This window comes from Pinus tabuliformis, chromosome J, assembly GCF_031772625.1.
Source record: "Pinus tabuliformis cultivar Carrire ecotype Pingquan chromosome J, CPIR1, whole genome shotgun sequence".
NCBI lineage: Eukaryota > Viridiplantae > Streptophyta > Pinopsida > Pinales > Pinaceae > Pinus > Pinus tabuliformis.
Window position 1 is genome coordinate 177374249 of NC_142295.1, and position 72089 is coordinate 177446337.

The 72089-nt window shown below is 35.9% G+C and overlaps 1 protein-coding gene and 1 pseudogene across 1 annotated transcript; one reads left to right on the plus strand and one right to left on the minus strand.

Moving 5' to 3' along the window:
• The first annotated feature begins 40708 nt into the window (after nucleotides 1–40708).
• On the plus strand, nucleotides 40709–41113 carry LOC149226243 (CSC1-like protein ERD4 pseudogene; annotated as a pseudogene).
• A 7331-nt stretch (nucleotides 41114–48444) lies between these two features.
• On the minus strand, nucleotides 48445–49717 carry LOC149226244 (uncharacterized). The gene has a single exon (XM_089375246.1). It carries the CDS (start codon nucleotides 49128–49130, stop codon nucleotides 48534–48536), a length of 597 nt encoding a protein of 198 aa, XP_089231372.1. The 5' UTR covers nucleotides 49131–49717; the 3' UTR covers nucleotides 48445–48533.
• Between the last annotated feature and the right edge of the window lie 22372 nt (nucleotides 49718–72089).

Here is a 72089-nt window from a genome sequence, read left to right on the forward strand (position 1 = left end):
AAGTTCCTTTCCCTAATAAATTGAAATTGCAGAGAGGATAGAGACAAATCTGGAGGTGAGGAGGGTCCCTACAAAAAGGAACTTGAAGCTACAACAGGAAAACAAGTGCCACAATTTAGAATCCAACATTCAAAAGTTCCGCAAGGAATTCAATTTGCTAAATCTAAAGGGGTTTCCAGGTTTGAGATGAATTGGAGACAAATTGGTTAGGTTAGATGATTATCAGAAGAAGTTGTATACTATAGCTAGGGATAGTCAAAGTTTGCCACCATCAAAGGAAGCCATAGGAAAATCCTTCATGGAAGCTTTAGATTTCGACTTGCTTGTCAAACATGAGATAAAGCATTTATTCATTGTCAAACCTACTTTTCAAAAGTACGCCGAGGTGGATGAAACCTACAGGAAGCTAGTTAAATTCTCTACTCTAAATGAAGACCGATGGGACAAATTGTGCCAGTTACTTGGGTAAAACAATTTTCACATTCAACAACAAAGAAACACCTTTTCAGGCCAAGTCATCACCAATAATCCTCAAAGATAGTGCTAGAGGACTATAACAGTTTTAGTTGCCTACATTTATGTACTATTTTTGTAAATTGTTTTTAAGATATTTTGTTAAAAAACTTGATTTTTCAAATCAAGATATTTTGTAAAAAATCTTGATTTTTCAAATCAAGATATTTTGTAAAAAATCTTGATTTTTCAAATCAAGATATTTTGTAAAAAATCTTGATTTTTCAAATCAAGTTATTTTGATAAGTTCTGTATAAGTACTTCATAAATTGAAGTACAAGTGTTGGGAATTGTATCAAGAAAGCATACTTTGCTGTAAATATGTCCAATGAGCTAAACATGATCATTTCATTAATACAGAAGATTGTTCCAAGTTTCATGTGTCAGGAAAACTGGTGATGTTTCTTCTCTTGTAAACTTGTTATATCTCTGTTTTTCATATGTCTTTCTTATCTGTATTATTTAAAATAATATGAAGGGCTAAACTTGTTTAATTACACTTTGTCCTGACTTATAAGCAATATATATGTTTTCAAACTGAGATTAAATATAGAATTCATGTTAAAATGCTCTATGATTAATTGAATTTGAATCTTTTCCTCCTTTCACTCCACAAAACTACAAAGATCCAATAGCCTGCCTACCTTTCCCTCTTTCAAATTTGTTCTAATATTTCTATATTTGATCACCCTAAGACCTTGACTCCATTTCCCAATGGCCTATCCTTGCAATTTCAGCCTAAAATTTCAAAAAACCAAAGTCTGAAGCTAATAACTAGCCTAAAACCCCACATCAACTAATCTAAATCCAATAGCTAGATCCCTCTCTGAGTTTAGAAGGGCTAGCTTCTAAGACAAAAAGTGGTTTTGTGGCTACCTTTGGCTTTCGTTCACAACCTTAAGAAATTACAGAGTGATAACAAAATTGAGACGAGGTAGTGAGGTTATCCATGATGAATAAGAAATAAATCCAATCATAGAGCATCATTTCCATCCCTTATCATCTCTTGTTTTTCATGAGGAAAAATCTTTAGTTCACTTTCCTCATGAAATTTGTTTGATTCGTACACCTCTACATTTGCGATTATAAGAATATTTTGACTTGAGTAATCTGGTTGTTGAAGTTGTAAAATCTTATCAAATTAATGAGAGAGATGGCCACCATTTGGTTAGTAGCAGTCTTATTGAAATCAATCGTAATAGTTATCCTTACACCATGCATGATTTGATTCAATCTTCAAAATGTGATTTTACAATCCTTCAAAGTTTTGAGACTTTCCAAGAAGTCGAGGCACTTCAACTTCCATTGATGGTTATGGCAGGATCTCACGACTCTGGTAAGATCCCCAAACTAAGTCATATCCGGTTTTTCTCATAAAATTATTTTCTTCGCATGGTTTAACTAGATATAAATTCCTTCTTGAAAGATGTTTGGTATTTATTATATAGTGCTCCTAGCTTTCAAGATTTTGTTTGATTCAAGACTCTATTACAGTTGATTCATCTCCATGCAAGGATCTTGTACTTAACTCAGGTTTGGAGTGTGTATCTCTCATAGAAGCATGGAACTATGAAGTTGGTCATTTCAAATATTATCTTTGGCCGAAGGAATGATGCCTATCAGATACATTTCAGAATAGTCAGCTCCTGGTTTTTCTTGTGAGTGCTATATTGCTAATATTTTCTTTATTGTACTTGAAATCCTCTTGAGTGCTAGTGAATTATTGACTTATTTGGTAAACCAAATTATTCTTCACTCATTGTATCCTAACTGGTTCCATGTGTTTTCTATACTAACATTCCTTTTCACTTCTTTTGACGATTACGATTCTAGTGCAGTGTGTAACTAGGTACAAGGAAATGGTTTGTCACATTTATTGTGTGAGGGAGATGATTTCAGTGTTCAAATCATCTGTAAATTTGTTCAAACTGATCTATCTTTCTTGTCTACTAATTGTGAATCCCATGCCACAAATCGTTCCATCTAACCATAATGCTTGTTTTAGTATTTGTCATTTGATTTATCATTTCCCCATCAACATATGTGATGACAGTTGGTTTACATTGATTAATCTTTAAGGTTTATCTCACTTTTTAGATACTTGTCAAGCAGTTTAGGCACTACATCCTTCTCTGATGGTTATGTTAGGCCCTTAATATCTTGACAAGCCTTTTGAATATGATCAAATTCATTTTCCCTTACAAGAATCGCATCCTGAACCTGTGCTTTTAATTGAAAATTCATATTTTCCAATATTTCATGGTTTTCAAGAGGATTGTTTTGAATTTCATGATCCAATCTATGATCAATTGGAAGCATCATATGTAGCAAGCAATTTTTATAATAACAAGCTTCAATATTTTTTTATGCTTGCCAAGAAAGACAACATAGATAAACGTGCATTCACAAGAAGCCTTCGAGGTTTTTATGGTTGTTGTTTTCATTGAAAAGGTAAAATTGCAAGTTGGTTATGGGTAGTTGTTGTGAAAATTTTCTGCTAACAAGCAAGACCTTCAATTTGTTGTGCAAGTTATTCAAGCTCTCTTCTTTTCTTTTTCAAATTATTATATATCGGCTTTGATAATTGGTATCTTTGTTGATCCAGGTGGATATTGGTGGCCACCCACCTATTCCACATGGACCCCCACCATTGTTTCTTTAAGTTTTACAATTTCCTTAATTGTAGCACAGTTTACTATTTTTGGCAGTTTGTCGGGTCGTGAACTTCTAGAGCCGTTTTGAAGCCCTAAATGTTGTTTTTTTGATAATATTCATCCAAGAAATTCTAATGAAATCGCATTTTTATTTGTATTCCTTGGAGAGATCTTTCCAACGACGTATCATGCGCATCAAACGAAGATAATATGACCAAGTTATGACCCCAGGAAGTTGGCTGCCCAACTAACCCCAACGGGGCCCATAAACTGTTGGTGTTACATCTCCTCAGGTTAGAGTTTTGGGTGTTTAGGGTTTTCTCTTACCGTTCAATAATAAGAAGGCCCTTGAGCCTCATTGTAACTTAGTTCAGAGGCATATAGCAGCCACATCTCTTCTTAGAGATAAGCTACCATCGCCTGAGCTAGTCTCATTTCCATTCTGTTTGTAAGCATATTTCATTATTTGATATTAATGAAAGATAGTGTTATTTCTACTGCATCTTGTATTTATGGTTATATATGTAATTTGTTGCATTCTTGTTTAAATTCATATCATTTGTGTTTATAGGTTAGGAGCAGTTACAGTGGTTAGATTGGAAATCTCATTATACTTTACCCTGACCTTATAATTGGTTAGGTTAGGAGTAGGTCTAGCTATATTTTAGTTTCCCTTTTGTTGAACTCGTCCTTCGTTTTCTATCCATATGGTCTCTTCTTTTCTTTTGTTTCTCTCTGCATGTTGTTTTATGTTCAACCTCTATTTGGTTGCCTTTTGTTTTGTTTCTTTGTTTTGTTTTGTTTTTTCTTTCATGCTTTGCATTGCATGAAAGATGCTCTTGTTTGGCTCAAAAGACAATGTGGAAAAACTTGAAAAGGGAAATTATGATGATGAACAATGCTTCGATTATTTTTCATCCTCTTCTCTATCTTGGGTTTACATATCTTTAAAGGCAATGAAGTTTGAATGGAAAATATGATTCGTTTCAGATGAAAAGCCTTTAGTCCAATTGTGAAGCCCTTATCTTTATTAGTACCTTAATTCTAACTCAACCTTGTATTAAAATGGTGTTTTGAATTGTCAATTCAGTCGAATAGAGAAGGGAAAGGAGAAAACCTTTAAAACAGGTATATTAACTTTGGTTATATTTCAAATCCCTTAAACAAGGAACCAACCTCTTATGCTCTCAATAAACCATGATCCCTCTCACACCATTAAAATAAATAAGTGCCTTACACATTCTATTAGTAACTAAATAAAGAGGTGAAGAAGAGAAAGGCTTCCTGCGTAGGGAGGTGAAGCAAGCAACTTCGTCAATGTAATATTCAGGCTTGCCAGCAGGAAGCAACACTAGAGAATGTGCTTAAAATCTCAATGTACTTGCTATTCTTCTCCCCTATCGAAATAGTTGAGCTATGACTAGTCTTATGTTGATGTGTTTGAAGCCAAGGAAGGAATAGAAGGGACTATATCTTTAACCGGGATAAGTGGAAAATATGGGGCAATCCAAATGGTAAATTAATACTTCCTGAAAGATTGAGTCCTTGTACTTAAAGATGAAACCTGAATAGAGAATATGGATTTCTACCAATGTGTTGCCAAGTGTTTTTTCTGCGACAAACACCCTCCAAATTTTTTCTTACACTTGAATTTTGGAGCCTACTAAGGTTCTTGCGATTTGTCATCCCATTGCTAGTTCATGGTCCTCTAATGTTTCACAAAGTATTAAGTATTCTTCTAAGTGGAAACGTCACTTTCTCACACATGTTCTGTATGCGATGAATCCACAAACATAAACATCTTTCTATGCAAGCTTAGATGAGCATTATGCAACTCTTAAAGGCAAGTTTTGAATAATCACTAATCATAGTGACTATGTGATCTATAAGCATTGTGTACTATGCAATACATATCAACAATTAGTGTGCACTCTCCATTGACAATCTCCCTCACTTTGATTGCAATTGCACTTTCATTTCAATGAGTTTTCTCACTTGTCGTTCTGGTGCACCATGGTTTTCGCAAGTGTTGCTTTCACATTCACGATTGTCATTTTTTTCTTACATTCATTTTGATAAGTGTTGCTTCCATGTTATATTCACTCTGGCATGTGTTTCTTCCACTTTCTTTAAGCTTTTGCAAGTGTAGCTTTCACTTTTCACTTACTTTCGTAAGTGCCATATTTTGGCATGGGAAGTGTCACACATTGTGAAAGTAGTGTTTTAGTCTATTTCAAGAGCCAACTTTGGTGTTAATAGGTCCCATTTATCATATAGACATGTATTAGACCCATGCCTAAAGTTTCATTCCATATTGTACTAGTGTCGTCCATGTCATCACTAAGTGTATCTTAAGTGTCGCACCCATTCGAAGGGAATCAATTATACATTCTTAAAATGTAATTCTAATGCTTTCCAATGCACTACTGTGTCATATTCATCATAAGGAAATACATCAGACATATTCCCCAAGTCATGAGCATTATCGTATAAGTGTCGTTATTGTCATCACAAATTACCCTAAGTGTCACACTTGGAAGTGGTTTTTGTATTGTCGTCACATTGTGGGGATCATGTTGTTCTTGTGTATTGTTGTGGAAAAATCACAACCCCTCATTTTCTTTTATTATTTTCATTATAATAATAGGGACCCTTTATGTAAATTTTGGTCATATTGCCTTTTAATACTTTCATTAGGTTAAGTTTGCAACATTTTTGAAAGGCTTTCATTTTCTTTGGATTTCTATTCCGAATGCTTCATTGTGTCCAGTTTCTCACTAGATTTCCATCGTCTTTGATTTCATCTCATTTGGACTCGGTTTGCAAATGACACCTATTCAATGTTCACTTAATTTTCACTACCTAAACTTAAAATGTACAAAATACATTTTATTAGATTTTATATAATTTAAAATAATTTATATAAATAATTAATTATTATTTTATTAACTATCTTACAAAACTACCAGATTCAAAAATTTATATATATATGGACAAAACCATATCATAAAATTCGTATTACAACTTTTATATAATTCAATTCTTATATATATATTCCCGGATTTCAGAAGATCATTTTAATTCCAATTCAAAAGAATACAGGTATCCCTATAGAAATAAAAAAATGGCTATAGTTTTTCTTTTGCCTACAAAACTTCTTATCAAAATGACCGTAATTTATGAGTAAGGAGTTCAAGCCAATTTTTTCATTAAAATAATTTTAAATATAATATTTTAATTTTTAATTTTTAATTTTTAATGAATTTATTCTTTAAATTAATTAATTTACATTTTAATTTAATTAACTTGTAAATTAATTTTATTTTTTACAATTTTAATTTAATTTGTGTATTATTAATTGTAATTATTAATTATTTAATCTTAATTATTTTTTATTAAATTTAGTAAAATAGTTAGAGTTAGGTTTTTAAATAAAAAATGTTCAATTTTTACTTAGGTATGCATGTTCCAGTATATTGGTAGTTTTGATATTCTTATTTTGAAAGCTTTATTTTGAATTCTACTTATCTAAATGAGGTTTAAGATGGCTCATTGGAAAGCTAAGACAATGGAGAATATTTTGAGAGTAGTTGCATGACTAGATTTGGTCATTAACTATGCCAAAAAAATTAGCAGAAAATGAAGCTCTGAATTTGTACCAAAAATCAATTTCTAATTTGGTTAGTTGAAGCTATTGCTTATAGAAAATTCAATTGAATATATCCTTTTGGACCAAATAGATCATTACAGAGAGAAATGAGAAGCCCAAATTTGTTTTATTTTTATTTATCTAATAGCATTTCATTTGGAGAGCTTGTTTTCCCAATTTTGGCACTTTGATTTTTATGTGCAAAAATAATTCATTTTATTTCATTTTTTATTGGTTTTGCAAGAGATTTGTTGGAGAAGATGAAGCTAATAGATCTTGGACCAATGTTGTTGCACCAAAAAAGGAAAAGAAGAGGATTTTCTACTCCAAAATAGATGGATCTAACGCCACTTCCAACAGCTCTCCAATTTCAAAAATTTCTTGTAAATTATAAATATCAGTCTTGAGAATGAGGAAACGGTTCCTCTTCTCTGCATTTTGAATGCTCTGAAGCACTTTCGTAAAGGGTTTTTAGCTGTACGAGAAAGGGGATATTCATATCTGAGTAGTTTGGGGATTTTTTTCCCAAGATTCAAGTCTTGTTACAGAGTAGAGTTTGTATTATTACAATTTTGTCCTCTGATTAGCAGAGCTAATGATTTTGGGAGAATTGTTAGAGATAGAATTGGGAAACAGAGAAACGAGACCAGGTTTGATCACTTTGTATTTAAAATATTTTTATTTTGAATGCAATTTTTATCTTTTTTTTTTTTTTTATGACAGATATATGTGAAATTATTTTCATATTGAGCACTATTGTTTGATGTGAGGATGAATGTATTTTGGATTAGCCATCTCGTTCATTAGTACATATATTTGTTATTAATTCTCTGTTTTGTTCAAGTGCGTAAATTAGATTTCTAAGTAACTATTTACTTAGAAATTTTCTGTCTAAAATCAATTTAATTACTATTGAAATCATGTGAACTTTTTCCCAGTTTTAATAGTTAATCATTCATTATTAATATGTCTCGAGACATAGCATGTTTTGTAATAACAATGTTACCTATTAGAACTATTTCATTAATCATATATTCATCATAAACGAGACATGTTAAATCCCCAATCCATTTAATTACCTTTCTCTCGATTAGGTTAGATCTACATCTTCCTAATCAAGATAGGCTTAAGATTTCTTTCCTTTTGCTTGCGTTTTTTGAATTATTCTTCAATTAGATTTATCATTGCATTGTAGAAGTCCTCTTACATAGGATAAAACTTTAGTGTGGTTTGGTTGTGCCCTCAAGTCAGCTTAAGAGTTTCTTTCTTGCAAGCTAGTAGCAAGAGGGTAATTCTGATATCTTTCTCCTTGTTTGGTTAGTAATAAAAATATTTCAAGTCATCAATGAGATAGAGGATATTACTGGACTTAATAGAACCAGTTGGAACCACCAAATAAAATAGATGAGGGTTTTGTTGGGGCTCTAGTTGGGCGGTCTCCCTTACATGTTGATGAGGTCATTTTTTCCCATCAACATGTACTGAGTGTTCAATGTTGTGTAGTCAATTTTTTTGAGTGTGTGTGATCGTTCATAAATTCAATCCTAGTCTCACTTCTACCTCAGTATTCCCACACTTAGCCAAATATTGAAAATATTTCTTTGCAAACAACTTTACCCAACTTAGACTCCTTGAACTACACATTATGAACTAGCAATGCTCAAGCTTCCCCTTTTCCTTCTAGAACTATGCAATGCACAGTTCTTGCCTCCAAGGACTGCGCATTGCGTAGTCACATTGCTCAACCATGCCCTCTTGACCTTCATAACTGTGCAATTCACCCTCCTAACTACGCTCCTTCGGCACTTTGTGTAGTGACAAGAAACAATCTACCTCCCTGGCTCCTTGAACTGTGCAATTGTGTAACCTCCTGGCCTCTCTATATCTTGTTTTGTGCATTGGGTAGTCTCAAGGCTCAAACTTTCCTCACTAAGCTCCACAACTTCACAGTCATCTTTCCCAAACCTCCAAAACTGTGTATTGCATAGTCTCAAGCATCATTCCATCACTCCTGACCCTTGAAACTATGAACTGCACAATCCATGAGTCTGCATCTTAGTCCAATACCCAGTTCTAGCTCAATCAACATTTTCGTGAAGCAAGTTAAATTAGGAGTTTCTTGGACTGATGTTGCCTTGTCATGAGTGATTTCTAGTTGCAGGAACTTTTTATTGACATGACATTATGATGGTCGAACAGACAGAGGAGACAATGCTAGAAGACACTTGGGAAGTTGTGAAGAGAATATGACAATTGATCGAGAAGATAAGTGGACACCAGTTTATGAAAAAATATCAAAGAGAAGGACCACATGAAGACTCCATACCATTCAACCCCTTGAAGGATGAAGATTAAGAACAAAGTATATCCTTCATGAAGATGAAGTATTAAACATACCTCTCATGAAGATTGAAGAGAAAATAGTGAGAAAAAAAAATTGTTATTGCCACTTCATCATGGAGTCCATATCATCATTGTCAAGTTATGATTTGTACCAGTTACATAACAATGTCATGAGTGTCCATGTGTCTTGACACATCATTTGTGTATGTAGTGATGTAATTATCAAAATAAAGGACAAAATGTAATGTGTGGAAGTTCGACAGTCATATGTGGAATATAAAAAGTCATATAGTCATATATGGACAAAAGAGTCTTTAGGAAAAGTCAAAAAATCGTATAGAAGTACAAAGGTCACATTAGAAGTCGAGGAATCATGAGGGAAGCTCAAGATTCATGGGGATATGAGATGCCATTCCTATCGTTATAAATACACCCTCATAACTCAAGCAAATGGCTTTTGGAGGCTTCGCCTTTGAAGAGCTAGCCTTGGCTTCTCTACCTTAGCAAAGGAGAGAAGATCATTCTTTGGAGAGGCAAGATGTGACTTAATGTTCCATTATTGGAGCTAGTGGCTTGCCATTATAAACGTGTACTTGTATATTTCACCTAATAATCAAAAGCTCATTTGAGCCAACATACTTTCATGTGTATGTCATAAACGTTGTAAGACTATTCTTTGAATGTTTGTGATAAGTGTTGTTCTAATATGCACTAAAGAAATTGAATTATTTTGGTGGCTTTGGTGTTTATCTTATTGAAGGTGTGTTGTATTTTCTTTAATGTTCATTGTGTCTATGTGAACTGTTTTGCTAGATAGCTAAAAAACCTTTCCTCGCTCTTGTGTGCCTCTTTTAGGATAGTACTATTACTTTCCTTCTAAAGGTTCACTATTATTTCCCTCTCGTGAAAGTATTTGTTTACATATTGCAATTGGTGTTTCATAATGTCAACTTACTTCCATATCTCAAAGGTTATGTGCACACTCTCTTATGTTATTCATTTTAGTTGAGGTAAACCCTTAAGTTATGGTGGTCGGGCTAATATGTAACGACCAAAAGTTGTATACGTAGCAGAAATATTTAAAATACTTCGTAGACAAAGACATCCATGGTAGGACAATAATTGTAAATTGTAAATTGTATAAATAATTGTTGTAGGATGATACACATGAGAATGAGGGTCATGTATATATATCTAGGTAAGTACCCTTTCACGAAGAGTCATGCCTATAGAGACATGCCTCTTTGTTTAATTAATTATTATTTAATTACATATTATTATGATTATTATTTATTATCTATTTTTACATAATTTATGTTCATAACATTGTCTTCCCCTTCAAAAAGTTTTGTCCTCAATCTTGTTGATGATAGGGCTTGATCCCTTTTTCTACTATGAACATCTTCTACTTGATCTCTTTTTCTACTATGAGTGTTCTCGTCTTAGAACAGTCATCTTAGTCGACACAAGTTGATATGATCCTCTAAGTGACAAAAAAAATTATCCCACTAAGAAGGGATTAGACCATCCTAAATTAATCTTCTGTTGAACCTTGCAATGACTGGAAACTTGTGATGAAGTGTTATCGCATGAATGGATTGCACTGACATTAGTATTCTTCGGAACACCAAGTTGTTTTTTCTATTCTAAATACGTAGCTTGATTGATTTGTCTACTCTCGTGATTCAGATGTCAATAAGGAATTCTAGTGATTTGATTTTCCCTTATCTTGTTTGTGTCGTTTTCCTGATTTATTTGAAATATCTAATTTTCTTTAGTTATGGAAATTGAATGGTTAATTTCGGGATCTTCACTTGATCTTTTGTTGCTAGTATTGCAACTTCTGAGTACATCTTTACTTCATCTAGTTTGTCCTCTTATTGAGTTGTGATATTGATTGGATCAGTATTAGTTCCCTTATATTCAACCTAGACTATTACTTATGGATACTTCGATACTTCTTGAGTAAGTTTCTCTAACTTGTCTTTTAATGACTTCTTGTCGTTCTTAAGATTTTTAATTTGTGTCAGTAATTTTTCGCTATGATATTTAAGCCGAGAAACTTCTTCTTTTTTGTTAGTAATGATCTTGTCAACTTCTCTTTGCATATTTTGTAGAACTTTTTTACCTTCTTGAAAAATTACTTTTGAAATATCTTGTATGTCTTCTCACGTGACTGAATCTAACTTCAAATTAATGTCCTGTAGTGTTGTTTTTTTCTTTTTGTGGGAAAATGTCAAAAACTTATTTTTTGTATTCAGGATGAATGAACCTAGGGTCTCCATCCATGGCGAACCCAAAATCATGTCACCTTGATTGCTCCATAGTGTTTGAACTGAGAATTGTGAAATAAATGTATAATCTTCAATGTTTAATTGTAAATTGGTTATGCCATAATTTTTGTTGGAAAAATAGTCTAATTTTTCGATTATATAGTCACTAACTAGTTTGTGATTTCATGCGTTATATAATTTTTATCTTCGGTAGGGGAGATAACGATAGTGACATCTTTTCCCGCAATAGACCCTTTTATTCTAAATAGAACTGAAACATAATTACATAAAGCTACTGAAAATTTTCCCTCCTTCAATCCTGAATTAGAATCCATTTACATTTATCGAGTGAACTTGGTTTTGATAATATATTCCCCCCCCCCCCCCCCTTCCCCCCTTTTCTTTGATAAAATATAATATATATAACTTTATTTGTTTAAATAAATACTATATATATATATATATATATATATATATATATATATATATATATATATATATATATATATATATATATATATAACCTCACTGCTTTCAGCCCCTCTCTGGCAGCCAAATCAAGGTGGAGAATCATTAAAATGGAAAATCTTTGGATGAAAGTGGTGAAACGGAAATACATAGACCCTGTCCCATTAGAAGAATGGATAATGAATCCCAACAAGAAGGGAGGGAATGTTTCGGTGGTTTGGAAGGCTACTATAGAGGCATTCAAGGTTATTGAACAAGGTTTGGTATGGCAGATTGGAAACGGGGAGAACCTTAGGATAGGAAAGGATCCCTGGGTGGGGTGCAATGAAAACTTTGCTCTATCCCCAGGTCTTATCAGGCACCTTGAATCCAAAGGAATTCTCTTCCTTAGTCAGCTAGAGAAAATTGGTCATTCAACAATTTGGAGACAAGCTTGGAAATCAGGAGAAGAGTTGGATCTCTGACCCCACTGGTGGAATGATTGGAAGGCCTACACTCAAGAACTCTCTAGATCAAACGTGAGGCTGAAAGACAGGCCAGATCTATTAGTGTGGGCCCACGCTGAGTCTGGATCTTATTCTCCAAAATTCGGGTATAAGTTCCTAATGTCGAAGAAAGGTTGGGGAGATCTAGAATGGTGGGCCAAACCCTTATGGAAGCTAAAATGCCCGGCAAAAGCCAGATTTTTCTTCTGGTGCATTCTCAAGAGAAAAGTCCCTACATGGGACATTCTTCAATCCAAATATAAGCAAGGGCCGGGGAGATGTTCTTTATGCAAAACTAATTTTGAAACAATAAGGCATCTATTTATAGATTTTCCTATTGTAAAAAAAAGTGTGGGTGGAGGTTGGGAAGATCATCCTAAAATAGGTAGTCTGGGAAGGGGAAAACATCACTGATGTTTGGGATAAATGGTGGCGGCCATATCCATAGGGGTATCTGCAGAACTTACCTCCCATTATTTCATGGGGCATCTGGATTGCCAGGAACAGGTGCATTTTCTTGGATAAGGAAACCCCTGTTGAGACAATTGCTTTACAGTGTACCTCTATTTACTCAACCATCCCCGAATTAGAGGAGGAAAGGTTCCCCAGAAAGATTAGAGAAGAACAAATCAAGGAAGGAGTTCCATGGGCTTATTTTGATGGGGCCTCTCAGAACAATAAAGAAGGAGTAGGATTGACCATTCACCTAAATGAAAACCAGATTCTAAAAGCATCAGTGGGATTAGGCACTGGATCAAATAACTTCGCAGAATTGTCTGCCTTAAAGTTGCTTTTATGCTAGCTTATCCACAGGAACATATTCACAGTTCAAATTTTTGGGGATTCATTAAATAGTATAAAATGGGTTAATGGTCAAAGTAGATGTCAAAATTATATTTTGAGACCTTTATTAGAAGAGATTCATAATTTAAAGCTTACTTTTAATGTTTTCTCCCTATGCCATATCTATAGGGAACGTAATGATACAACCGATAGGCTTTCTAAAGAGGGTTTACAACAAGATTTGGGCAGCTAGAGAATAGCAGAGGAGGACCATGGACAGATTCATGTGTCGGATTAGCCTCCTCACACATAGTCTTGTTATATCTTTTTGAGTCTCCGCAAGCTGTTCATAGTTGTTTTTCTGGATTTGTTTACAGTTGTTATGGTCTTTTTGTAAAACTGTTTTCTAGTTTTTTGTATGACTTTCATATCTATTTTCTGTTTGGGTTGTTTCCCTCGATGAGGAGACGCGAGAAATAGATGCATGGCTTGGATCTCTTCATAGATAATCAATACATGGAACTGTATTTTGTGACTGTTTCTAGAGACAGGAGTTGTTTTCCTTTTCATGACAAGGCTCACGGTCTCAGGGATTACTATTTCTCGTAAGTTTTGGATAGGAAGGGCAACCCCTTTTTGCAGAGCTCTATGATACTCAATCACGCAGCAAACTGAATGCTCCGGCATATACTATGTAACTTTTTATCTTTTTTATAAAAAGTTCAATTTTTTCTTTGGAAAAAAAAAAAAAAAAAAAAAAAAAAAAAAAATATATATATATATATATATATATATATATATATATATATATATAAATAATAACTATATTTTAATTATGTAATATAGTTCTATTTATTTATCAACTATATTGTGGTGAATTTTTATGAAGTCGTATGTATCAAATGATACGCATTTTGGATGCCCATGTGAGAATGGTAGAGCAATATGGTGGTCAACAGAACCATGAGAGGGAGCACAGTCGAAACATTCAGTGAGGAATGATGGAATAATGATAGACATGCTATACGTAGTAGGCAGAAGACGCAGACGATGTGGAAGAAGACACAGGAAAATGGAGATGGTGTGCGGGTAGCCATAAGGGACTAACGGGTTAGATGATTCTATATAGTCATAAGCCAGTGTGCAGAGGACTTCATTCATGATGATAGATGGCAACAGGGAGGAGCTGAGAGCTGGGAAGCACAGCATCAGGGAACAACGCAGTAGCAAGGAATGGATATTTTAAGACAGAAGTTTGTGGAATCAGTAGTGATTAGAGATGTAGTCAACAATTTCATTCCTCATGTGTAGTTATATATAGTTTACGACCCTAATAGAATAACTTCGGTGACACATTATCGTTTAAGTTTTTCCAATAGAAAACCCGAAGATGTCGAACTTGAATGCAACAATGATGATTTGGAGATGAAGGATAGCTTTAAGAATGATAAATTTGTAATAGATATGATGGATCCTGAGCACACTCCTAGGTGCGGGTATCTACACTACTTGATACCCGATTATAATGTGACCAAAAGTCATGGCAGAGTTGTTCCCTGGCAAGAACTTGTTCCCTACGAGCCTCCAACAACCATGTTTACTCACAAGATAACTTTCACAGTGTATTTTTTTTTAATGGCCAAGGGCCTCGTAGCGAAACTGGTTGAATGGAGAACTTCCCACTTCGTATTGAAATGCTTGAGTTTCGACAACAACAATGTTGACAAAGTTTGATGGCTAAAAGTTAGGATCAGACATGGCTTTGATACCAATGTAATGACCAAAAGTCGTATTCGCAATGGAAATATTTAAAATACTTCGTAGACAATGACATACATCGTAGGACAATAATTGTAAATTGTATATTGTATAAATAATTGTTGTCAGATGGATAAAAATAAAAATGATCCTCTTAGCCTGCAATCTAAACTAGGGTTTTGCTTTAGGGTTTTTTCACTGGTCACCATGGCAGGGCATGGAGGAGGGAGTTCAACTCCCTCCTACAGTCAAGTGGTTGCGGATAGAAGCAAGGGATATGGATCGCATCACATCAAGAAACAAGCAGGCTCGACTGTTAAGGAGAGGACCCTTTAGGGGGCTCGACTGTTAAGGAGAGGAGAGGGGCTCACCATTCCGATGGTGAGGACCGGTAGGGGCTCGACTGTTAAGGATGCGTAAGCAGGCTCGACTGTTAAGGCCGCCATATAAGTGACTTTTAAGTGACTCGCCCGACCTAAGAAGGGCGAGGTACTATAAGAGGCACTCACCCATTATGGGTGAGGGTGCATAAGCATACTCGACTGTCCAAGGAGAGGGACAGAGTCACTCACTATTCATATGGTGAGGGTGCGTAAGCACACTCGACTGTCCAGGAGAGGGTGCGTTAGCACACTCACTATTCATATGGTGAGGGTGAGGTAACGAACGCTCGACCCCCGGGCCGCCATCGTTTTCACACTTGACCGACAAAGGTGATTTATTGCTCACCCATAAGCCCCCCTGGAGATGGTAACAGAGGCTATGAATATAGAAAAAATGGAAACCATCAGACCTCAATGATAGGAAGAGAATCATGACGAAGCTAGTAAGGAGAAGAGGACAAAGGTTAGTAGTCAGAAAGTTGCTCCTACGAGTACATCTTGGGTCTGTAAACCCAAGTCGACCACTATTCCTCGATTCATTTTAAGTGACCCAGCAATGCAAGTGCACAGAGAACACATGGCGGAGTATGCTATTATCTATAATTTATGGGGATTTGGCTGATGGAGAAGGCTTTGCAAGCATGCATAAGGAACCACTGGAAACCAAAGGGGAACATTAACTTGCACCTTGGGTCCAAGGGCCTCTTCACGGTGGTGTTCACAAGATTAGAGGATAAAGATAGAGTGTTCGAGGGAGGACCCTATTTTTACGCTTCTGCAGGCCTTTATATGAGACCATTGGTGATGAACTTTGTCCCAGAATGAGAAACTTTCACCTCGGTGTCAGTATGGATAAGAATCTACTCCCTTCCTTTAGATTATTGGTTGCCAGAGTCTCTAAAGGCTATCGGCAACAAGATAGGGAATTTTATAAAGATATTAGATGCTACTCTAAGAGGCAAATACACTTCCTTCGCTCAGATATGTGTGGAAATAAACTTATCTGGGGCACTTCCAGATGCAATCATTTTAGAAGTGTATGACAAGGAATGGATGCAGGCAGTGGACTATGAACACGTCCGATTTAGGTGCCATAAGTACCATGAACACGAGCACCTATACAGTGACTTCCCATTGAACAAGCTGGAGAGCAATACGAAGGCCACTACAGGCAAGGATCCTGAAGGTTTTACTAAGTTTGGGGGTAGATGGAAAGGAGGAAAGTGGTACCAAAAGAAAATTAACGAAGACGGACAACCGAGCCACAATAGTTTCAATATCTTAGAAGAAGAAGTCAAAAACAATGGGACAAACCACGAATTGGAGAATATTCCCACTGAGAAGGAAAGGGATGCTAATATGGAGGATATACCAGAAAACAACAAATAGAAGGATGATATGCCAAGAATTACGAAGATCAGTAGGGATCACGAGATGACCCCAAGTGAGGTTGGAACAGAAGACCATGAACTGCAGGAGATTCTAGAAAGGGAGAATTTAGATCTAGAAAAGTTTCTGGTGAAGCGAATCACCAAAGGGGTAGATTCTCTGCCAAAAGAGGAGTTTGATGGGGTTCAATAGCTCTTCCTCTTGAGATAACAAAGGAAGTTTTCTAGAGTCAAAAGAAACAATGATAGCCATGAGAATAGGGGAGTGAAAACGATGGAGGATACATCGATGCATTATTCCAAGAACCCGGGTAGGAAAAGAGGAAGGACAAAACAGAATGAGTTGCTGACTGAATGTGGGAAACTTATGATTAACTCAGGTGAGATGAGGGATCTCACTAGTTACTCCTTTAAAAACCTTTCTTAATGAAGCTTACAACTTAGAACATTAGGGGTCTAGGAAGTAAAAGGAAACAAAGAACTCTTAGCAGTAGAATAAAAGAAGAAAAATCATATATGGTTTTTATTCAGGAAACAAAATGTTTGATCGACAAGATCAGAGAGATACACAACAAATGGTTAATCAAGTATGAGTATCTAGAGGTTAAAGCGGATAACTCGGCGGGTGGGATTCTTACTCTATGGGATCCTTCAAAACATGGAATCGTGTATGTTGAAGCTTCTAGGAACTATTTATTGCTGGTGATTCAACCTTTGGGTGATAAGAATATCTACATGATCACTAATATCTATGGTCCTCAAAAACTAGAAGACAAACTTAAGCTTCTCACCTCCCTTGAGGAGCTGAGAGAGATATCCAGATATGCCCTAGATTCTGGTAGGGGATTTCAATATGATCAGATCTCTTATAGAGAAAAAAGGCGGTACTAGAACACTAGGTAGAGACTCCATTGCCTTCTAGAACTTCATGAATAACATGGGGCTATTGGACACAGAAACAGTAAATGGCACTTTTACTTGGAATAATAAGAGGGGAGGGGCTTCTCAAGTCACCTCTAAATTAGATAGATTCATAATCTTAGAGGACCTCCTTCTCACAAGCCTTGATATGTCAGATTCAATCCTTCCCTTCGGAGGCTCGAACCACTAGCCTGCCCATCTTGAAGCTACTTTTATGGGTACACCAAGGAATAGACCTTTTAGGTTTCAAAATGTCTATCTCTCTCACCCTGACTTCACCAGCAATATTGACAAATGGTGGATGGAAGATATGCCCGTTCAAGGCACTAAAATGTTCATATTGCAGTAGAGACTTAAACACATCAAATCTAGGCTTAAAGATTGGAACAAAAAAGAGTTTGGGAGCATAATCTCCAGGATATTAATCAGATCATCATCTTAGAAGGTTTTATAGTGGAATGGAAAATTCAGGCTGACTCTCTTCAGAACGAATGGGAAGATCGGTGCATGCAAGAGGAGATTTTATGGATACAGAAATCGAGGGTGCAGTGGATTAGAGAAGGAGAAAGAAACACAAAGTTTTTTCATAGATCAACCTTGGATCACAAATCTCATAACAAAAATTGAAGTCTTAAAGATTCTCAAGGGAAAGAGCTTGTCTCTCACAAAGAAATGGAATCTGTCCTAGTTCAACACGTCCTTAGCATAGCAGAGAAGCCTCTCATCGACAGAACTTGGTTCATTAACAAATTCACAAAGCTCGTTCCTAAGCTTGTAACCAGGGAAGAAAACCACAATCTTAATAGGACAATTTCTAAAGAGGAGGTTAGTGAAGTTATCAATGAGATGCAAAATGGGAAAGATCCTGGCCCTGATGGTTTAAATGTGGACTTCTTCAAAGCTTGCTAGAAAATAGTCAAACAAGATATCCTTGATGTTGTGGAATACTCTAGAAGATCCAAAACTGTTTTGAAAGCTCTTAATGCCTATTTCATATCTTTGATTCCAAAGCAGGAAAAATATATGATACCAGATAGATTCAGACCCATAGCCTTAAGTAATATGGTGTAAAAAATTATTTCCAAAGTGATTGCTAACAGACTCAAGCCTCTTCTTCCTACTCTCGTCTTAGAGGAGCAAACTGGATTTGTGGAAGGAAGACAGATTCTTAACAACATCATACAAGCTCATGAGGTGGTACACTCTTTTAAGAGAAATAAGCAAGCTGGTATGATCATGCAGTTGGACCTAGCGAAAGTTTATGATAACCTAAGTTGGTCTTACATCAGGGCAGTGCTAACAGCTTATGGTTTCGACCACAATTGGATAAGATGGGTTATGGCCCTTCTATCCATAGCTAGCTTCTCCATTCTGCTTAATGGCTCTCCCTCTAGAATCTTTATGCCTTTTAGGGGTCTCAGACAAGGGGATATGCTCTCCCCCTTCCTCTTTGTTCTCATGATGGAAGGGCTAGGTAGAGTGATCAAAATGAAAAATGCTAAAGGAATAATCCAGGGTCTGAAACTTACCCCGGATGGTGCTGCTTCTACTCATCAACAATTTGTTGATGACACAATGCTGTAGGGCATTCCTACGGTCAAGGAAGCTAGATATTTCAAACAAATCCTGAATGACTTTGCTTTGGCCACTGGTACAGAGGTAAGCCTCGACAAATCAAAGGTGGTTTTTCTCAACACTGACATTTCTATCCAGAGGAACCTCACCAAAATTCTTGGGTTTCAAAGGGATCAGTTACCTTCCAAGTACCTTGGAATGCCTCTTACTAACAAACCTCTGAGAAAGGGAGTGTGGGAGCCAGTAACTAATAAAGTTCATGACAAAGTTAGGAAATGGACCTACAGGTCTTTGAATTTGGCGAGGTGTCTTGTGCTTACAAAGGTTTTCTTGTAGGCTATACCCATTTTCAGGTTTTCAACTCTTCCTACTCCCCAAGGAGTTATGCAACAAATCAGGAGTATTCAATGAGATTTTCTTTGGGGCAAAGGGGAAGAGAAAAAGAAGTGGGATTTCGTAGCTTGGGACAAGCTATACAAACCTAAGGCCCATGGTGGTTTGGGGCTTCATGACCCTGAAATCCTCAGTAGAGTTTCGGGAGCCAAACTTTGGTGGAGGTGGCTCAAGGAATCGACAACCTCTTGGGCTAACCTTTGGAAATAGAAATATGAAAATGATTGGTAAGAGAGGGATCATATCCAAATGTCAGGGCTCATCAAGGGCTCCCACATTTGGAACCTTGCTTGGGAGAATAGAGCCATTGTCCAGCAGCATAGTTTCTGAGAGATCCGAGTTGGGAATCTTGCACGGTTTTGGGAGGATAACTGGCAACAAGAACCAAATTTGTTTAGAGAAGAACTAACCGCTGTAAAAAATGACACTGACAAAAAAGGTTTACTTATGGTAAGTGACTTCTGGGACCAGGTAAGGGACAATGGTAAATGGAGACTGTGGAAGGATCTTGGTTATAGTGAAGAGAGTCCTTTGAAGGCCCAGGTGGATTCCCTTGCTCCTGACCTAGAGCAGAGGAAGATTTTGGTGTCATCCTCCTCTGACCAACTGAGATGGGGTCGAAACACTGAAGTCACCTTCAACCTCAAAGAAGCTAAATGCATGGCCCTAGGTTTTGATTATCCAAAACCTAATCAGGTTTGGAATGACCTTTGGCAAAACTTGCAATGGATGAAAATCAAGTTTTTTATGTGGTTGGTTCACCAAAAGAAAATTCTCACATGGGAGAATCTTATGAAAAGGGGATTTGTTGGCCCATCCAAATGCCATCTATGTGGCTTATAGGAGGATACGATGGAACATTTACTAAACCTTTGCCCCTTCACCTCAACCTTGTGGGATTGGGTGGCCTCAGTCTTTAGGCAAACTGACAAGGATAGACTCAGCATCACCAACACTTTGAAGAATTGGAGGAAAGACTTCTCAGGTAGTGAAATCATTAACAAGTCTTGGACTCTGGTTCCAGTCTTTATTATCTAGGATGTCTTGAAAGAACACAATGGTAGGATTTTCAAGAACAAAATAGGTTCGACCCAAAACATCATTGTCCAAATTTTACAACAGCTCAAAGATTCCGTAGGAGCCCTTATGTGGAAAATACCTAAGGACCCTCCATTGCCCCAAGATGCTATCATTTTGCTGTAGTTGGGTCTCCATTCTCTGGTTCCCCAAGGCATTGACAAGGGTGTGAGCAAAACAACTACTAGTAAAGATATCTGGCAGCCTCCTTCGCATGGTTTTTTGAAAATTAATATAGATGGGGCTTCAAAGGGAAACCCAAGGATGGTTGGATTTGGCGGTGTCATAAGAGATGAGCAGGGGCGCATAAAGGATATGTTTCACAGTCATTTGGGGAATACCACTAATAACATGGCAGAGCTCATGGCCTGGAGCAGTGCCTGGAAATCCTGATTGATTCAAATTTACATAATGCCATCATTGAAGCTGACTCTGAATTGGTCATTAATGCAGCCAAGAAAATGTGTAATGTAACGACACCTGGAAAAGTGTCGAAACATTGGAGGCTATCACATGTCTTTTAGCGGATTCATTCCCACTTGTGAACCCTGAGAACTGTGAGCTTCGTTCATGTGCGAAGAAAAGCCAATATGTTAGTTGATCGTCTGGCAAATGAAGGAGTGCTATCTAAGGAAAACTATATTCGGTACGACTGGGATTCTATACCTTGTAGTAAACTACATGATGATTGTCAATGACGGACTGCAAAAGATATGGCACACTTCCAGACCATGAATAATGAGGAGGAGGAAGACTAACAGAAGTCCTTGAGCGTAGTTGAAGTGCCACAGTAAATCCTAACCATAAAAACTCAAATGAAGAGAAGAGCGAAGAAGTGAAGTGGTGATGCATAGTAACCATTGGATTTAGAAGATCAATGGACGAGATTTGTTCGTGATGGGCGGCAAGGATTAAGTCACATGAGATGGAGCTAAGAAATGAACGATGGAGATTCAATCTAAGCACTGGCAGAAGGTGAAAGACGAGAATTGATCTAGACCATCAGATCGACTTGGTGGATCGACAGTGATCAGTAGACTAGCGGGAGTAGGAGAGAGAAGAAGTTCTTGAGCCTAGTTAAAATGCCGCAATAAATCCTAACCGTCGATCCCACAGTCAATGCTTACATCATAGTCAACTACAGGGGTCGAGAGCTAGTTAATCTGTATGCTAGATGAAGGGTCATAGACTGTAGGATTTAATGGCCTTCGTCATCCAATGGATATCGGGCCGTAAAGAGATCAAACTTTATCCTCAAGGGTGGACCCGAACATTTATAGATTAAGGTTGTATAATCCTTATCAGCTTCGTAAGGCTGTTAAATGTCATGTAAGTGGTCCGAAGCAATGTCATTGTGGACTGTCAGATCAAATGGGTTTTGATCTACGGTGCTAGATCACTGAGCAGCTTTGTTTATCGGAGGAAGTATTAACTGTCTGATTGAAGGTAAGATCAATGTTGGAGATTGAGCGATAAGGCTTGGGTGATTGGACCTGAGAAGATTATAGACGCAGTTTCAATTTATTTGAAGTCCGGATGTTATCGCATATCGCATGCAAGAGCGATGAAATCACATGATGGTGCAATGCGATATTGAGACAACCCTTAATCTGGCAGATGAGATCAATGGTGGAAAAGGGAAATCGCATATTGCAAGTCGAGAATCCTATGTGCATATTCTTTCGAGTCTTTGTAACTCCATGATGCGATATATGATTTTGGGTTTTGTTGACCTTGTTGTCTGTTAACCATCAACGGGTCTGTCTTTTGTTGGTCTTTACACTTGTAAAGACATGTACCATATGTAATCTTTTTATCGGTTAATTGAAGGCTCCACTCTTACTTGACCAAAAAAAATTGTTGTAGGATGATACAAAAGAGAATGAGGGTCTTGTATATATAGCCAGGCAAGTACCCTTCACGAAGAGTCATGTCTCTAGAGACATGCCTCTTTGTTTAATTAATTATTATTTAATTATATATTATTATGATTATTATTGATTATCCATTTATTATCTATTTTTTACAGAATTTATGTTCATAACATGATACTCTGGATCGAGCTCCTACTCCAAACAATGTGAGGTCTAATTGAGACTTCACATCGGGGAGACCCCCCTGGTTGATGGATTTCCAACACCGTCAACAATCTTATTCTTATATATATAGAAGACAAATGATATAACTATAAAAAAATGATACCATGAGGGGTTCTAGCCTACATAATGATATAATAATAAAACTCTAATCACTATAGGGCTTAATAAGGGTTTTTTGGGTTAACATGGGGCTTACGTGCTTAACATCTTTTATTTTTAAAATATGTATCAGAATAAATAAAGCCAAAATATTAATATACTATAGGTTCTTTTACAATGAATAGATTAATTTATAATATGCATTTAATTCTTTTATTCTCCAATTTCAATAGGATTCTAATTTTTTATGTTGTCAGATGGTAATCATTTTAATAATGACAAGTTTAATTATGTTGAAGGAGTTCCTTTGAAGGGGGTATTCAAAATGTGTTGTCTTCTTATTTGGGAAACTAGGATCTATTACCCTCATCCACATGTCCTTTGGGCTTATTCATTGGATGATCCCTCTCCTCCAATATCATTGTACCTTCTAATTCTTAACACATTCATGTGCAACAATTCCACATTTTTCGCATTACTTTGAGGTCCCATGTGCAAAAATTCCACTTTTATCTTATTTCTCTCCATTCCCATGCAAGTGAATGACTACAGAGACTCTATCATGTTTGGGGTTGGAAATAACATTAGTAAAATCCTACAAAATAATACATGATAGGGAAAATGAATTTCCATATCGCCCCCATCTCTATGTCTTAGATTGCTCACAGGTCACATGTGCAAAAATTCCACTTTTCTCCCATTTCTCTCGAGTCCCATGTAGGAGAACGATTATAACACGATTATAGGGACTCAATAATGTCCGAAGTTGGAAATCACAATGGTAAACTCCTAGAATTTCCACATATGATAGAAAAAATAAATTTCCACATCACAACCATCTACATACCTTAACCGAATTTGATCATAAGACCCAAAACACTACCTCTCTCCATGAGAACTCCACATACGAACACAATGTTCATATGGAAACCTTTTTCAAAATTTTGCCAATATAACATATAAAGAATGAGGAAGTCATCACCATGAACAAAATACATGTTAGTTTGGAAATTCCATATGCAATCACAATGCTCACATGGAAATATTTATGAAATTTCTAACATAAGATATGAAGAATATGGAAGTCATCACCATGAACAAATATACATGTTAGATTCTATATGATATAATTATTTGTTAGATACCCTATTTTCTCAAATATTTCTATCCATAGCTTTTAATTTTTTAAATGTCAATCATGATAAAAAAGCCACCGACAAATAATTTTCATCCACATACATTTAAAGTGAAAAGGTTATCTCCTATAATTCATATTCTCATATTGACATAGTTTACTAGAAAGACATAGAAAATTAAAATATAAAACAATAAAATAACATGCATATTCATAACATTACCATCTTCAATTTCATCCCTTGATCAACATATTATTTATAATTAAACGTTATAAAACTCAACTCACACCTTTATCAAAATTAAACTAATTATTAATATTAATTTAATCTCATCATAAACCTATAAAAATATGTATTACATAATACATCTAAATGAAATGCTCACTTACTCGTTCAACTTCCCAATCAACACTTACATTAACTTTCAAATGAGATTAATTAAACATTTACATTAAAAACTCTTCTTAGACCCAAATATAAATGAACTATCCCTACTTTCTTATAGATTATCTTATGGATAGAAATTATTACACGTATATATAAGGATAATGAAGAACCCTTATTATCCTTTATAATGCTTCCATTTATTCTCTTCAAATAATTAGTTAGGGTGCTATCTTTCATACATCCATTGTGGCTTTCTTCATATCACATAACATTTTTATATTAAAGATAAATAGTACTTTTGTAAAAAGTATAAGAGAGATGTCGTACGATTAGAGACAAACCATACTTTCTTAAAAAGTATAAGATATATGTGGTATGAAATTTTTTCTTTTTAAATTCTCTAATATAGATTTTAGATTTTTTATTTTTCTCATTATTGAAAGCATATCCTATGAAGCATAAATGTGGTGGACACCATTGGAAGTACAATCATATAGAGAATGAAACATCATACCAGCTATTCAATACCAACTATACGGAGGTCATTCCCATGCTTGCTTCATTGGACCACCTCTCTTTTTAAAGATAAAGATGGGTTAACATAAATTGTGCTGGGAAGAAGCTAGATTACAAATCCACTGGTCAAACATGATAATGTCAATTATGATATGTACTTCAGATCGATATCTCTTAGCCATGTTGATAACATGGATCTCATCATATGTAAAGGCCCACAAAATCTTAGGTGGTCCACATGTTTGTTTATAGGATGTGTATGGATAAAGGATTATGATTATTGGGTTAAAATTGTGCTTTATAACATATTTAATATGGACTTATGGACTTACAGGTTAAGCAGATTTTTTTTTAAAGGGTATAGTTTTGTTATATCTAGAGTTGTTTTACAATTTAGTATAATATGGGTAGATGTGTAGACATAATGTAAGTATGTGTAAGATTTGTTATCCCACATTTATGTGATGTTTTTGGTAGCATGTTAGAATTTGTCTTTTCGAATAGCAATGTTGAGATTCAAATTTGCTAGACATAAATTGTGCTTAAGGTTTTAGATTTTCAGCATAAATTAAAGTAGCAAGGGTGTTGTGAGTGTGAGCAAGAATGGCAAGTGCAAGAAAGTACTCATTTGTAATGCTGTTGGCCTTGTGAAGATAATGGTGGGAGAAGAAGCATGAACAGATGTGAGAGCACCATCTCCTTCTTCAACAATGGAGGCAGGCGCTGCTTCAATGGCCATTATTCCCACTTTATTGGCTACCCTCACCACCTCATCTATCTCCTTTTTGACCTCTCAAAATTGACGTGTGTCTCTCTTAACATAAAAATAAAATGTTTTCTAAAAAGAAAAACAATGTCACCTATAATAAAAAAACAAAAAAGAAGAATATGCTATGCTTAAGATTGAATATGTAACAACTATGCTATGTTACAAAAGAATAGTTTTTTTCTATGCTATGCTATGCTTAAAATTGAATATGTAGTTAAGAATATACTATGTTATATGAATAAGATGTTTAAACCTTATAGTTTTCAAAAATATTTTAACATGTCATTTAAATAAACTATTTGAAGATCTATATTAACTAATTTATGTTAATATCAACTTCATATGTATATATATAAAGAAAGGAAATGTTAAAAGAAAATATTTTAATGTTGACTTTTCATTTTTATTTTTTATTGTTAAAAAGTTTGAAGTGGTTTTTGTATTTTATAGTTTAAATCTTTTTTTAAGTATATGATTTTTTGGCCAAATCCAACAAATTTTTTTAGACTTACAAATTTAAGTTATGTAATCTCAAAAATATTCAAAAATATAATTTGAACAATAAAAAAATACACATTATTTTTTGTACTCAAAATTAAATTTAAATTTTCACAGGAAAAAAATTGATCTCTCTTAACTCATGTTAAATCGATATTTAAATAGATGTATACTGGCATAGATTACAGATAAATATAAATCTATACTAATATAGATTACAAATAAATATAATGATTATTAGAAATCAAACAATTAACTTTTTATGGCCGTTAGATTCTGAGTCATTCCCATAAATCTGCCATCAAAATAAAGATCATACCTCTGTGTTTCTTATTATTTGTAACTCTTTAACTCTTTAATTACAAACATGCCTTTCAGCATAAATCAACTCATCATCAAAATATCGACTCGGAAATTTCAGGGTTGTTTGTAGCGCCAACCAGATCTGTTTACACATAGTAAAAGCTAGAAGATCGTGGGAGGAACCCCGCAAAAAAGAATCATTAACCTCAAACTACTTTCCAAACTTCCCCACCATCTGAATCCAAAAAGCCACAAATTTTGAAGGGTGATGATTGTGCAGGTGAAGTAAACAAAAAAGCTACCGTGTCTAGCAAAAGCAAGATCTGGCCTCTCCTCTGTAGTCGCAATAAACCAAGTAAAAAAGAAGGGAACAATCCAGAGCGTGGCATGCAAACCCTTCATCTTGTAGCAGTTGCATACGGCTCTGGACGGGTTGGGAGAATGTGCAAATTTCAAGACTGTAACATCTTGACATCTGGTGCTTATTTCACGTGACCATTTTTTTAATATACAATGATGTAATTCATGTTTTATAAAGTCTGGCTTACAATGAAGCACATCATTTACAATGATTAAATTATTTATATAAAATTTACACGTCTTCCCATAGGAAAAACACACTTTTTATGCCACTAGTGTCAATAAATGTGTAATTATAATAAAAACTTTAATAATATTATCATTTAACATTCCTTATAATTTCAAATTTATCAAAAGTTGAGAAGGATCAGAGTTTTGTTCACTCTTAAAAAGAAGGTTTGCACTTCAAAAGATTTGATGATTTAAGTTATTGGTAAATCTAAATAATCATATTTATTTTCACTTTAAAAAAAGTTTTACACCTCAACCGATTTGATCCTCTCAGGGCTTAGTAAATCGAGAGTTAAGATGGATCCTTACTAAATCAAGAGTTAAGATGGATCTTTGTAGATTTATTATTAATTATTATATGATAATTTTTTAGATATGTTTTTCACGTAAATGTAGGGGAAAAAGTTATAATGTTTAAGTTTAAGACTATAAATAAAGTTTGTGTATAGATTTAGTATGTTGCATATAAAAAAATGGTGGTTCAATGTAGATACATTAGGATGGAGATTCTAATAAGGTGATAAGAAGAAGGGAAAATAAAAAAATAAAAAAAGATTGTTTGACTACACATGTGTTCAAGGATCTTAGTAACCATCGTGACTATTGCAAAGTTGATGGTCACATAAAATAAAAATGTTGGAGATTACATCCAAAGTTGATTACTATGAGAAGGAGAATTCAAAGAAGAAGAATCTTCTAATGGAAGCATGAAGGTAGACAAGAAGTAGCTTGGATTGGATAAAAATATTTTCAATGAAATAATGTAAAAAGAGGTGAACTTAGGTAGCCTCCATCCAAAGAGGAGAACAAGATGAAAAAATTGTTCCATATCAAGATTTAAATAAAGAAAAACAAGGTACATATTACTCACTAATGAGCCTCATTATAGAGGAACTCATAGGTAAACTTGGTTTAAAGGATGCATGGTCACCCACATCCATACCTTTGGAATTGAGTGAATAAGCATGTATATTTAAATTTACCAAGCAATGTGAGCTTAGATTTGCTACCATGAAATGCTTCTTGATGTTTGTAGTGTAGTGTTTGGTAACCATGATATGCATATTGGGGATAATATATTAATGAGAAGGACCAACTGATAAGACTTAATGGTAGATAACTTATCATCAATGCACATAGGGGAAAGTCTAAGATACATTTGGTGAGAACATAACAAGCTAAGATATTGATTAGCTCAACTAAGAAGTATGTACTTCTTTTCTAGAGATGAATCAAAAGTGCACCAATTTCATAGTTGTGAGGGCCTCCTTTGAAGGATGTAAGAAAGAACATAAGTAACAATCAGAAGAGTTTATATAGGCATGCATAGAATTATTCCAAGATTTGAAAGAATAATGCCTAGGAGGGAAGTTGAGCATGAGATATATCTATATTTGTCTTTATGTGTCTCATTCTTCTTCCCTCTCTCTCCCCCCTCCATCTATGTATCTCTCTCCTTCCCTCTATCATTCTCTCTCCCCTACTCCCTCTCTCCCCCATCTTCCATCTCTCCCCCTATTATATGTAGCTATATCTACCTCCATCTCCCCTTTGTGTCTCTATTTCACCACCCTAAGCACACATGCTCTCTTTCTCTCCATATCTATCTATCTTTCCCTCCCTCCCTCTCTCTGTCTCTATTTTCTTCCTTCTCTCCCACCTTTATTTATATATCTATCTCCCCGGTCTCTCCTTCTTTGTCTCTCAATCTCACCCCCAAACATACACATTTTCTCTCCATATCTCTCTCTCTTTCCCTCCATCTCTCTCTTCCCCTTATCCCTCTCTCTCTCTCTCCTTCTCCTTCTATTCCCTCCAACTCTCCTCTCTCCCCCACTCTCTCCATCTCTCCCATGCCACTTGATCCAGGTGGATATTGGTGGCCACCCTCTTATTCCACCTAGACCCCCCCAATAAGTTTCATATGTTTCCTTGTTAATTTTAGCATTAACTATTTTTAGCAGCTTTTCAGGTCCTGAACTTCTGGAGCAATTTTGACCCCCTAAATAGCCTTTTTTGGGGGTCCACAGTAGGCCCATAGCCATAGGCATGGGCCTATGGTGAAACATGTAGTATTCAGCGAGACCTTTCCAACAAGGTATTATACACACCAAAGTGAGGTAATATGACCAAGTTACGACCCTGGGAAGTTGGTTGCCCAACTAGCCACAACGTGGCCCACAAACTCTTGGTGTTACATCTTCTAGGGTTAGGGTTTTGGTTATTTAGGGTTTTCTCGTGTTTTCCAATAATAAATAGGCCCTTGAGCTTCATTGTAACATAGTTTAGAGGCATGTAGCCCCCACATCTCTTCTCAGAGATAAGCTACCATCACCCAAGCTATCTTATTTCCACTCTGTTTGTAAGCATATTTCAGTATTTTTCTATTAATGAAATGAAGTGTTTTTCTGCTACATCTCTGTGTTTATGATTATATCTGTAAGTTGTTGCATTCCTCTTTAAGTTCAAATAAGTGGTATCATAGTGGTCTACTCTTTCTCTATTTCTCTTTGCATGTCCCCAACAAGGTCAGGGTATAAGGAATTAGAGCTTGATGTGGTTGAACTATTACAAGATCAGCCTTGCAAAACCCGATGACCTCCCATGGCGGAAGAAAAGAAAGATGAGGGGGAAGGAGATCCTTTCAAATGTTGCTCGAGGAAGCCCTTGAGTGACAGAGGGATGTGATGATGGATAACTTTGCCCAGATCCTTCAACGACTACCCACAGGCACTACATCTTCATCCAGTAGCCACTTTGGAGGCCCCACTCCTTTTAAGGTACAATTTAACTTCGATATTCCCATATTCGAAGGCCTGATAGATGCAAACATCGTAGATAAATGATTAAATCTGTTGGAAGGATATTTTTCAGTTCATGAATTTTTCAATTGGAAAAATATTACTTTTTCACTTCTCAAAGCTACCCTACACGTCAAGGACTAGTGGGAAACCTACTGTGAACAAAAAGATGAGAGTGAACCCTCATTGTTTTCAGTCACACCCACTTGGAATTATTTCGAAGACGCCATGAAGGAACAATATTAGCCTGTCAGGAGCTATGAAGACAAATACATAAAGTGGGCCATGCTACAGCAGGGAAGGGACCAAGATGTGCCAGAGTTCACAAATATTTTCCATACCCTTTGCATGAAGCTAGGTATCAAGGATGCTGAGTAGAATTTGGTGCTAAAATACCGTGGATGTATACACAAGTACATCGAGGAAAAGATGGAATTTTTGGACATTTCCTCACTTGGCACGATGTATCGATACATTGTTAAGATTGAGCAGAAGTTTAAACAGAAGAAGCGGGACTTTGGATCTGCAAATCCAAAGAAAGTAAAAGGTGCCCCCAAACCACAAAACAAACAACCAAGCTAAGGCGGAACTACCCAGGACAACCCATCAAACCCATAAGAAAATAATAACACCACGGAGATGAATAAGGACATGGGAAAATGGTGTGAGTTCCATAAGAGCTCCACTCACAATACAAGTGAGTGTCAGACCAAGCAGTCACTGGTGGATGAGTTGAAGCCTTCTGAATTAGATGCAGGTTTTGACTCTGAATCAAAATCCTATAAGGGAAATATAAAGGGGAAGCAAATCATTGATGCGGAGCCTAGTGCCACCGTGGCCACCACCAAGATATAGAAGATTGAGCCTGAAGATCTAGAGGAGGGGGAACACCTCTTCCACTCACAGATGTATGTGAAGGGTTCTCCGTTGCAACTCATTATCAAGAGTGGGAGCCAAAAGAACCTCATTTTAGTAGAGGTCATGAAGCGATGGGGCTAAAGGCTACAACACATCCACAGTCGTACACTATCGGGTGGCTTCACCAAGGACGAGATCTTCACGTCAGCCTGCAGTGTCGCCTTCCTTAGAAGACCAAGCCTTTCATGGATGAGGTACTGTGTGACATTTCTCCTCTTGAAGTTTGTGACATATTGTTAGGATAATGATACTTGTGGAAGTGACATGTTGTATAGAATTCTAGACCTCGCTTTGTGATTATTACTTTGACTAATAAGTTGTACATGATATTAGAGGTTGCCCCACTTACCGCCATCTCTTTGATCACTGCAAAGCAATGTAGTAAGATCATTTCCTAGACTAGGAAATTTGTTTTCCTTGTGATTTGCCCATAGGGAAAGAATAAGGTTGTGGCCATGACTTCTAAGCAGGGCTCCTCTGCACATCAACAATAGATGGACAAGGTCGTGTTGGAGTACAGGGATATTCTCGCCTCACCCACAAAGGTACCTTTGCACTGTCAAGTCAAGGACTCCATCGATCTGAACCCAGGCACGTCACGGCCCAATGGAATGATCTATTAATTAGTGTTTATTGTGTATGAATGCAAATTAAAATTATGAAAAAAATAGAAAATAGTGAAACAAAAACTCACAAATCACAATTGATACAAAATATATCATGGGAAACCCTTTTCGGAGAAACCCCAACTGGAAGGTGAGGCAACATTGCTCTCTTTCTCTGAATAGAAATGGATGTGAGTACAAAGAAGTAAGGCATGTTGATTGTGAGCTACTATATTTCACAAATCCTCTCAATGTGCTCTCTCCCTCTCCCACTAATCTAATTTGCTCATCTATAGAAAAAAATGCACTCGAAAAAAATGGAACCCATTTTCCTCTTAGTGACCTGGAGATAACACAACCCAGTACTAGTGGTTAAGTTTGAATCCTTCAACTCTTAACTAGAGTTAACATATAGACTCTTGTACAGTTTTATTCATCATGATCACATGACTACCATTTTTCATGAATAATGGGGGCAGATGTGACATCCTCCTGAATTATGGTGGTCAAAACATGAAGGCCAACTTCCAATTGGCATAACGTTTGCATACAAACTCTAATTGAGGTGATTCTTGAGTTGTTGGAAAGACTTATATGTGTAGAATAGAAAGAAAAAGGTGTTACATAAAGAGGAAGAATTTTACCTCCAAAAAATGTCATTTGATGCCTCAAACTACTCCTAGAATGTTTCAGACCCTAATTTGCCAAAATGGTCCTATGATTTGATTCCTCTACTTTTTCCACTCTAAAAACCTCGAGATAGATGGAAAACAATATAATAATCCAATATAGATCATTTTTGTAAAATAACAGTGATCTTTTTTACTTAAAAATCTTTCAAATTACTTAAAATCATCCATCCTAACAATCATTGCTAACTTAAGCAAATGTTTGAATTTGAGGTGTCCTTTGGCATAGGGTTAAAGTGAGTTATGTTTAATTATCGATACATGCATAACTTTGAATTGTACACCCCATTTTTTACACTTAAAATTAAATATTATGTAGTAAATGTATCTAATAATTTATTTATATTTTGTATACTTTATTCAAATTAGGAGAAATTCTATGAGATTTTTAAATAAAATAAGTTTAATACAAATGCTTTGGTAAGTACCCTTCTTTTGAATTAAAGCATCATGTTATACAACAAAGCTTAAGGATTTTCTAAATGATGTTATGGACCTAATAGAGTATTGCAACAAGGAGGTTGACATTCTCTGTTTTCAAATTTTCCACTTTTGGATGAACCACGGGATTATAAGCATCATAAAAACACTTGCAAACAAATCAAATCTTCACAATAACTCATTTCTTTGATACCAAAATGATCTAAATGCATAAACTTGAATATTTTTAACAATTATATGTGTTTTGGGTAAAGGATCAGTTTACTAAACACATAAACAAGTAAATGTAAACCAAAATTTACAGCCAAAGAGAGACAAAACCAGCATATATGAAACACATAACACAAAGCATGATAAAGGAGTTCACCCATCTCTTGGGCTACATCTCCTGATCCAGCTTGCAATGCAAAGCCTCTTTCATTAATAATGCTCAAAAGTGTTTGTACATGCTTTACACAGCTTATAAATGATGTCTCCAATGGATACAGCACTATCAAAAACCCTTATTTTGGTTCATTCTGCACCTCATTTGGCCAAAACCTAAGAAAGTTATGCGTGTTTCTTCATTTTCCCAAATTATACAACTAACCATCTTCCAATTCGACCTCAACCTGGCTTGAGCGTGCCAAGCACAGAAGCAGTGCACTAAACCTGAGACAATTCCCTCTCGGTGGGAAAATTTGTAGGACCAGTAAGGGCACCATTAAGCCCCCAGTCCTGAAATTCCTAGTCACGTGGTACCATACGACCGCATAGAGGGCCGAATATTTTGGGCTCTGTCTAGCCCCCACCTATGGTGCACGGCCTTGGTTCTATGCAGCGTAGGTGACCATGCGTTGGCCCCCTCATGGGTTGGCTCCCTCCATTGATGCAATGTTGGTCACATTGTGGCCCCATAGGGCTTGGGGCTGGCCCCTAACTCTTTTGCACTCGGTCATGCATTGTGAGAATATGACTGTGCAAAGGTCGTGAGGGCTGGGCTAGGCCCTAGCCCTTGGTCCCTCACTCGTGGTCCTACGGCGCAGCGGTGGCCAACAACTAAGGCTTAGCCCAATGCCTCCCCCAAATGGCACATATAACAACTTTAAATATGTTTTTAAAACAATGTTTTAATAAGAAACATATTTGGTGCATTGGTGTGAGCCTTGGTTAATAGGTGTGAGGTCTCGGTTTTGAACCCCATGGGTTTTGTTCAGCCTCCATACAAACTTTGGTCGGCCATGAGGAGGCCACGTGGTAGCCATTTGTTGGCCCATGTGGCACTCCCTCATTGGGCAACGACAACAAAACCATAAACTAATAAAAGTTCACCATGCCACAACTAATCAAACAATGACAAGTGGTAGTCATTCATAGGCCCACCAAAATACATAGTCAACCCAGTCAAATTCCCAGTCAGCATATGGACTGCTAACTAGGTGTACCTACAACCCTTTTTCCAAAAAAAAATAATTTTTTCTCAAATCGACCAGAAAGTGATTTCGCGAGCATCTGATGTTGGATTTGAATGAAATAGGTTGTGTTGGATTCAGATAGTCGAGATCTTTCTAATCATACAAGTTTTGAGCTCTGTCACACACATTCAATTTTGAGCACTATTTTGATCCATCGGATTAGTAAGCAAACAATCAAACTTAATTGGATCCACAAAATTAATTAACTTGATACATAAAAATAACTAGTTAATGGACTTTGAAAATTCCACAAGGCCCAAGAAACTTCGAGAAGTCAACGCCATTAAAAAATAATTGTGTGCCTTCCATCATGCATTGTATATCACTTCATTGCATATTTTTACACATCACAAATGTATGTTTGCTAGAATCAAGTTGTGAAAGCCAACACTACACCATAGAGCCCATGATACATTTTTAGAATAGGGGTTGCGGAATTTGATCAGCGGTTTAGAGGAAGTTCATTGTGTGGAGTGTGAAGGATCTCCCCATAGTGAACTTCCTCCAAAATGGCAATGCAGATGCCGAGGAGAGTTATTACGCCATTGTTGAGTATTTGAAATGGCAAACCAATGTTGTTGTTTTCTCTTTTGCCTTCTCTGAAAATTAGGTTATTTTTTCTACATTTGTTTACATATTAAGCTCCAATGCTTTGGATATCAAACATTTTTATTCTATAATAGAAAGGAGAAGTCGATGCGCCTGGTTTTCTTACTTTTCTTCCATAGTTGACTTTGTTTCACTGACACTAAGACTATTGCCAACATAGGTTCTAGTACTTTGATGATGGAATTATACTAATGAATTTGAGCATTTACGACCTAAAACATCAATACATTGTTTGGAGAGTAGAGGTGCAAAGGAGCTCTAAGAGTGGGGGCTCCTTCGCACCTCCACAGAATGTATCAATGTTATCGAGTCACCCCCTTGCCTATGTAAGGGACCTACAACTCTATCAGTTTTGGCATCATTAGGTAGAGCAATAACAATGTCAGGCATGACAATGTGAGAGCACTCGCGTATGGAATGACCACTCAAAAGATTATATTCTTTTGTTTTATTTTAAAATGATTTGTACAAATACCAAAAATAAATCACTTGGAACTATGTCCCATCACGGCTTGCTCAACCAATAGAAAATTATAAACAAGATTTTCCATTAATTTCTTTTTTTAATTTACCATAAAATAAGAATATTCAACATTTTCCCAAAACTTAACTTAAAATTACAAAAACTTAACAAATTAATGTGAAATCAACGCACTTTGACCATGAAAAGAATATTACAGCCCATAATGAAACAAGAAATTAAAATAATTTAAAATAATAATATTAATAATAAAAAAAAAACTCGTATACTTTGAATAGGATAATCATGTCATCTCAAACGCCTTTATATTGAATTACGGTCTCCACATAAATATGATCACCAAACTATGTAAGTGCCAAATGTTCATTCTTGCCCTACAAAGTTTAGTTCTATATTACAAACGTATTACCATATTCTCCAGATAAATGTAATAACAAAGTGTCTAAGTGTCAAACATCATTATCTGTAAAGCTTTACCTATCAAAATATTTACCATAAATTTTATGAGGTTTATTAGAAATATTTAAAACAAATTTTAAGGTCCCGTGAGGTAAGTTATTTTACTTAAAAAAAAATAAAACTTAATGATTAAATTAAAACAAGATTAAATAATTATTATATAATTAATAATGATTAACATATATTAAAAAATCAAAATAATATTTTTAAAATATAAATTAGTTGCTTTGTCTAAAGTTTAGTTTTTATCGACTTTAAATTTCAAATATTAAATTGACAGTGGAAATTATTTCCAGAGGTAGATTATTTTAAGGATGAAGACTTAAACCTGATTTAATTTAAAAAAAGAGAGACAAAGAAGATGATAATTATAAAGGATTGTAGGGTGGCATAATATGTTAAATTAATCTCTAGTTTTATCTTCATTCTTTATTTATGGTTGAAATATTAAAAAAACAAATTAAATTTGGAAAATAGTGTATCTATGTGTATATGTTTGTATATTTACACTTTATTTTATATTTTTCAAATATTAAATAACTACCTAAATTGAAAATTTTATATAATTTTGAATCGATAAAATTTGAATTAAATAAAATATTTTAAAATAATTTATAAAATATGTGTAATAAATAAAATAAATAATTAAAATTAAAAATAATAGTATGTAAAAAGTGTGTTTTTTCTTAGAAAGATATATTTACATTTATAGATAGTCATCTACATTTATAAATAGAGTGTTTATGTTTTTTAAATTTTAATAATCAAATAATTAAAACAAAATAATTCTTTATTCCACAAATAATGTCTTACATACAAATTTAATATTCAATTTAATTATAACCTTTCAAATTAAAATATTATTATAATAATATAATATAGTATAATTATTTGATTTTATATGAATAACATTAAACTATTATTATAATATTTAAATAATATTATAATATAGTATAATCATTTGATTTTATATGAATAACATTAAATGTTTTTTTGTGAGAAAAATATATTTATTACATCGTAAGGCATTTCTCTTTGAAATCAACTCCCTTCTTGCCCACCTGTCATCGTTGTGCGCTGTAAGATTATATGTTAGACGACTGAGAAGGGCTCAACCATTCGATCGGGGGAAAGTAGTTATGAATTCGTTGTAGACTAGCATTTGATTCCAATGCATATATAAAGATGTCGTCTTTGATCTTGGATTGCTCGCAAAATGGGGTGATGATCACCGCATCTGGATAGTCGAAGCAGGCCCTTAATATCTGAATCTACACCCCAAATCATGAGGTCATAATGTTAAGCCACGGTTCCCTAGACGCCATCGCACAATGTCAATTCTGTATTCTCTGTTGTGTATATATTCACAGAAATATTGGGCATATACAGATGATGTTGTAAGATGAGCTTGTAGATTGGGCAAGTTGTGGATCACCCAGTTCTAGCACAAATCCTATGCAAAGAGCAAAGGCAGAGCATCAGCAGAAGCACTCTGTACTCTTGGAATGGAGTGCATGTCAGAGAGAAATGTCTAGAATTAGAAATTGCACAAGCCCAATAAATAAAGGAGGGATGAAGGGTAGCTAAAAGGCACCCATATTTTGTTATCCTTTTGGCCTTGTGCTTGTTGGCACAGACCATGGACATGAAGCCCAATATTTTGATGGGGAGGTAGGAATTAGGGCGCATGCTAGGGAAAGGGACATGCGCCAAGGTCTACTGTGCTAAGAACCTGAAGATGGTGAGAGCGTCACCATTAAAGTCATGGATAAAGAAAAGATCCTCAAGGTTGGCATGATTGAGCAGATTAAATGGGAAATCTCAGTTATGAGAATGGTTTGACACCCCAACATCGTTTGTCTCTACCAATTCATGGTGAGCAAGTCCAAGATTTAATTTTTCATGGAGTATGTGAAGGGCAATGAGCTCTTCAATCGGGTTGTCGAAAAGGGGAAATTGAAGGAAGAGGAAGCCAAAAATTATTTTCAGTAGTTGATTAGTGTGGTGGATTTTTACCATAGTCAGGGTGTGTATCACCGAGATTTGAAGCCAGGGAACCTGTTATTAGACAAAAATGGTGATATGAAGGTCACCAACTTCGGGCTCAGCACGTTGTCGGAGTAGTTCAGATGGGATGACCTTCTCCACATGACATGTGGCACGGCAATGTACATTTCGCTAGAGGTGATTACCAAGAAGGTCTAACACGGAGCCAAGGCTAACATCTGGTCCTGCGGGGTCATACTGTTCGTGATCCTTTTGGGATTGTTTGTGCGTTGGAATCAGATGACTCTCTCTATGTCTCACATCTTTATTTATTTTTAACAAATGGAAATTGGTGCCCCCAGATTCTATATGAACTAGACTTGTGATAATAAGAGAAGCTAAGGAATGGGTTGAGGTTCATATATGCATTGCTAAAAGGTAAAAACAGAAAGTTTGAGGTGTTGTTTAAGCTAATGAACTCATTTATTTGGTGTGTGAAGGCACTTAATGTGTATGTCAACTCTTATAAGAGCAATGGGCATATGTGGCCTCATATGCACACTAGGATTCTATCAGCTTTGTCCATCTCCATGATTTTCTTCTCAAGTCCAACGTCTATTTATTTGATGGCTGGACCCTAACCCTCTAACGAAGATCATCGTTCCGTAGCTCATGGAGGTTTCTTGGTTCCATCAGGGCTTCAAGAGCCTGCACGTCGACAATGATGTCAATGTCAAATAGCTAGAAGATGTTGACTCATCCTTCCCCACCCCCAAGCTGACCTACCTAAATGCCTTCGACATAATTTCCCTCTCACTAGGGTTCAATCTCTCAGGGCTTTTCAAGGATGATGTGGTGAAGCAAGAGGAGTCGAGGTTCAATTCAACTCAGCCAGCGTCGAGCATAATGTCGAAGCAAGAGGATATTGCAAGTATTCCCCGATTCAATTTCAAGAAGTCTAAGGCAAGGGTCGCAACAGGGGCGAAAGGGGCATTTGTACATTAACGTTGAGATTTTCGAAGTCACGCCCTCACTCTTTTTGGTGGAGCTTCAGGAGACTGCAGGGGATTCACTGGAATAGAGTAAGTTCTATAGTCGGGATCTAAAGCTCGGCCTCAAAGACATCGTTTGGACATGGGATGGCAACAAAAAATAAATATATATTCACTATGTATGTTACATAATGATTGTTCACTTTAAAATTATTTTTGAGTCAAATGATTGCTTGAATCTGCAACCTACTATAGGTTGATTGTAAATATATTCCTGACGAAATTGATATGATTGAGACGAAGCTTCTTTTTTCCTTTCGTTGTCAATATATTTGTTTCACATCTCATGGAGGTTTCTTGGTTCCCCCGAGGCTTCAAGTGCCCATAGGCCGACAATGATGTCACTAATGTACAACTGGAAGATGTTGACTCGGCCTTCCTTGCCCCCAAGCCAACCTACCTGAATGCATTTGACATAATTTCCCTCTCGCGGGGTTCAATCTCTCAGGGTTGTTCAAGGATGATGTGGTGAAGCAGGAGGAGTCGAGGTTCACTTCAACTTAGCCGGAATCGAGCATAATGTCAAATTTGGAGGATATTTCTAGTCTTTCCTGGTTCAGTTTCAAGAAGTCTAAGGACTGTAAGGTGAAGTTGCAGGGATCAGAGTAGGGGCGAAAGGGGCATTTGTCCATTGACGTCGAGATTTTCAAAGTCATGCCCTCTCTCTTCTTGGTGGATCTTTGGAAGACTAGAGGGGATTCGCTAGAATAGAGTAAGTTCTATAGACAGGATTTAAAGCTCGGCCTCAAAGAAATCATCTGGACATGGGATGGCAACAAACAATAAATATATATTCACTGTGTATATTACAGAATGATTGTTCACTTTAAAAGTATTTTTGAGTTAAATGGTTGCCTGAATCTATAGCCTTCTCTAGGTTGATTGTAAATATATTCCTAGTAGAATTTATAAGATTGAGATGGAGCTTCTTTTTTCCTTTCGTTGTCAATATATTTGTTCCGTGGCTCAAGGATGTTTCTTGGTTCTAACGAGGCTTCAAGCACCCATACACCGACAATGATGTCGATGTCGAATAGCTGGAAGATGTTGACTTGGCCTTCCCATCCCCCAAGCTGACCTACTTGAACGCCTTCGCAATAATTTCCCTCTCGTTGGGGTTCATTCTCTCGGGGTTGTTCAATGATGATGTGGTGAAGCAGGAGGAGTCGAGGTTCACTTCAACTCAGCTGGTGTCGAGCATAATGTCGAAGCTGGAGGAGATTGCAAGTCTTTCCTGGTTCAGTTTCAAGAAGTCTAAGGACTATAAGGTGAAGTTGCAAGGGTCGAAGTAGGGCCAAAAGGGGTATTTTTCTATTGATGTTGATATTTTGAAGTCACTCCCTCACTCTTCGTGGTGGAGCTTTGGAAGACCAGAGGGGATTCGCTGGAATAGAGTAAGTTCTATAGTCAGGATCTAAAACTCAACCTCAAAGACATCGTTTGGACATGGGATGGAAACAAACAATAAATATATATTCACTGTGTATACTACATGATTATTGTTCACTTAAAAAGTATTTTTTTGTTAAATGATTAGTTGAATTTGCAACCTGCTCTAGGTTGATTGTAAATATATTCTTGGTAGAATTGATAGGATTGATATGGAGTTGCTTATGTCTTTTCGTTGTCAATATATTTATGGCATGATTAGTAGGATTGAGATGGCAATTGATCTGGTAATCTTTTTCAAATACCCTAAGAAGAAATATGTCAAGTCCAACTATAAATACAATTCTTGTATTAGCCTAGCCACTTGATTGCAATCAAACCCAACTCCCTTTTAGCATTTCCTTAATGTGTTTGGAAGCCTCATTTTTTATATGATTCATCTAATTGTTCGAATCTCTTAAGATATGATAGAAATATTAACTCTCAAAGTAAATGGTTCTAACAAATTTTCCATCCACTAAAGATGAGAACCTTAAAACCTACTCATATGCTTTACCTCAGCAACCTTTATAATTTTCAACAGTAGGCCTACTGCAGCAACTACATCTCAGGTTGTGAATTCATTGTTTGTAGATAGATGGACTGTAATGGCTGCTCCTGAGCCTCGTCAAATACTGTGGAAAACCTTTCCATGCCCTTCTATCAGAGGATGATTCAAGAGAATATTGTATACATTATTGTGTTTCTAAATGTTTTTTTCTACATGATTCCCATCACCTTTATCTCTACACTTACAACCCTTGATAATCTAAGAAAACTTCTTCCTTTTCTGAAATCGGTTGTGGATAAAAAAGCACTTAAAAGCATCCTTGAAGCTTACTTGCCTCAACTTGCTCTGCTTGTCTTTCTGGCTTTCTTGCCCACAATTCTCATGATTCTCTCCAAGGCTGAAGGGATTCCTTCAGAAAGCCATGTAGTGAGAGCTTCCTCTGGAAAGTATTTTTACTTTATCGTGTTCAACGTTTTCCTAGGAGTTACATTAGGTGGCACCTTGTTTGAGTCCCTCAAGGTGATTGAAAAGCAACCTAACTCAATCGTTACACTTCTTGGCAATTCTCTTCCTCCCAATGTTGATGACCTCGTTTATTTGGTGTGTGCAGGAACTTAATGTGTATGTGGCCTCTTATGAGAGAAATGGACATATGTTACCTCATATATACGTTAGGATTCTGTCATCTTTGTTCATCTCCCATACTACAATGAATGGGTACATCTCAATCAAGAAATTCTATTATTCACCCTTGCTCCTTCCACTTCCACTTGTATATCTAGTATTGATGTTGAGCAATTTGAGGATGTCTAGTCCATCATTTCCTCAATGACTACCTCTATTACCACATTCATTGCTTGACCAACCATACCTAATTTTGTTTCTCCAATTTCTTCTGTGTACAAAACCAGATATGAGATTTAGGAGACTATTGCTACTTTTCCCATCGTTATAAGAATAATATGTCATTTTATTTTGATAGGACCATACAAGCGTTCCAAGATCCCCAAGACAAGCACAACTCAAGCTCTCTGTTGTAACATAGTTTAGGATGTATCGGAGCCTACAAAGTCATGATTGTTTGTTTATCTTCTATGTCCTCTACTTCTTGTTCATTCTATTTATTTTGTATATCACAAATGAATATGATATACAATGGATGCTAGCTATTTTCATTTGTTTAGTTGGGCCAACATGAAACATATGTTTGTGGTTGTTCGCTTAGCTTGAAATAGTGTATATTTATGCCCTTTTTTCTGCAATGTTTCTTAGGATTAAGTTAAAGTTGTTATGTTCTGAGTTTTCTTCATCAGTTTGAGGCAATGCTAAAGCATTGTTCACAAAAATAAGGCTGAAATTTTCTTGCAATGTTTATTCATATTAACTTAAAGTTATGTTGTGAATTTTCTTCATCAGTTTGAGGCAATGCTAATGCATTATTCATAGAAATAAGGTTGAATATTCTTATGGGCTGATTTTTTGCACCATCCTTTAATGGTGGAAAATATTTCAAACAAATGTTTTTTGAACTGGCTTCCTCTTATTTACCTTTAGCACCATTCAATTCAGTGACCTTCTGCCTAGAAGTGGTGAGTAGGGGGTGTATATTCTGAAAAAGTTGTGAAAGCACAATTACAATCATAAGCATGTCAGTGATAGGTCTGAGCTGACCATTGATGACCAAGTTAATTTTAGGTGAAAGCTCTCTTAAGATTGTTTTTCCACTCAACAAAATCTAGAGGAAATTAAAAATAAAATATTTATGTGGAGATTATAGAAAAAGATAACATGGTACTTCAAGATGCTCCCAAACACACTAATTATTATAGATCACTATTATCTAAACTTGATTTCCTTAACAGGAACCTGAATAAAGACATAAATCAGTTATAAATTTATTTTAATTAACAGTGACACCTAATATGAACTTTTTCATCTGATTATAGCTCAATAATATGGAGTTTTTAATGCTACTAGAACTTTTACTGGACATTTCTAAGAAATAAGCATTGCTCTATGCATAATGCATAGAAGGAAAATAATTTGTTTTATATGGTGTAGAGTTCTTTGCAAAATAACCCTCATAAGGGGAAGTTGAGGACAACCACCACAATGGAGCTAATGCTAATTTAAGGACATTTCAAATGGATATTTGAAATGGGTGGAGAGTAAGAACTTGACTTAGTGCTTAAGAATGAGCACCAAAGGGGGTCTATCAAATCTTTTGAGCTGAGGAATCATTCATTAACTCTCAATATAAAATAGGCAGTAGTCTAAAGAGGTCTTTTTTTCCCTTTTCTTAGGTTGGATTTTCAGTTGATTTTATTTGAAATTAAGTTAGAAATTGGGAAAATTATAGTCGTAAGTTGTTGAATCTATCCATTGGACATTTGAAAACACAATTTAATTAACAATGTTACAAGATTAGTATATCCTAATTGCATCCAAAAACACCAAAAAGGTGGCAGTATTTGTCAGCTGAAGACATATATGCTCCAATGTCTAGAGTCACTTTCTTCCAAATGATAGTCTTTTCATTTGAAGACATTGTTTGACTCTCTTTCTCTGGAAGAGGGAGTAGGTTAGCAGGAAAATTTTGGTTTCAAAGAAAGGCAATTTCTTGGTGTCGATGGTATTCCTCTGGGGGTTTATCGAACTAATTTTGTTCTAATTATAAATGGTCTACTAGAACTTTATGAAGAGTCTATATTTGGCGATATAAATCTTATAAATTTTTTCTGAAGCGAGCTCATAAATTACTATGAATTTCATAGCCATTATATTGCTTCATGTCATCTTATAAAATTTCAGTATTCTATCAAAGAGGATATATTGAAATTCGAGGAAGAGGCTATATTTGGTGGTGCTTTGACTAGAGGTATTACCAAATATATTCCCAAGCCATATGATGGATTAGTTAATGTTTCTTACAAATTTCAAATGTGTAATCCTTGGTGATTATTTTCTGTCAAAGTGGCTTTCTTTTTATGAGATTATTCTTTTAAGAACTCTGATTCCTAATTAAGAGGAAATGCATTAGGTGAAGAATTTTGATTACAATTTTTCTTTAGTATTGATAGATTTTTAATGACGTTTCGATAGGATTAAATAAGTTTTTTTTTTAAACAATGCTAGGATACAATATACTTAATATTTGGAGAAAATTTTAGGGTGATCATATTTACTTTAAGGATAGACTTTATTGAATCTAAAATATAATATTTAATATTTGAAGAAAGTTTATAATAATGATTAGTGTTTCTTTCAAAGATGTTTCTACTCATTTGGAAGTTAATGACAAGTTATTGATAATGTTTATCTTTGAAGTTCAATCAAACAATGTTGTCTTCTTATTTTAGTGTTTTGTTTCATATGTTGAAGCTCCACATTATGTCTCGAGAGATTTATTTTTAGGGCCCAAGTTTATTCTTACCAAATTAGTAAGCACTCCTGCCCTACTAATTTAGACAGAAATGGATTACCCCTCTATATATTATTCCTATAATTGTTTATTTAATAAATTTGACACAAAACTTATTAAATGGTATTAAAATATTTTTTAAGTGGCATAAAGATTTCAAGCATGTCTAGAAGTCATATAAGATTTGCATATCAATTGTGCTTCTTGTTTCTTTTTAACAATTTGTCATTTTAAGAATCCACAATTCTCATTATGATCATTTTGAAAAAATAATAATGAACTATTTTATTTAAAATTGGGTTGTTTTGTTCCAATTTTCTGGGTCATGGTCTTTCTCAATAAAGGCTCTTGGATACTTGTTAGATTGGAAAGTTCACAATGAAAGGTGAACAAATATCTATTTCTTGGGCCAATTGTCAATGACCTAAGTCATGCTCACTTTGCAGATGATCCCTCTTGCTCACAAGAAAAAAGAGATTGAGTGTTTAAAAAATGTGATGAAATTCCTAGATATCTTTCATATATCCTTAGGGTTTGAAAATTCCATGGACCAAAACTATGTCATATAAACAATGGTAATGAGCTTCTAAATTAGTTAATGTAAGTTGGTTGTAGATTCAATTTAGGTAGATCTTTAAATTTCTAGGTATCCCTTTCTTTTTAGACATCGACAAAAGATTTGTGGCAAGTTCTAATTCAATGAAATTAGAAAAATGTGACAAAATCGATTATGAAGCATATGTTCTCAGTAGTTAGACATCAAATTTATATGGATGTCCTAGCTTCTACTCATGTTTATTATTCCCTATGTTAGTGTTCCTTGGCCTTGATTTATAGTATATTGGAAAAGGTTATGAGATATTTTACAATATTAAGCCCAATGCATGCCTTGTCATATAAAAATCACATTGTCTAAGATAAATCAACCTCTTAGATAAATTTTGTATTTTTTGGGTGAATTATGTTAAGGTGGGTAGAATTTGTCATGCATAGCTTCTCTTGAAATCTTCTAAACACAACCTTAAATAACTATGCCCGAAATACCATCTATGTCAATGTCATATGATCACATGATGTGTCACCATTTGCATACCACCCAACAACACTGCATTATGCAAATTGCTAGCAATACTATACTCAGTGTAACCCCTATTCAACATTTTTTGTAAAATTTGGCCGATATGAAGAAATGAGTCAGGTAGAAATTCTGTATGTCTTATGAAAATATCATTGACTATCTAGGTTTGTACTATGTATGCACCCTAGATACACTAAACAGAAACTAATACACATCAAATCTTTTATTAATCCCCTCTTCTTTTTCCTTAGTCCATTTTTCTCTATCAAACACATGCTTGTCACAAAAGGAAAGTAATTGCTTATGCTTGCAGTCACGTAGTTTTATATAAAATGGTTTTCAATTAGTGTTACAATATCAATGCAAGAGCAGAGTCCATTCGAGAAACAATGGAAACAATTTGCATCACTCACAACAATTTCCTTCTTGGTTATCATTAGAATGTGCTTTGTGCATTGTGGAAGCACCCACAAACATGAAGGTTCTTGGTAATTTGGATAGCTGATCTAGGCATATGTTGATAACCAAAAGCAATGGCAAGCTTCTCGCTATGGCCATAAAGTATTTGCACCTTCTCCAAATCATCTACCTCCTTGACAGAGAGATATCCTTCTTGTGATTATACCGAACCTTGATCACTGTAGTCTCACTAATTTTCTCCTTGTTGTACCGACACAAAGTTTCACCCTTGACAGTGAGACAAAACTTCCATTTTATGTTGCCACTCATGTACTAAACAATCTCATTTCATAGTTTAGTCATTTGGTGGACATTAATAAACTTATACTATCTTATATACATTTATTACCAAGTAAATGCACATATAACATGGGGCATGTACTCTGTAAGTGATATTTCTTACTTTATCCATTATCTTAAAAGATTTATATCTCAAGGCTTTTATTTTATTCTATGGTCTTGTTGACATGGGAAAATGTTCCTTGTCAACTTCATAGGGTTATTGGGAAAAAGGCCCAACTATTGAAATGGCAAGCCCATTGGTTACAGACCAATTACCATAATCTAGGATTGTTGAGTTAAAAATGAATGCAACTAATAATGCAATGCAAGTGTGCAATATGAAATATAGCCTAATTATATCCTATCTAGAAGTAAAGAATAGGCTGACATGAAATGAAATTAAATATAGATTCTAAAAGAAACAATCCACTCGCTACAACCTATGATGATGATGATGGTTAGGCGATGCTCGTCACAAAGCTCATGTAATTGGTGTATCTGGTAGCGGGGGTGTGGGAAAAACTTTCTTTCTTAAAATAATCTACAATACCTACAAAAGGAGGTTAGTTGTTTTTTTATTTCATCATTTGGTTTATAGTTTGTGGGAACTTTGAAATTGAATAGTTGTAGGCTTCCATTGCAGAGACTCTGAATTTAACTATGGAGGAAACTATTAATGTTGATATTAAAATGATGAAATTGAGTGGATCTCTAGAAAGAAAGAAGCTTCAAGTATGGTTGGGTGATGCTCGTCATGAGGCTTGATACAACCTCCATTTAACCAACTCTAATTTTAACTGGTTCTCCCTAAATATATATATATATATATATATCCAAAAAATTTGCCTAGGTTCCAAGAAGAAAGAGTTTACATAGTGCATATTGTTTTTCCTCTGAAAATCCCCTAGCCATGATCTCATGTTTGCTTATGTGGATTCCCTCACCCAGATCTAAAACATCCTAAGAGGAACAAACATATATGGATTTATATATACATAGAATAGGAGGTAGATTGGTTCTAAATGTTCTCTAGTGATTTCTAGCATACGAAATTTTTCACCATAATGTAGGCTCAATATGCCAATATACATCAACCTTAAACAAAAGTACCCACATGTTTTCCATGTACAGGAATAATGTATTAACATGAGGCTTAGGCATCACTAGTGAAGGTAGCAATAACATGGAGATGACACCTTGGATGAATAGATGATTAATGAGCTACCTCCTAGCTTTCATGATGAGGATTCATCTATAGTTTTTAGGGATCTTTGCCTTCTATAACAAAAATGGAATGGAGGCATGAAATTTGCAATTGAAACTACAAACTTAGTTGTGCTTAATGTAAAGCAAGCAAACCTAATGGCAATGTCACTGCTAAGATAGAAATAACATAGATTATTGGAGAAACATTTTTTTGAGATGACACAAATTAAAACAACAAAAGGAGAGGATACAAAATTTCATGAATCAAGACTCTTAGTATAAAGTTTTCAAACATAATGTGAATGAATTTTCCCTTTACTTTCATAATTGTGAGGAACCAATTGTGCCATTTATCATTGACTTCTTAAATGATATTCTCATGAACAAGGATTATGATGCCAATATCATCATGGTCAAATAACAATTAGAATGGGGAATTTCACAATTGTGAGGAACTGATTGTACCACGTATAATTGACTTATTAAATGATATTCTCACGAACAAGGATTATGATGCCAATATCATCATGGTCAAACAACAATTAGAATGGGGAATTTCATAAGTGGTGAGAAAGATTCAACATTTAAATGGCATCATCACATGGTAAGAGAAATACAATTTTACCCCAACCAATGTATGCTTCTTTCTACAAAGTGAAATATATTGGTTTTCCACCAACATTTATTAAATGAAATTCATGAAATGAATTTGACAACATTGAGTCACTATGGAAAGAGAATGACAGCACCTAGTTGAGGCTATGGAAATGATTGAGTTAGATAAAATACAATGGTCCAAAGAGAACAAATAATACCATTTTTTTATAGTTTGGACATTTTAGAGGAGTGAAATAAGGATAAGAAGCAACAAGTAACTAAATTAACAACATCATATAACAAATGACGAGGGAGTTTATTAATGTTCCGCTTACTACTAAAGTCTCCTTATTAAGCTTTCCTCATAAAATTAGACCAATTTCTAATGAACGAAAACTATTATCCATTGCATTGTGAATTAAGGTGATATGAGATTACTTTGTTATGAAATGTTTGATTTAAATCATTTACTTATAAATGTTCCAAAATCTTAATGAAGAACATTTTCATAAATCCTTCACTTTGAACATATTCTAGTTAAAATCTCCATGAAACATAACATATAATAAAAATGAAACAGGAGTAAAGAAACAAAATTGCCTAAATTTTTGACTTCTTTCTTATATATTATTTTTTCTTATACCATTACCATACAACATTTCCTTTACAACATATAATACAAATACTAATATAATTATTTATAAATATAAAATTAAGGGAATATACCAAAATGTATATAACCCTTAAGCTAATTTATAATCGAAGTAATGAAAACAAAAATCACTCTAACTAATTAATAAAAACAGATCAGCGCACCGAACTAACAGAACAATATCATATGAAATGAAATTAATGAAACAAAAATCACTCAAACTAATTAATCAAAAAAAGATCAGCGCACCGAACTAACAAAACAATATTATATGAAATGAAATTATATGAGAAAAAGTAAGTTACAAAATTTATTGTCATTGCCATACAAAGACCAAGAATTTTCATCCAATAAAACCAGTCCTTATCCACACAGCATTTCGGACCCGGCTGAGATCTCTGCCTTTGAGAGTCCTCCCAGCGCCTTCATACACAGAAAACGAAGTTATTCCGCTCAGGGCAAGCTGTCTGGCAATGACTTCATGAGGTGGCAGCTTTTCAAAATCCTTCACACCATCGTCATCACTTATCCCATGACTTCTCCCGGATTTCTCACTGTTCTTCTCGGCCCATACCATCTGAGAACAATCGGGTATATTCACAGGTGCAGAAGACTGATACCTCGTTACCCTAGTATTATTATTTGCTTCATGACATGATTCCTTATTATGAATCTTCACAGATCTCTTTCTATTATTACTACTTCCCTCTTTTCCCATTGATCTGCATGGTGGCACACCATTAAAACCATTTTCTTGAAAACCAATTACTGGCTTGGTCTCTGGATCAATAGTATAACCACCCCATATATCCTCCTCATTAAACTCTTCCATGCTCTCAGAGTTCTCAATGCTTCCAGATTGCTGAAACCCAAAGAACTTGTAAATATGATGATTCTCCATAGTTTTAGTCCCGCCCAACATCGAATTACTCAGATCCATGATTACCGAAGAACTTTTTTTTACTACTCTTCTTCAAAATATCAATGACAAAGTCAGTCTTTTGGCATAGCTAAATTGGCGATGGCTTTTTTTGGGACTCTTTTTATTCAAAATATCAATGACAAATTCAGCTTTCAGCTACAACTGAATTGGCTATGTTTTTTTTGAGATTTTTTTCTTCAAAATGTCAATGACAGAATCAGCCTTCTGCTACAGCTCAATTAGCAATGACGGTAAAAATGAAATATTATATGCTAAGGGATTCGAGATTCAAATCTATCTGCAAAATAAGCATATAAACATCTAAAAAATATCAATTACCCACTACCAGTGACAGTGCCCCATTAGCGAGAAACGAGAAGGAGAAGCTCGTGATATTTATAATTTTTGACTCTGATCTGGAATTATCATGGACCTGAAATCTTTTTTCTCCAATAATATGGAAGAGAGAGAGCGCCATAGCCGACTGCAAATATTTTATGAGATTTGTGACGTCGAAAGTTGAAGGATTCAAATCTTATTTAAAGACAGTTAATTGTCTCGATGCCCCCTTTTCATGACGATGTTGTCTTCTCAACCTTCAATTCAAAGCCCATACGGATAAGGATGAAGTTGAGGATAACACTATGGAATGGAATGGAATCTAGCTGCGCCATCCTTTTCGAGGCTTCATGTCATAGCTTTTATCCAGAAGCTGTTTCACTAGGGTTTTCATCTATTGCGCATCTATGGGATTCTATTGGGTTTTTATGGGATTTGGTGGTCAAGATAAGACTGCTGAGTCGCAAACCGACACAACATTAAGATTGGGATGAGGTGGGAGTGCTCGGGTTATCAATCAATGTGTCAGCCGAAAGTGAAACTGTGCGCCCTATTTCTTTTAAATATTATTGTGTACTCAATTAATTATATATATGTGTGTGTGGGGGGGTTAAAAGTAAGTATTTGAGTGGTGAATATATTAATTAAATTAATTAGTTTTATCAATTTTATGTAATAAATATTTTTTTTTAAATTATAGAAAATTTATCATAATTTTGTTATTAAAATATTAATAGAAATGGGATAATTATCAATGCAGGTTAATTTATCATCATTGTTTTAAAATATTTATATCATTTTATTTTTATTATTTATTATTATTTGAAGTAAATCACATCATTTCTTCATTATAATTTAAGGAAAATCACATGACTTAGAATTAATTATTGGTGGTCTTTAACGGGGTACACTTTCATCACCATTAATGAAGGAAAATCACATTGTTGGTAAGTAAATGTAACACCCATCACTTCAAAAAAAAATCTTAATCAAATAACCTTTCACTCTTGATTGATTAATCTACTAATTCCATCATTAGTGAATGGAGTCTTGATACATTTACACTTTGACTTACATGTTAGGCCATGTCATCATACAAGTTCCTTTTATATTTTCTTTGTCAAAGTTTATATTTGGCATAATGTATAATGTTTTGATATGATGTTTTTTATAGGGTATCGACCTTACCCCTAGTTCATAATGCAGTGTGGGTATTAATTTTAATTTTCACAATGCTGGAGCTTATGCCAGCGCCACGATAAGTTAGACTTTGGATTTAGCGGTCTTAATTTTATCACAAGGGAGGTTCTGGAGAGTTTGTGGTAGGTGGCAACTCATTTTGCCAATAGATGGCTATCGCTCCTTTGTTGGATTCACTCATTATCCGACAATAGAGGAGCATGGAGGGTAGTTTTGGGGTAACCACCCCACACCCTTGTTGGGTCTTTGGCTCATTCAAACCCTTGCTCATCTAGAGCAACTCTGCAACACCACGCAACCCTACTCTTCATTTGAGTGGCTCAATCTCCTCCTTTTCCCAACACCAGGTACCCTTGCTATGATGTTACAAGTTTTATTGTTATTCTTTCTGTAGGTAGGGCTCTCAAGCCTGCTTATGATACTAATTACATAGTTTATTTGTAGAACCAGGATTATCATGCACCTTTGATAACAACTAACCCCATCAGCTCTTTTCTGCGATGACTACCCACTGGTCGGTTTGCATGAAGATATTATATGGAAGTGAATCTTTATTTGTGTAATTTTCAAGTTTTGGGTTTCTATCAAAAACTTATTGTTTCCTTAGGGCTTTTTTGTGGAAGCAGGTGAGGATTCCTATAGCAAGGAATCCTCGCAGGTATGGGAAGTGCTCCAAGTTTATGGGTTCTTCACAATGTGACTCTCTCTTCAATTCAATGGGTGCCCTTTAAGCTTTTCCTTTATTAGTCACCAAACACGTGATAGAGCCTAATGTTTTGGACAATTACCCTCATTTTTAAGTTATGGGTTTTGAAACCCTCTTGTTTAATTTTCAAAGATATGTTTTAAGTGAAAATGTTATGTCGCACTAGAATTCTAATTATAGAAGATTTCTTTAAATTGTATGTATTATGTTTCAAATCTTAGTATAAGTGTGAGACCATGACTATAATGGCAATCTTTTACAGAACTATTATTTTATTTTTCTTGAGTTAAATACTTAGTAAAAGGGTTTCTTTCCTATTACTACAGTTGATGCAAATTTGGTTGTTATTATCAAATGAAAATTTGGATGTTATTTTTATTAGTATTTTTCTTCAAATTTATGTTAAGTTTCTTGGTTATTGTTCTTAGTTGTGTCTTATGCAGAATACTTTGTAAAATAATTTTGTTGTCAACTACAGGGTTCTTGTCTTTCAAAACCCTTTCGTTGTTGCATGAATTACTCAAGACCCTAGGATTGCTTGTGGGGTTATTTGGTTGACCTAGATGGGAACTAATGGCTAACCTTGGCTTTACATTTGATCCTTAGTATTTTTTAAGGTAGGGTTCCATCCCTACAGGTCCTTCCCTCTACCTGATAAAGACTAGTTTGTGGCTACAATCCTATACTCGTCTTGTGACAGTATAGTTAGAATTTACCAATAGAAATTTTTTTTTTTTAAAGTATTTTGAGCGGTTCCTCCCATCCCAGAACTCCGAGAATACTATTCACCCATCAAATTATGTGCATATTCCACTATATCATATGTGGAGGAATGGTAATGATAGTTGTTATATGTACTATTCATATTCCATAAGGGTCGATCTTGTGATGTCTATTTGAATTCTACATCATGGATATAAATGTATAAAATTTCATACTTAAACAGTCCTGAGTCTAACAATAATTGCAAAGAAGGAACAAGAAATAAATTGATTACGTTTCCAAATTATTGATTTATCTTTCTGGCAGTTCTGCCTATAGAGAGAAGCACATGTATATATATTATCATTGCTTTAAAGCCTCAGTATTTCATTCATAATTTTCAACTCAAAAGATTACATATATGAACATCATATCTTTCATAATAGAACCATTGATAGTTTAAGTTTTCAATTTATACTTATCTAAAAAATATCAAACCACCAGGGAATTAAACCAAGAAATAGACTTCTCCACCCAACAAGTGTGATTGGAAATTACGTCCAAATCTCCCCTCAAGCTTCTTTATTTTTCAGAGTAGTTGACTAACAATAGTTTATTCCTAGGCCTCAAGACTCCTGATCTAGCCCAAACTTTGAAACTTTAGGGCTTCCACTAGCTGATGTCTAGATCAAGAATACCCTGAAGTAGTGTCCTACTTAACCTTGGCAATGTCCTGCTCAAGATTTTCCTCCCTCCTTTACTTGCCTCCTTTTCTTGACGCTCTCCTTTCTTTCTTTTTTTCCTTTTCCTCAAACTGAGATGTTTTCCAATCTCTATAGGAGGAGGTAATAAATGTCATAACTACTTTGGAAACTAAAGATTTCTCTTTTTAGAGTCTCTTCTAGTAATTCCTTGACTTTCCATAAAATAAAAATAAAAATAAATAAATAAATAAATAAATATCTAAGTTTTCCTTACTAAAATCTGTTTGATAGACTTCACATAGTCTAGAATTTACAAAGTCTTGCATCGTAAAAGTAAATAACAAATATTTACATGACCAAGGGGTGTTACATCCCCCCCACCTGAGCCCTTTCTTGTGCAAAACATTGTCCTTGGTGTTTATTCTTGCCCTTGGAACATGTCAGGGTATGCTTCCCACATTAAGCTTTCATCCTCCAAGGTGGCCTTTTCCGGGCTAAAGTGCCTTCAATGCACTTTAACCTCAGAGATAGCTTACCTCTATAACATTGTTTCTCGCTAATTGATAATATGTAGAGGCTCTACCAGGAACTCTCTGTCTAGTTTGACCTATTCCACATCATAAGATTGTCATTAATTTACAGTAATATTTAACAAGTATTATTAAATAACAGAGTAAATTAATCATTAAATCTTTATCTACACCTCGTACCAATTAATAATATGTCTAGAGTCATATACATATTTCTTTAACAAAGAGACATGAAACATTATGGACTTGCAAATTGCTAGGTAATGCAAGCTAGTATACAACGGGTCCAATTCTTTCTAAAATTTGGAAGGGTCCATAATACAGTGTTGGGTTGTGTTATATTCTTTCCATAACTAGCCCACGTAGTTAACCAGGGGGTTAGAGGGGTGGCAGAGCCCCCCCCCTTTCGTTGCACCGATTTCGTAGCGGGGGGGTCATAGGGGGTTTGAGGGGGGCAGGCAGCCCCCCTCTATGGGGTCTGAGGCAACACCTCGGGCAAAAAAAAAAATTGGACCCTATATTAGGTTGGGCGGACCTACCTATGGTTTTGTGCATGGTTTTCGCACATGGTTTTGGACACGATGGTTTTTGGTCCATGGTTTTAGATGCGATGGTTTTTGGTCCATGGAATTGGATGCTTCGGTATGTATAAATATGTATTGTAACATTGAAAGGAACATAATGAAAAATCAAGTTGTAGTCCCGGTTTTGGGATCTAGGAGAAAATCTCTGTGTATATGTGTTTTATGTGTTATTCTCTCGCATTATTTATTTTCTATGTTTTAGAATTCGTATGTAGGTAATTTCTGTATGGGATTAAAACCTACATATAGAGGAGCTAGTTTGGCACAGCCACTCAACCATAAAGTGCTTTTCTTGGGTTTCACTAAAACATATACATGGTTTCATGTCTGGAATTCTCTGTAAGTCCTTTTCTTATCTGCATATGATTTTTGTCTGTCTTAGGAAGCTTTTAAGTTTTGTTGAACCTTTTTTATGGTCTGCTCCATTTCTGCTAGCATGTCAGGTCCTGGCAGTAACTTATCTTCAGGGTTGTTCGTGTTAACCAGTGTTCGACACTTCCTTACATATAGGACTTTGAAATCACTCATTTTTAATGATTCACGATAGTAGTTTTTATAAGAGAATTCAACTAGATGAATGTAGTGTTCCCAGTTATTTGGTTGTTGCATTACAAACATTCTTAACATATGTTCTAGTACCTGGTTTACCCACTTAGTCTGCCCATGTGTCTGTGGGTGATAACCGGTACTAAATTAAACTTGGGTACCCAGTCCTATGAAAATATTTTCTCATAATGCTAATTTAAACTTCATATCTCTATTGGAAATCATCACCCTTGGCATACCATGTAACCTGAAAATTTCCCAGATAAATATGTCTACAATTTGTACAATTTATATGTGGATTGAAAAGGGATGGAATGGGCTACTTTACTCAGTTTATCTACTACCACCATGATTGAATCATTTTTATTTTTGGTCTTAGGAAAACCTTTTATAAAATCTAAAGTAATAACTTCCCATTTCCACTTTGAAATGGAAACAAGTGGAACAAACTAGCGGGGTGATGGTGTTCATATTTAACCTCCTAACGCTCCAAGAATTTCACTAGATATTTACTAATATTCCTCCTCATTCCGGGCTAAAAATAGTCTCTCTTTATGGTAGAAAATAATTTCTGATATCCGGGATGAGCAACATAAGGACTTCTATGAAATAAATCCATTATTTAACTGCCTAACAGCCACCTGATTAGGAACACAAATCCTTCCCCTAAAATTCATTAAATTATCATTGTTTATGCCATATTCAGATTATTTTTCATAATTTTTTTCTTTTTTAGCTTGCTTCCATAGAAACCCATATTCTGGGTCTTTAACTATAGCTTCCTTAATCCGTTTAAAAAAAATAAATTCAAGTTGACTATAGGAGATTTCATATATATAATGTAATTTTTTACTTAGTGCATCAACCACTTGATTTTCTTTTCCTTTTAAATGTCTAATGTCAAAGTCAAATTCATTTAAGAAGGAATTCCACCTATTTTGTCATGCATTAAGGTTAGGCTTCTTAAAGAAACTAGTTAAGTTACTATGGTGAGTCATCAACATAAACCTTTTACCCAATAAATAATGTATCCACACCTTCAAGGCATGTACCACTGCAGTCAACTCAAATTCATATGCAGAATACCTCTCCTCATGCTCTTTCAATTTTTGAGATTCATAAGCAATTACCTTTCCTTCTTGCATTAGTACTCCCCACACACCTCCTTGGCATGTGTTTATGCAGACGATGAATTCCTTCTCAGGATCTACAATTCTTAAGAGCAGGGTTGTAGTCAGTGAATGCTTTAATTGTTCAAAACTATGTTGACAACATGTTGTCCATTTGAAAGTTCTTCCTTTCTTTTGTAAAGAAACTATAGGATAATAAATTCTAGAAAATCCTTCAATAAAGCATCAGTAATACCCCACTAGACCCATAAAGGATCAAATATTAGCAACATTATTAGCACATTAGTAGGAACAAGCCATTCCATAATAGTTTTGATTTTTTAGGGGTCAACCGTTATTCCTTCTGCAGAAATTATGTGCCCTATATATTGTATATGATCCCTCTAGATGTCACACTTATTGTATTTGGCATATAATTGACGGTCCTGCAAGGTTTGCAGGACTATCTGCATATGTTTCTTGTGATCCTCCAAACTCTTTGAATAAATGAGTATGTAATCAATAAAAATTAAAACAAACTTATCAAGATAAGGGTGGAAAATACCATTCATAAGACTCATAAAGGATGTTGGAGCATTAGTATGCCCAAAGGGTAGCACCACAAACTCATAATGACCATAACGAGTTCTAAAAGTTGTTTTAGGAATATGTTCTTCCTTTATTCTGTTTTGATGATAACCTAGCCATAAATTGATCATAGAAAATATCGTAGAACCCTTGACTTGATCAAATAAATCATCAATTCTCGGCAGCATGTATTTTTCTTTAATGGTTAGCTTGTTTATTTGTTTGTAGTCAATACAGAGTCTCATGGTACTATCCTTTTTCCTAACAAATAACACAGGGACTCCCCAAGGTGATACACTTGGGAGAATGTGTCTCTTATCAAGTAGTTCTTGTAGTTTCATCTTAAGTTAAGTTAATTTAGGGACACTCGTTCGATAAAGGGGATTTTGACACAAGGGCATCTCCTAGAACTAGCTCTATGGTAAATTCAATGTCTTTATTAGGTGGTAGCCCCGTAATCTCTTCCAAAAACACGTTAACAAAATCTTGAATCACTAGCAGATTTTCTATGGTAGTTGTTTTAACTTTGGAATTGGTATACCCTACTTAAACAACATAAATCTTTCATATCTTTCTAATACATTTTCCTTGCTGAGAAGCTATAATTGGTCATAACTTTACAGGTCCCCTTACTCCGTGGATTTATTCTCTGATGTCCTCCTTAGTAAGACAAATTATGGCTGTTTCCTTGCAGTTTACCAAGGACTAATGTCCTTATAACCAGTCCATAAAAATTAGGATGTCATAAGACCCTAAGGGTAGCACATTTAAGTTTACATTAATTTGTCGGCCTGCAATCTCAATGGGGAATTCCCTACTTTAGCTAAAACCCTTCTTTTTGCCCCAATGGCCAACTGTAACAACTAGGGATTTCTAAATCTATGAGTCTATAGATGACACAATTCTATTAACTTGGGACTGATATAACATAAGATTTCTCCTGGATCAATCAAAATAAATACAACATGGTTAAATAATTTACCTTCAAGCTCAACCATAGTATATTGGTATTCAGCTTAATGATCTTCCAAGGAAGCATTGATTTTGTGTATTCTCCTAACCACCTCGCCAAGAGTAGAAGCCTCTTGAATATTAGCAATTTGCTTTATTCTGGTGCAATGGGGGAATTTTTTGTAATAATGAGGCTCCCCGCAATCCTAGAACTATAATGGAGGCCTTTGTGATAGACTAGCCTTTGGTTTACCCGACACTTCTACCTGTTTAGGCTCATTTGGCGATCTGAATTTCTGTTGATTTTTCCCATGGGGTTTATTTTGCTTGTTCTTGTATAGATTCCTCGTGTTTCCGATTTTTGCACTTTTAGTGCTATGGGAATTTTTTTGTCCCTTATTACTTAACCAACTCTTACTACCTTCTCATTTTACTTCATCTACTGATAGCAGATCCGTGCCTTCTGAATGGCCTCACCCATGGTCTTAGGATTATAGAATTCCAAGTGTTCCTTCATAAACACTAGTAAAGTTCTCAAAAAAATGTTGCACCTTGGATTTTTCCTCCCATATGGATGACACACATTTGAGTAAATATGTGAATTTAGTCACAAATTCGTATATAGAAATTTAGCCTAATCATAGGTCGTGGAATTCCTTGCCTTATAATCATAGAAACGTGTAGTCAAATATTTTTCCTTAAAATGTTTATGAAATTCTCCCCAAGCCACTTCTTGCTCATCAATTGCATGAAAAGCTTTAGCCTCTTACCACCATAGGGTAGCTTCCCCTGAAACTAATAAATTGCTTATATTTCTTTCAATTTATCCTCATACTCATAAATTTAAAAATACTTATTCATATTAATTACCAATGCCTTAACGACTTCTTCTACTTCACCATAAAATGTTGGGGGCATAATTTTCTTGAATTCCCCTTGCAACTCTGTTTTTTATTTCTTGTTTTTCCTATGATATGAGGCATTACAAGATTCCTCCTCATTTTCACATTTATCTCCTTCTAATCTCTGGGTATGGCTCCCTGTCAGCATTTTTTCACCTCTCTGACTTTGCTCCTTGTCCCTGACTTCATGACCAAAGCTTGGTATGGAGTTCCTATGGTTTTTACGATCAGAGAGACTTTTCAGGATTCATTACTGCTCTTGCATTAGTCTCTCGTAATCAACCCTCAAATGAGACATCTCAGCATTTAGCTGTTGGATTGTTTCTAGCAACATAACTATGGAATTTTGGTGTTCTTCTAGTTGGGCCCACATTTCCAACCCGATGCTACAAATGGTCTTAGTTTCGGTATGATTCTGTAAAAATTAAATAAAAAGTAAAAATTAATAATTAAATAAAAAGTGAAAATTAATAATTTATTTTTGAAAAAAGAATATATATAATCTACATAGATATTTCTATAAATGTTTAGTTTTATTAGAAATTAACATGTAGAGCATATACAGAGTCACGGTTGAAAATTAGGAATTTGTCAAAATGGGTGTATAGTTGATTTATTAAAACCAAACCAAGAGGTTTGTCAATCCAAGCCTAAAACCAAAGTGGCCACCTCATCCACCACATAATTGGAAAAGATGTTCCCTCCAAATATTTCTTTAAATTAATAATGTGGATGTATTTTTTTCCTAAGATGAATGCCATGCCTAACATGTAGCTTGAGTAGTCTCGAACCAAGGGAAACTAAGCCATCAATATACCTATAGATCATACCCGGCTTGGGCCACACAAGCCCTTAGTATGGTTGGATTTTTTTCCCATAGATTTTTAAACCTGGGACCCTTTTACCAGAGAGTGCCTTAACAAAACAACCTATCACTATTTTCTCTATGCCTTGTGGGAAATAATGTGTATGTATTAATAAAACATGTGTGTTTTATAACACGCACGTGCTCTTTTCCATATCTCCCCCCCCCCCCCCTCTATCCCTTTCTCTCTCTTTCTCTTCAAGTGTTTCCCTCCTCTCTCTCTTTCCCACCATCCCATTCTCCCTCTTTATTATTTTCTCTCTCCCTATCTCTGTCTCTCTTTGTGCTTATGTCTACCTCTTATATCCCTATCTCTCCTTTAATAAGTCCCCCCTCACTCTCTAAACCCACCACTCCCTTTATTTCTTTCCCTATCTCTTTATCCCTCTCACTCACCTTGTATTTCATTATCCCTTACTTTATATCTATTTATACCAATGACTCCATCTTTCTATTCTATCTCCCTACCCCCCCCGCCCTCTCTCTTTCTATATTTCTCTCCACTTCCCACACCTCTATCTCTCTCTTTCTTTCTCTTCCTTCCCCCATCTCTCTCTCTCTCTCTTTTCCTTCCCCGTATCTTTCTTTCTCTCTCTCTCTCTCTCTTTCTCTCTCTTCCTTCCCTCATCTCTCTCTCTCTCTCTCTCTCTCTCTCTCTCTCTCTTCCTTCCCCATATGTCTCTTTACCCCCTTATATGTCTATTTCCTATATCCCTCTCTTTTCTGACTCTCCCATTACATTTTTCCTTCCTACATCCATCTCTCTCTCTCTTTGTGTGTGTGTGTGTGTGTGTGTGTGAGAGTGAGAGAGAGAGAGAGAGAGAGAGTGCACCCTCTCTCTTGACCTCATTTACTATCCTTGTCCCCATTTCTATCTCTCTCTCCCTTTCACTATTCTCTCATCTCTCTCTCTTCCTTTCCCCATGTAGATATCTCTTTCCCCTACCCCCACCCCCCACATAATTTCTATCTCTCTCTCCCTCTCTCTCTTTCTATCACCCTCCCCCTGCTATCTCTTCATGCCCCCACTTACCCCCCCATGTCTCTCTCTCTCTCTCTCTCTCTCACAGTTCCTTCACCATCTCGCTCCCCCCTATATCTCTTCCTCTTATCTCCTTCTCTCCCACCCCCCTCTCTCTACCATTGTATGTTTCCCTCCTACATCAATCTCTCACTCATCCCCCTCTCTCTAACCTCACTCACTCTCTCTCTCTCTCTCTCTCTCTCTCTCTCTCTCTCTCTCTCTCTCTGTATGTCTCCCTATCTTTCCCAATCTATCACTTTCTATTCTCTCTCTCTCTCTCTCTCTCTCAATATATATATATATATATATATATATATATATATATATATATATATATCCTATATATATATATATATATATATATATATATATATATATATATATATATATATATATCCTAGCTCTTTCTACATCTCTCTCTCCTTGGATGTGTCCCTCCTACATCCATCTCTCTCTCCCTCTTTCCCTATCTCTCTCTAACCCCCCTATCCTTTTGTTTATTTGATGTTAAACTTTTACATATATAATTTGAATTTTCATGTATGTTAATTCAATTTTTTCAATTTTAAAGTATTAAATTTGATGGTGGATTCAATTTGAATTTTTGAAGAAGGTGCATTAATAACATATTCTTTTGTTGTTGTACTCAACCTTGATGTTCATCAAATTCATCATGCTACCTTGTAACCTTTTTTTCATGTCCATTCCTCATATCCATATACTTGGAATCAAATGTCATGGCATGCTTCACAATTTCATAAATCAAGCAACATCCCTTGTTTTATCCCAGACAAATTGTAGCAATTTTTATCCCAACATGGTCTTTCCCAAGCCTCACATCCCATAAGAACAAGATCTTAAAAATAATACAAGGTGTTAGCTCCATTTTCCATTCCTTCTACTAAGGTATAAACTCTAGTAGTGCAACAAGATCCAACCTATTCATTATCATCAATCATTGCAACTCCATGGTATTCTATAGGGTCTACATGCATAGCGTTAAACCTTAGTATTACATGAGCAAGCCTAAAACTCATAGAAAATAAATCTCACCATAAAACATAAAAGACATATATCTCTCCCCTTTTATTATTATCGGGTTTCCTCATGCACCCTAATGTCATACTACTAAGGTTTCCTCATGAAATTAAGCTCTTTCTCCCTACAATACTTCTCTAAGAAAATACAATGAATAGAATATAATGATGACAAACTATATAACTCTATATTCTCTCCTAGATATACAATAGGTGAGGGGGGCTAACATAATAAGGACATAACTCCATACAAGTGAAACACCCTCCAAACCTGATCCTCCTTGGGATCAACACACCTCCCCTGAGATGGTGCACTCTCTAACAAGTTATTAGTCAAAAGTTTCATCTTACATGGTTTACTATCCAAGTTTCCTGATTCAAGATGATTCTCCTCTAATTATGTGTCACATGTCCCCAATGTTATTTTAATATTATTCATATATTTAAGACATTAAGATACCCTCATTATATTTTGAAATTAAATTGCATTGTCATTCACATCATAAAAATAAATATTACAATGCACTAGCTATATTTCTCAACAACTACCCATTTGGAGTAATCTCTAAATCGATGTGTCCAACCATGAGTGTAATCCATTTATTTCAGTCAATGATCACTTTGGATGCCTCAAACTGGGTCCATACTCATCCAAAACCACATTAGACTTCTTATTTATGAATTCAATTTAGGTAGAACCTCTAAACCCACTTTAGCTCATGGCACTAACTGTAACGAAAAATTCATTGCAAGATTCCCATGAAATTCAATCCACAAGATATTTAAAAGAGGGTCATTTTAGGACTTAAAACTTGTGCTATTTTTATATCAAATCCACATTATAGTCAACATACTAGTTATGGTGGTTTTGTACAACTAGGGTACCATAATGGTTAATTATAATCCCTTGAAACTTGAGCTTGTATGTTTTACTATTTATGCCCTTTAATTCATCTATGCAAGTGCTCTTTGATACTCTTGAATTATCATATATTTGAAAATATTAATTTGTAGTGTCGCATTTGAATTAGGAACCAAATTCCTTCCATCTTTCTCAAGCTCATAGTTCTACTTGCAAATATCATATCCAACATCTTTATAAGGACTCCTTTAGCTTAGATTGGCCACAACCTTACATGTTTAGTTGATACATCCCAAGGAATTGTCATTGGCATATTTACACTAATACTATGTGGAGAGGTCTACAATTGTCTTTACAAATCACATATTTCTAATCCTTTTTCCTCAAAAACAACTTTTCTTCTCCATGTTCTTTCCCTTTTATCCTCATTATCCATCACATTCAATATGCATATATAATATACATAGATATTTCTATAAGTGATTATTTTTATTAGCAATGAACATGTAGAGCATATACAGAATCATGGTTTAAAATTAGGAATTTGTAAAAATGGGTGTATAGTTGATTTATGAAAACCAGACCAATAGGTTTGTCAATCCAAGCCTAAAACCAAAGTGGCCACCTCATCCACCACATAATTTGAAAAGATGTTCCCTCAAAATATTTCTCAAAATTAATAATGTGTATGTATTTTTTTCCTCAGATGAATGTCATGCTAAACATGTAGCTTGAGTAGTTGTGACCTAGGGGAAACTAAGCCATCAAAATACCTAGAGATCACACTTGGATTGGGCGACACCGACCCTTAACATGGTTATATTTTTTCCCACGTAGTTTTAAACTTGTGACCTTTTTACCAAAGAGTGCGTTAACAGAACACCCTATCACTATTTTCTCCATTCCTTGTCAAAAATAATGTGTATGTATTAATAAAACATGTGTGCTTTATAACACACATGCAGTCCTTTTCCATCTCTCTCTCTCTCTCTCTCTCTCTCTCTCTCTCCTTTTCTCTCTACTTATATGTTTCTCTCTTTGTCCTTATGTCTCCCTCTTATATCAACCTCTCCCCCCCCTTTGCTAAGCCTCCATTTCTCTCTCTCTATCACATCCATTCCCTCTCCCTCTCTTTTCCTATCCCTTTTTCTCTCTTAATTCTCTTCAAGTGCTTCCCTCCTCTCTCTCTTTACCACCATCCCATTCTCCCTCTTTATCCTTTTATCTCTCCTTATCCCTATCTCTCTTTGTGCCTATGTATCTCTCTTATATCACTATCTCTCCTTTGCTAAGTCACCCCTCACTCTCTAAACCCACCACTCCCTTTATTTCTTTCTCTATCTCTTTACCCCAAAATTGTCTTTCCCAAGCCTCGCATCCCATAAGAACAAGATCTTAAAAATAATACAAGGTGTTAGCTCCATTTTTCATGTCTTCTACTAAGGTATAAAATCTAGTAGTGCAACAGGATCCAACATAGTCATTATCATTAATCATTACAAAACCATGTTCTTCTATAGGGTCTACATGCATAGTGTGTAACCTTAGCATTACACGAGAAAGCCTAAAATTCATAGAAAATAAATCTTTCCATAAAACATAAAAGACATTTATCTCTCCCCTTTTCTTATTATAGGCTTTCCTAATGCACCCTAATGTCATACTACTAAGGTTTCTTCATGAACCTAAGCTCTTTCTCCCTGCAATACTTCTCTAAGAAAATACAGTGAATAGAATATAATGATGACAAATTATATAACTCTATATTATCTCTTAGATATATAATAGGTGAGGGAGGCTAACATGATAAGAACATAACTCCATACAAGGGAAACACCCTCCAAACATGATCCTCCTTGGGATCAACACCTCTCCTCTAAGATGGTGCACTCTCTAACAAGTTATTAGTCAAAAGTTTAATATTCCATGGTTTACTATCCAAGTGTCCTCATTCAATATGACTCTCCTCTAAATATGTGTCACGTGTCTCGAATTTTATTTTAATATTATTCATATATTTAGGACATTAAGAAACCTTCATTATATTTGGAAACTAAATTTCATTGCCATTCACATCGTAAAAATATATTGTCATGCACTATCTATTTTTGTCAACAACTACCCATTTGGAGTATTCTCTAAATCCATGTGTCCAACCATGAGTGTAATCCATTTAGTTCAGTCAATGATCACTTTGGATGCCTCAAATCGGTTCATAGTCATACAAAACCACCTTAGACTTCGTGTTTATGGATTTAATTTAGGTAGAACCTCTAAACCTACTTTAGCTCGTGGGACTAACCATAATGAAAATTATCTTGCAAGATTCCCATGAAATTCAATCTATGGGGTATTTAAAATAGGATCATTTTAGGACTCAAAACTTGTGCTATTTTTATATCAAATCCACATCATAGTCAACATACTGGTTATGATTGTTTTGTACAACTAGGGTACCATAATGGTTAAGTGTATAATCCATTGCAACATTAGGTTGTATGCTATTTATGCCCTTTAATTCATTTATGTAAGTCCTCTTTGATACTCTTGAATTATCATATATTTGAAAATATTAAGTTGTAGGCGTGCATTTGAATGTAACCAAATTCCTTCCATCATTCTCAAGCTCATAGTGCTACTTGTAGATATCATATCCAACATCTTTATAGGGACTCCTTTAGCTTAGCTTGACCACAACCTTACATGTTTAGTTGATACATCCCAAGGAATTGTGATTGGCATATTTCCACTAATACTATGTGGAGAGGCCTACAATTTTATTTTCAAATCACATATTTCTCATCCTTTTCCCTCAAAAACAACTTGTCTTCTCCATGTTCTTTCCATTTTATCCTCATTATTCGTCACATTCAATATACATATATAATCTACATAGATATTTCTATAAGTGTTTAGTTTTATTAGCAATGAACATGTAGAGCATATACAAAATCATGGTTGAAAATTAGGAATTTGTCAAAATGGATGTATAGTTAATTTATGAAGACCAAACCAATAGGTTTGTCAATCTGAGCCTAAAACCAAAGTGGCCACCTCATCCACCAAATAATTGGAAAAGATGTTCCCTCCAAATATTTCTTAAAATTAATAACGTGTATGTATTTTTTTCCTCAAATGATTGTCCTTCCTAACATGTAGCTTGAGTAGTCATGACCCAGGGGCAACTAAGCCATCAAAATACCAAGAGATCGCACCTGGATTGGGCCACACAATCCCTTAGCATGGTTGGATTTATTCCCACATATTTGTAAACATGTGACCTTTTTACCACAGAGTGCCTTAACAAAACACCCTATCACTATTTTCTCTAAGCCTCATGAGAAATAATGTGTATGTATTAATAAAACATGTGTGTTTTATAACACGCACGCACTACTTTTCCATCTCTCTCTCTCCCCCTCCCCCCCCCCCCCACTTTTCTCTCTTCTTATATGTTTCTCTATTTGTCCTTATATCTCCCTCCTACATTAACCTCTCTCCCCCTTTGCTAAGCCCCCATTTCTCTCTCTCTATCACATCCATTCCCTCTCTCTCTCTTTCCCTATCCCTTTCTCTCTCTTTCTCTTCAAGTGTTTCCCTACTCTCTCTCTTTCCCACCATACCATTCTACCTCTTTATCCTTTTCTCTTTGTTAGGATATTCCGACACATAGGATATAGTTAAGTTCAACTTGGTCTAGTATAGAGTTAGGTTAGAGTTAGGTAAAGTGTGTTTCTTTACCGTTGTACATTTTGTAACTTACAATCCGACGGTCACGATATGTAGTGATCCGACGGTTCACTCTCACCCTCGTATTACCGACACTTGATCCGTGGCTTGACACCCGATTGGTCCATGAGTTCTATTTAAAGCGCATGGAGTCATTGTTCGGGTAATCCGTGCATGAGAGAACTTATGTAAATTTTCATTCTTTGATTAATAAATTGTCTGTACCCACTTGGGACAGGCCGTGGGACTGTTTTCCCTCCTTGCACTCTGAGGGTTTTAACCACGTCAAAAATACTGGTGTATTGATTTGAGATCTGGTTGTGAGCGGTGTCCTCTGGTATTCTTTCTGAGGAACTTACCCTGTAAATTCCTACATGGTATCGGAGCTATTTGAGGGCGCGTCCGTTGGTGATCCAAATCTGAAGCCGGTAGAACTCCTGCGGCTGTCGTTTCCTAGATCTGCTGTTTCTGACTGCTTTCCGGGCCGAGAGGACTGCTCTATGTGCGTTCATGTTTCAGTTGAGGGAACCCCTTTCGTTTCACGCGAAAAGTTTCCGGTAGCCCTAGCTGCGTCATTTTTCAGATCGGGAGGTATATAGTGTTTTTTTTTGTAGTTTACTGTCATTTTCTCTCTGCTTATTTCGGTTTCGGTTTATTTAGCCTTTTTTTTCCAGATCTATACCTTTCATTTCTGCGTATGCTCTTTGCCCTGCGACTCTGTGCGATCTGGGCAAATCAGAAACAGAAAGAAAGGATTTTTTCTCATGCGTATGCTCTTTTCCCTGCACCTTAGTGTGATCTCGGAAAATCAGAAACATTGAGAAAAATATTTAGTTTTTCGGCTAAAAGCTAACTTTGAGATTTTTTTTTAAAATTTCTAGTTTTTTGGCTAAAGCTAACTTCGAGCCGTAAGGTTCGTTTTTCTTTGGATATTCGTGTTGGGTTTTGTGTTTTGTGTTTTGTAGGGGAAAAGAGTCTTCCCAAGGCAAGCACGCAAATCGAGGCCCCCCCTCTCTCTCTCTCTCTCTCTCTCTCTCTCTCAAATATTTTGTATAGATCAATTGGTTCAAAGACCTTTAAGAGAGTAGAGGTCTTGGTTCAAGTCTCCATTTTGTGGGGGCGGATTTTTCATTCCCGCACATTCGCGCACTTTGCCGCAACGTCAACAATTTTTTTTCAAAAAGCCATAACTTCTTCATCCGGAAGCCTTTTTCAGAGCCGTTTTTTTTTAAAACCGCCTATTTTTTTCGAGATCTATCCATTGGACCACTTACTTTCAGCATCTTCAGCTTCAGTTGTTTTTCAAAAATGGAAAGTCCATGCCAAGTCATTCTTGACAGCACTAACTACTTCCAATGGGTAGCCTACATGGGAGATTTACTTAGAATAAAGGTCTCTTCAGAATAGCCACAGACCAAGAGAAGAAACCCAAAGATGAAGACAAGGCCGAAAAATGGGAAAATCGACAAGATCAAGCACGTGGTTTGATAGGAATGTCTGTTTCTCCTGATCTTAGATTCCACATTGCAGAAATTGAAACTCCTCATGAAGCATTAGAAAAACTTGCTAAAGTTTTTGGGATTAAAAAATGAAATTAGAGCCCATCAACTTGAGAATGAGTTGCTTACTTTGGATCCTAATAATTTTTCTTGCATTGAAGATTTCTTGTCCAAATTCAAGACCCTTAGATATCTCTTGGAAGGTGTTAAAGTTAAGAAAGAAGATGGTAACCTTATTTATTCCATCCTTACTAAGTTGGGACCAGCCTACTCTGTATTTGTTTCCACTTTCCATTCTACCAGGGAAGCTTTCATTTGTCAAGGCAAAGACTAAGCCCCTTCCTTTGACTCCTTTTGTGATTCCTTAATAAGAGAACAAGAAAAACTCTTACACCTTGTCTTCTTAATCTTGGAAACTCTTCCTCGAAAGCGTTAGCCGCCCAGCAGCAACCAAATTCAAAGATCCTAAGAAGTCTTATCCTCAAAGGAATGGTCCTAAACCAACTCAGCCTCAAGATGAAAGATCATTTCAGCAATATGACAAGACCAATAAAAACAAATGGAAGAAGACTGACAGACATTGTAACTTTTGTAATCGAGATGGCCACTTAGAATCTAAATGCTTTAAGAAGATGGAAGCCTTGGAAGCCGCAATGAAGAAACATAACATCCATCTGGAGCCTACTTCAACTTCAACTTCCGGAACGGCATTTTCTGCATGTCATCGTCAATCATCTCAGTCTGGTTATGCATTAAATGTATCTTCTTCTTCTTCTCATTCTCATGAGTGGCTCATTGATTCTGGAGCCTCTTGTCACATGGCCAAAAACCAAGCCATGTTTTCTTCTTTAAATGATTGTAACACCAAAAATATATATGTTGGTGATGATAGATCTCTTAATGTTGTAGGGACTGGAACTGTTCATCTAGACAATGGTCAGTTCAATGATGTATTATGTGTTCCAAACTTATCCTGCAACCTTCTATCTGTCTATCAGATAACTCATTCAGGTGAAGGTAAAAATGTTGAATTTTCACCTCATGATGTTGTAATCAAGGATCTAAAAGATCCTAAACAGATTCTAGCTACTGGTCTTGCTGATGATTCCAAAAGGTTGTATAAGTTTCACAACTTGGGTCATCCCATCTTCCCTCAGTATTTGTTGCTCATAATGATGAAGTGAGCAAACTTTGGCATGAGCGGTATGGTCACTTAAACTATCGCTCCCTTCAGCATCTATGTAAAGAAACATGGTGACAGGTCTTCCTATGGTATCTTGCAAAGATGGTGTTTGTTCCGGATGTGTACTCGGAAAACATCATCGGGACAGTTTTGACAAACTTGCCTCTTGGCACGCCTCAGCCCCTTTACAGCTTGTGCACAGTGATTTATGTGGTCCTCTTCCTTTGCTTCATTCTCTGGCTGCAAGTACTTCTTAACTTTCATTGATGATTTCTCCAGACGCACTTGGGTATACTTCTTAAAACTCAAGAGCGAAGTATTTACCACCTTTTTGGCCTTCAAAGCATTCGTTGAAAAACAATCTGGACATCAAATTCTTAAGCTAAGAACTGATAATGGTGGAGAATATGTTTAAAATGCATTCATCAACTTTTGCACCGAAAAATGGAATTCAAATGCAACATACTGTTCCATACACTCCACAACAAAATGGTGTAGCTGAAAGGAAAAATCGCACCTTAAAGGAAATGGCTAATTGTATGCTGCAATCTAAAGGACTCAGTCTTAGTTTTTTTGCCGAAGCAATTAATTGTGCAAATTATATAATCAATCGCACTCCTACTAAGGTTCTAGAGAATATCACTCCAGAAGAAGCCTGGAGTTCCATTAAACCAGATGTAAGTCACTTTCGTGTGTTTGGAAGTGAAGCATGGGCCCATATTCCAGATGAAAAGCATAAAGCTTAGAACCTAAGAGTGAGAAATGTACTTTTGTTGGATATTCTGAAGATGTAAAAGGCTATAGACTTATTCCATTTAAGTCCAAAAATGTTATCATTAGACGAGATGTAAAATTTGATGAAAATAAATCGGCCTGCGAGCCTAGTCCGGCGGATGTGCCACCTCTTCCTATCTCTTCTATATTTGAAAACATTTCTTCTCTGATGATGAAAGCGAGGATGATAATCCTTCCCCACCTTCTCAGGATCCTCAACTTCCAAGATGGGTCCGTGCTACTCGGAGGGATGCAGCAGGTGATCTTGCCGGTGATCCTACAGATCAGCGACGTACACGTTCTCAGTTTGAAAGCCTCTTCTTTACTGGCTCAAGCTCCAGTAAATCATGATCCTGACACTTTTGCAGAAGCTTCAGGCCATCCACATTGGGAAACAGCTATGAATGAAGAATATCATTCATTGATGACAAATGATACATGGGATCTTGTTCCTCTACCAAAGGGACGCAAACTTGTTAGATGCAAATGGGTTTACAGAACCAAGTATGGACCAGATGGGAAAGTTGATAAACATAAAGCTCGTCTAGTTGCTAAGGGCTTTTCACAGGTTGAAGGCATTGACTACACTGAAACCTTCTCTCCAGTTGCCAAAATGAACTCTATCCGCCTTGTTCTTTCCCTTGCTGCCTCTTTAAAATGGGAAGTCCATCAAATGGATGTTAAATCTGCCTTCTTGCATGGTACTTGCAGGAAGAAATCTATATGGAACAACCCATTGGCTTCATACAAACAGACTCCAGCCTCGTTTGTCGACTTAAGAAATCCCTTTATGGCCTCAAGCAAGCTCCTCGAGCTTGGTATGCCAAATGGATAGCTTTCTTTTAGAATCTGGCTTTTCTAGGTGTCATTCTGACAATACTGTCTACACCAAGAAAGTGGGCAACTCTCTCATCATCCTTGTTCTTTATGTTGATGATCTTATTCTTACTGGTAGTGATCCCAACCTTATAAACCATGTGAAGTCCAGCCTTAAAAAGAAATTTGAAATGACAGACTTAGGACACTTACACTATTTTCTCGGTCTTCAAGTCTTGCAATCCAAAGGGTATTTTCCTTTCCCAGTCCAAGTATGCTTGTGATATTCTTCGTCATTTTCACATGGAAGACTGTAAGCCAGCCACTTCTCCCTTTCAGTCTGGAGTCAAACTTTCAGTCTCTTGTACTTCTCCTGAAGTTGATGCTACCTTATACCGTCAACTTGTCAGAAAACTCTTGTATTTAACCCATACTCGTCCTGATCTTTCCTTTGCTGTTGGCCTTGTTGCTCGTTTTATGCAAAACCCCCGTGAAAGTCATTGAAAGCAGCTAAAAGAATACTTCGTTATGTTCGAGGTACAGTACAGTTTGGGATTCATTACAGTGCCAAAGCAGCTCCTCTGTTAGTTGGTTTCACTGATTCTGATTGGGCTGGTGACCTTGATGATCGGAAGTCTACTGCCGGTTATGTCTTCACTCTTGGTTCAGGACCTATTACATGGGCTTGTAAGAAACAGGCTGCCATTTCTCTTTCATCAGCAGAAGCAGAGTATCGTGGTGCCGTGGAAGCTAGTAAGGAAGCCTTGTGGCTTCGTCAGATCCTATCAGAGTTTGGCTTTGAGCAGCAGCATCCAACCACACTTTGTGTGATAAATCAAAGTGCCATTCAGCGATGCAAAGATCCAGTCCAGCATCAGCGCAGCAAACACATTGAACTACACATGCACTTCATCAGAAAGCTCATTCATGACCATGTTCTTGAAGTGCAATATTGTCCAACAGATGATCGGTTGCAGACATCTTCACAAAGGCTCTCACAGAGGCGAAGTTCACTAAACTTCGATATATGCTTGGAGTTCAGGAAGTTGTCACTAAGGGGGGATAGGCTCTAGTGCCTCCTTCCTTCTCCTATTGTGTCATATTTGTAAATCCTTCAATCCTATCCCAAGTTGTTCTAAGGGGGGATGTTAGGATATTCCGACACATAGGATATAGTTAAGTTCAACTTGGTCTAGTATAGAGTTAGGTTAGAGTTAGGTAAAGTGTGTTTCTTTACCGTTGTACATTTTGTAACTTACAATCCGACGGTCACGATATGTAGTGATCCGACGGTTCACTCTCACCTCGGTATTACCGACACTTGATCCGTGGCTTGACACCGATTGGTCCATGAGTTCTATTTAAAGCGCAGGAGGGTCATTGTTCGGGTAATCCGTGCATGAGAGAAGCTTATGTAAATTTTCATTCTTTGATTAATAAATTGTCTGTACCCACGTTGGGACAGCCGTGGACTATTTCCTCCTTGCACTCTGAGGGTTTTAACCACGTCAAAAATACTGGTGTATTGATTTGAGATCTGGTTGTGAGCGGTGTCCTCTTGGTATTCTTTCTGAGGAACTTACCCTGTAAATTCCTACACTCTTTCAATATCCCTATCCCTCTTTGTGCTTATGTCTCCCTCCTATATCCCTATCTCTCCTTTGCTAAGTCCCCCCTCACTCTCTAAACCCACCACTCCCTTTATTTCTTTCTATATCTTTTTATATCTCTCACTCACCTTGTATTTTCCTATCCATTCCTTTATCTCTATTTATACCAATGATTCCATATTTCTATTCTATCTCCCTCCCCCACCCTCTCTCTATTTCTCTCTTTCTCTCCCTTTCCCACACATCTCTCTCTCTTTCTTCCCCCATCTCTCTCTCTCTCCTCTCTCTCTTACTTCCCATATGTCTCTTTCCTCCCTTATATGTCTACATCCTATATCTCTCTCTTTTTATCTCTTTCCGACTTTCCTCTTATATTTTTCCTTCCTACATCCATCTATGTATGTGTGTGTGGGCACCCTCTCTCTCAACCTCATTTACTATCCTTGTCCCTATTTATATCTCTCTCTCCATTTCCCTATTCTCTCATATCTCTCTCTTCCTTTCCCTATATATATCTCTCTTTCCCCTATCCCCCCCCTTAATTTCTATCTCTCTCCCTCTCCCTCTTTCTATCTCTTTCCCCCTGGTATCTCTTTATCGCCCCCATCCTTAGCCCCCCACTCTCACTCCTTCTTTATTTCTCTCTCTCACTTCCTTCCCCATCTCTCTCTCCTCTATACGTCTCCCTCTATCTCTTCCCACCCCCTCTCTAAACAA

Coding starts and splice junctions, on each gene's coding strand:
- LOC149226244 (XM_089375246.1), bottom strand. CDS start 49,130: ATGGATCTGAGTAATTCGATGTTGGGCGGGACTAAAACTATGGAGAAT.